At 33.6% G+C, this 72,089-nt stretch overlaps 3 protein-coding genes and 2 long non-coding RNA genes across 5 annotated transcripts; 3 read left to right on the top strand and 2 right to left on the bottom strand.

The window, feature by feature from the left end:
- Window positions 1–9,781: 9,781 nt before the first annotated feature.
- On the bottom strand, window positions 9,782–13,535 carry LOC126711985 (uncharacterized). The gene is made up of 4 exons (XM_050411294.1): window positions 11,227–13,535; window positions 10,874–11,131; window positions 10,676–10,790; window positions 9,782–10,576 (listed from the first exon to the last, which is right to left on the bottom strand). Exons 1-4 carry the CDS (start codon window positions 13,512–13,514, stop codon window positions 9,839–9,841), a joined length of 3,399 nt encoding a protein of 1,132 aa, XP_050267251.1. The 5' UTR covers window positions 13,515–13,535; the 3' UTR covers window positions 9,782–9,838.
- Window positions 13,536–15,997: 2,462 nt separating this feature from the next.
- Window positions 15,998–27,969, bottom strand: LOC126699587 (uncharacterized). Its single transcript, XR_007646829.1, has 5 exons — window positions 27,494–27,969; window positions 26,277–26,327; window positions 18,089–18,160; window positions 16,792–16,881; window positions 15,998–16,169 (listed from the first exon to the last, which is right to left on the bottom strand). It is a non-coding gene; the product is annotated as an uncharacterized LOC126699587 (long non-coding RNA).
- An 8,577-nt stretch (window positions 27,970–36,546) lies between these two features.
- LOC126711848 (serine carboxypeptidase 1-like) lies at window positions 36,547–43,522 on the top strand. Its single transcript, XM_050411287.1, has 8 exons — window positions 36,547–36,976; window positions 41,224–41,331; window positions 41,460–41,734; window positions 41,827–42,078; window positions 42,357–42,469; window positions 42,634–42,720; window positions 43,038–43,143; window positions 43,228–43,522. The coding sequence occupies exons 1-8, from the start codon at window positions 36,592–36,594 to the stop codon at window positions 43,369–43,371; spliced, it is 1,470 nt and encodes a 489-aa protein (XP_050267244.1). The 5' UTR covers window positions 36,547–36,591; the 3' UTR covers window positions 43,372–43,522.
- Window positions 43,523–53,122: 9,600 nt separating this feature from the next.
- Window positions 53,123–57,244, top strand: LOC126711974 (uncharacterized). Its single transcript, XR_007650926.1, has 3 exons — window positions 53,123–53,281; window positions 53,375–53,515; window positions 56,946–57,244. It is a non-coding gene; the product is annotated as an uncharacterized LOC126711974 (long non-coding RNA).
- A 1,522-nt stretch (window positions 57,245–58,766) lies between these two features.
- LOC126694043 (uncharacterized) lies at window positions 58,767–61,108 on the top strand. Its single transcript, XM_050390070.1, has 3 exons — window positions 58,767–58,771; window positions 59,639–60,255; window positions 60,759–61,108. The coding sequence occupies exons 1-3, from the start codon at window positions 58,767–58,769 to the stop codon at window positions 61,106–61,108; spliced, it is 972 nt and encodes a 323-aa protein (XP_050246027.1).
- Window positions 61,109–72,089: the final 10,981 nt, after the last annotated feature.

Genomic DNA, 72,089 nt, shown 5'->3' with positions numbered 1-72,089 from the left:
TAGGCCGCGTTTTAAGTGCGGCCTAAGCCCCCCGAATTCTTATTTATGAATTGGTCTATAGCCACGTTTTTAACGTTTTAAAAACGTGGCTATAGTATTTTTTTTTTTTTTTTTCCTTCTAATTTCCTTTTTCTGGGCAGATTTTTACAAACCTGTCAAACATACAAAATATCTCTAATAACAACCCAGAATTCCAACAAAATTTCAAGTAAGAATTTTCTCAAGCATTAATTTTCTCTAAAGAAATATCCAAACAACTATATCCAAACAACTATATACATGTTTACAATATTTTCAATATCCACAAAGTTACAATATTCCGAATATCCAAACAATTATACATGGAGAGTCCACAAAGAGTCCTCACTATGATGTAGCGCTATTACCTGAAAATATTATATATGCAATATTAGTAGCACATAATATTGCAATAAACACGCAAGTTTTATTAAATTAAACGCAAAGTTTGTATTACCTGAATAACCGCTTATGCTTGAGATGACATTCTTTTGTAAGAAGGCTACCATTTCATCCATTCTCCGCTTTGCATCGGCCATTTCCCGCTTTGTTTCATCCAGCTGCTGCTGATGCCGTCTTTCTGATTCGCGCATTGCTTCGGCCAGTTGCTGCTCATGCCGTGCATCTGACTCCCGCTTTGCTTCGGCTAGTGCTTCGGCTAGTTGCTGCTCATGCCGTGCATCTGACTCCCGCTTTGCTTCAGCCAGTGCTTTGGCCAGTTGCTGCTGATGCCTTTGCTCTGAGTCAGCAAGTTGGTCCCTCATCGAATTTTCCAATGCAATCATTCGTTGGACCGTTTCAGTGGACGACGGCGCAGGCACACATGGAAGGTTGGACCCACTTCTTCCTGATGGGGTTGGTCCAAAACCGACCCCACGGACACGTCCAGAACGTTCTTTGCCCATCACTTGAGCGAACGCATCATCTTTTGCCCAGAGAATTCCATCGCGATGGTCTCCTACTAGCTTGCCCCCGTTGTTTAAAATGTCTTTCATTTTATCCTGTTTTCATATAAGAACCAAATAACATATTATTTGCTATAAACATTTCACGCACAAATTAGAAAATAAATAGGTTATGATATAGGCTTACAATCTTGTCTCGCACTACATTACTAATAGGAGTCCCATCTTTCGTGCAGTATGCTTTTATGAAAACATCTGCACGCTCCACTGCTTGGCCGTTTTCTTTTGCCTACATCATATTCAACAGTCTCATTATAATAGTGAAAATTTATGTCGGTATGAAGCGACAACCAAACATACCAAATGGAATTTGGAACATAACATGCAATATAACCATAAAACAAATTCCGTAAACATGTAGTTTATTACGTTCAAAAAGACGAGTTGTTTTCTTCATGTGAATGCTTTAAAGCGGTTTTTGGTACCAACACTCTTTATAATATTAGATTTAATAAAATAGCCATTTTATAAGAGGTAACGTTTGAAAAAGTGTGGCCATAACTATATGCCACAACTATAGCCACGTTTCTTATAAAACGCGGCTATAACCACGTTACCTATAGCCACGTTTAAAATGCGGCTATAACCCCCTAACTATTTTTTGAATTTGCCTATAGCCACGTTTAAAACGCGGCTATAACCCCCTAACTATTTTTTGAATTTGTCTATAGCCACGTTTTAAACGCAGCTACAACCCCCTAAATATTTTTACAATTACTCCATAGCCACATTTTAAACGCAGCTACAACCCCCTGCCTATATGCATCCCAATTGCTATATACCAAACCAAACTCTTGCTAACAAAGTGGCAAACATAAATATTAATGAAATCACTAATCAAAAACATGAAATATCACAAGAAATGTCTATTAACAGTCATAAACATGCAAACATAATAATTTCAGTAAACTAGTTTCTTCAAACTCTTCAGATTCATCACACATAATAATTTTAATTCAACCAAACAATATGTACGGAAACTCTTTTGTGATTTTTTAATATTGATTAATTCTAAACCAAGAAGTTTGTATTATTACAGTAATGAAATTGTGGATTGCTTAGTTTGGACCCTACGACAACGTTGGGCATTGCCACCATTACTGTCATCTCACGCCGACAAAATCTATTTTAATTTCCATGAATTCGAATCGACCATGTTCTTTCAACAACAAAATAAATAAATAAATACAACTAGAATTTATTGATACCACCAATATGTCACAAGTTCAATTAAAATAGTAGAGCATTAAAACTTGGCTAGTTGTTGTATAATGCATTTCTTACCATATTGTCAGCAGTTTGTGCAAAACTAATAGGCCCTGTCCTCGCTATATCCGTCTGAAACGAACGACTTCTCTTGTTCGTATCCACTAAGTCCTTTACACATTCCCGCCAACAAATTAAAACAAACAAATCAGTTAAAACAATGTACTCGGTATAGAGCAAGAAAATAGAGCAAGAAAATAGCGCAACCTTTGTTTTAGAATCAAACCAATAGTCAACTAGTGCGCGGTAGTCTTGCTCGTCAGCCCACTCTGGTTTGCGAGTATAAACATCTTCTTTTAACGCATCTTTTGGGTAGCATTTTTTTTTTAACTTACTTCTTCGGTTCCTTCTCAACTCTCCTAATAAATGCATTGCCCAGTTCATTTGATTAGCTGGGCTAATAATCTCTGGGTCAATGATCCATTTTTTCTGAAATGCAAAAAAATTGAGTTAGCATAGTGCAATAATTCACCCTACTGAAAATGCCATTTAGCACATACACGACTATACATAACAATTAAAAGTATTTTAATTTGATACAACCTCTATCTCTACCCAAGCGTCTTCTTTGCATTTACGGTCGACATGCGTCCAAGTAGCAGGCATAAGTGGGCAATAGTTGCGGCAGATGCATAAGGTGCCCAACCACCTTTTGAATGTTTGCCCGCTTTCCCCAACCGGTTGCTTGCTCCCATTTAACCCACATACAAGTTTCTTGTTCGGTGGAAGAGCCCATATACGCTGCATTAGCGTTATTCCACGTTTTTTATTTATATTATTGGATATTGGGGATTCCCGAACTGAATCTTCTGCACGCCCATCATTGGATGGTGCGGTTTGTTGGACCAAATCGTCTGCATATAGTAAACCATTATTAGAGAGAATGAAATTTCAAAGTTCACAATTACAGAGAAGTCACTGTATATAGCTCAAGTGCTCAACTAACATGATATATGTGATCTTTGTAAATGTGGAGATTTTGATACTTAAAGAAACTGATAATAACAAATAAGTCGATGTCTCTATCTAAAAGCGGTTTTTATCCCTTTCAAAAATAAAAAACTGTTTTTATCCAAAAAATATTTGTAAGTTGCATATAATTCAACCATAATAGCATTACTGCTAGTGTCATGTACATGCACAGCCAAGTTGAATATCATTTCCAAAGCTCGTAAATCACATGAATATCATTATTACAGCTTGGGTAAAATAACCTCAAACAAGAACATAATACCCATCAAAAGAAATTAGAACTTTTACCTCAAATAAAGTAATGAAGATGCTTTGGGGTTCCTAAGTATTTTTCTGGTGATCTTGTCGAAAAAATGATGGTGAGGATTGATTGCTTTGGAGTGGAGGCCGGTGGGTGAGTGTGTGTGTGTGTGTGTGTGTGTGTTTAAGTAAAGATAAAAGAAAGAAAATGAAACACAGAAAAGAGACAGCCAGCCAAAAGAGAGAAGAGAGGTGGGTGAAAATGAGTGATGGGGAGTGGTGTTAGGTGGGGGGAACGTGCGAACTAAAAATCTGACTTGACCCCCTCTTTTCTTTTTGTTTTTTCTCTGATGACAAGGATGTTACACATCCACAGTGAACAAAATATGAGATAAAAGTAACTGTGCTAAATGGAGTTAGGAATAAAAATATCCTTTAGAGACCGATCTAGTTGTTTCTAAAAGTGTTGAACTTAGTTGATATGAACCCAAACTCCAAAGAAGTTTAGTAAAATTTACTTAAGGACACTCATTACCATTTCCCTTCTTAGTATTACTTGATTTTGCATGAAATGTGTGCCACTATATTTATTGAGTCCAATTTTATTGGAGTTTGTGTTCGTTACAAATTCATTTACTTTTCCGAGGAACAAGTCCAATTCCTTAGTATTACTTGCTTTTTATTAATTGCTTAAAGAAGTGCACATTTGAAATTGATTTGGTCCCTAATTATGTCAAGTGGTGGTACTTAATTGGATCATTTCCCTAAATCTCACTTCTTCTAGAACCCATCTAGGAGAAGATGTAACAAATTTTGTCCTTACCCCCAAGTTTGCACGGCCAATTTGGTTCCATGCACAACCAAATATTTTCCATACCCTCAACAAATTGCAAGCTGGCCAAATGCCAAAGAAAAAGCGATCTCCCATCCCACGCGACCTCACCATCTTTTACTAAAAAATAAGTAAGGCCTCCCATGCAAATCAAGTTTCCTTAATATTTTTCACACACGCCTCTACCCTCTCCACAGAGAAACACCCAAACTCCCAGACACACTACCAAAACTAGCAAAACCCAGAAAATACACAAAAAAACCTTCTCACAAACAAAACCTGCAAGAATCCCTCAATGATATAGAAATCCAGCCAAAAACCCAGCTCTAAACCCCTACAAACTTTATAGAGAAACACCCAAATTCCCAGCCAAGAACACCACATATTATACCCAAAAAGAATGCCCTTGCAAACCCAAATAGAACCATAAATATCCCTGTTTTAACCCATAAAATCAACCCCAAAATCGACAATCTCAACCCCCACTGAAAATAACCCAGCAAATCCTCCAAAACTCTCACTACAAATATCCTAGAATAAGCCAAGAAAAATCCCACTGGAACTACAGCCAAAACCCCACTGTCAAACCCTTAACAATTCTCAGGAAGACCCAAAAATTCAAACTGTAAACCCAACACTGAAAACTCCATCAGATACCAAGAAAAATCCCTTCATACAAACCAACCAAAAAACCCATTTGAAAACAGTATCAACAGAGCAAAAAAAAAAAAAAAATGAAAGATAAATGGAGCAGAAGCATAAGCTAAATACCCAGACATGAAAGCAGAATACAAAGAAGGAAATAAGAAATTCAAAAGCAGAGAACCATACAGAAAATTTTCTTGAATTTTAAGGTCAACAAATTTTCTACTTTCTTGTTGGGCTTTTTGCATTTAATGTTTAAAAATGCTAAGATATTGTCTAGATAATCATATTTAAGCTCATTTTATCTGTTGAATGTAAAAAGTTTGGGATCAGGAGTTCAAAATTTTATTTCAAAGGGTCAAAAAAATATTTTAAAAATATTATACATAATTCTTTTTTTTTTTATTTAGCTCTTATACTTTTTTTCTTTTGAGTTTTCTTTTTTGGCCAGCTCAGATGGTTTATTTAAAGTTTTCAACCCCCTAATCGTCACTTGGTGCCGCCCCTGTGACCACCCCGTGACTTTACCATTACATAAGGTAATGTCCCCCCAACATTAATTGTGTTCTTTTGTTTAGATCTAAATATATCCATCATAAAATTAAAAACTGATTTCTATACTGTGCAAACTGCACATTTTTACAAGGGAAAAGTGTGTTTTTTTTTTTTTTTCTTAGAAACAGAAGGGAAAAGTTAATTAAAATGCAGTAAGAGCAGTAGTTTAAAATATATTTTCAGAAATTTTTAATGATAAAATGAAAAATAAAATTAAGAGTTTTCTCAAGCTTAGTGAGGGAAGAGGGAGATTTGTATTTGTATTTGGAGTTAATGAAACAAGAATTGTGTTAGGAACTCTAAAATTTGCTACAGCACATCAACTCATTTACATATGCTTATAGGTTTTATTAGCTTGTTGAAAAATATTATAATGCACATAATTATGGAATAGTTTTTTAAGCGTATGACTTAGATTTCTGATGTGCACTCTGCACAAATATTGCAGTTTAATTTTTGATAATCAGCACAAGTCTTAATGCCTCCAATGTACAGTTGTTTGTAATAATTAATGAATTTCTATTCTATATATATATTTATATATATATTTATAGTTGACCCTATATCTTCTTCTTGTGGAGATGTACAACTGAGCTAAGCTATCTTAGTTGTCTGCTTCTTTGCTTTGAGTCTCCTCAATTAAAAATGAAAGGTTCAATTGTCTTCATTTTCATGGGAGAGTATTGGCAGGTGTTTAAGGCTATAAGGTAGGTTCTCTTCTCATGCCAATATAAGTTTGTGGTTGCTGCCAGAAACTATGGTTTAGGTTGTTTGGAATACTAATGTTATAATCCAAGAATTGAATAGTTGGGTCATGAAATCCCAACTACATTTGTTAATGTGGAACTTAAAAATAGTAGTTCCAGCATAGATGTCTTTAATCTGTATTTGAACACTTAATGAATTAAATTTGACAGTGATCCTTTGTTAGGCAATAGAACTCATGGTTGTTGATGCTCTGTTAAAAGCAATTGATTTTCTTCAAATTGCATCACCAATTCATCAACCAGCAGAATTTTGGACGGTTTGAACTTTACACATTATCATCAAACTTCTAGGTTTTACTTTACAGCACTGACATAGTTTCTCTGAAAGTGCAGTTAGATGACTCAATCTTAAAAATCATTGAAATTTCTAATGCACAAGAGCGCAAGGAAGCATGAGACATCATTTAACGCATTCGAAGAAGGGAGCTATATCATGTATCTTATTACAATTGCAAGATGGGGAAGAGGTAGTAATGTTTGAAATTCTTCATGTCTCAAAATCTTTAACTTCTCCTATTGAATTTTTTTTTATTGCAAAAAAAAAAAGGAACTTTAGTGAACCAAAAGAGATAAAAAATTGTTAATCTTATTTATACATTTTAAATTTTTGGATCATTGTGTGAATTTTAATTCATTCAATTAGTAAATTTACTTTAACTTGAATAATTAAAGTATGTATCAAGTCAAAACTACTAAAAAATTGAAACCATATAAACATAAGGTTAAAGATATAGGTGTTTAGTCATTAACAGCAAACATAAAAGTGTTACCCTAAGAATAATTTGCACTGTACGAATAACTACCTGCAGAAGGCGGCTGTGTCTCATCATCATCATAATCATCTCCTTCCTCCCATCTTGCGTGCTCAGCATCATAGGCGGCCCTTAACTCCTCCTGCATGATGTCTCGTGAGCGTGATGAACCTTGGCCAACTTGCACAATTGTCAATGGATGGTCCCTCGCCTTTCCTGCAGCAAACGACCGAAAAATTAGTTACAATAGTAATAAATATCAAACATTACATTTCAAGATATGTAAACTACCTGTGGGTTGTGACCCAGCATCACTAGTATGGGCGGCTTGCAGCTCCTCCCCTCTCTGTCGTGAACTCGAGGGTCCTTCACCGACTTCTACAACTGGCAATCGGCGTTTCTTACCCATTCCTGCGTCTAACAACTTTACAAAACAAAAAAAGTGTTAACTATAGACAACAATCAATTGCATAAAATGTAAGTTAAACATTTTTGGGTTCTGACACCCTTTACAATAATTCAACCATATACACGTTTCGTGCACCAAGATAGCCAGAAGAAAACTTTATATTAAATGTCGCAATTTTTGTTAGAATTGAGCTGGGTTAGGACCTATGGTAATTAAGATCATGAAGGTAAGATATTAAAGATGATTTTAAAACCCCCATAAATGAACCAATAAAAAGCTAGACTTTGGTATATTTACAATCTGCTACAACTCATGTAAATAAATACAATAAGAAAAAGAAAAAGAAAAATTTTAATTTGCTTTTGACGTCTACGTTTTTAATGACACCTTTTTTGTGTTGGTGGGTTTAGACAGTTAGCTTGTACTGCATGTTATAAGCAACTGAGGTACAAAAAATCAAGTGTTTTGACATATGATAAATGGGTTTTCAATTTTAATGATGTTTGGGAAGAAAGAAAGGTTTCTCTCTTCTTCTCTAGTCTCCACCCACTGTGGTTCCATCTTTTTTGTGTAGGGTCTGTCTGTCTTCTGTCTGTATGTATACAGCTTATGTCTTTGGTTAGAATGTCCCTTTCTATAGGGGTTTCAACGTTCAAAAATATCTAATAATAAGATATTCAGGACTCGTTCAGCTATAGGATGAGTACTATCCACCATCAGACTTGGAGAAAGGGTGGAATGTTTCATGCAACATAATTGGGGTAATGACTTAATGAAGGACACAATAAAATGGGCCCATAAATATCAAAGAACAAGTTAAGGATGGTGATGTAATCAGCTTACCTCATGCCATTATTACATTAAAATTATATAAGCTTTTCTTCTCAAAAAAAAAAAAAAAAATTTATATAAGCTTTTCTCATATGGTCCTAGCTAGCAGTGAGTACTGGTGTCCCTAGATACAGCTAATTACTTAATGAACGGGTGAGGTTTTGGTTGTTGATTTTTCTTTATTACGGTTTTCAATTGGTAAACTGAATAAAATAAAAAATAAAAAAAATCCTCCATTTATGGCAAAATTGTGAACAGTAGGCCACAAATGGAAAAGGCACTCTAATCAAAAGCATTCATATTAAACTAACCCATACCGAAAGTCTGACCACTATGATCCTATAAATGTCTAATACTGGCATGTTGTTTATTGAGAGTACTGTAATTGTTCAGAAATTGTTTTTACAATAATATGGAGGAGTGGGATCCTGTTTTGGTACATACCCAATTTGAATTAAGGCTATATGACCTAACCTGGCAAGACATGCCTATTTCACTTTCCTGTAATCAGATTCATAGATAATTCGTGACAGAAAAATTTAAGCTTGATCAGCCGAACTTTAAGAACTTACACATGTATACTTGGCTCGGTTCAAATTGATTTATATCTCTCAGTTTTAAGTTCAATTAAAATTGTCAAGAGTCTCATAACTCAATTAGTGTTTTCAAATAAGACATTTAACATTCAAATCTCTTTCCTAATCAATCTAATTATCCAAAGGAAAAAAATATAAAGTTTGGATTGGCATATTATAAAGTTGGTTAGGTAAAACAAAAAACATTTACAAAAACAAGCCATGATTATTTTCTAATATCAGACTTGGTAAAGAGAGAGAAATGATAGGGCATTCCAAAGATGCCGAAGAGATAGGGTGTTTCACGGAAAACGGAGACAAAAAAGGTATTTCTAGCCAATAGGCATAGTCTTGGCTGATTGGAGGGGAGGTTAGTGCAAAGCAAATTGCCTAATACACGGGTTCTTTAATATATAGTCTTGCTGGTTACCATCACTATCAATCTATATCTGCATTTGAAGAACGCAATTGGCAATATCAACATCATTTGATCCAAATTTCAAAAATGACATTATAATACACTGCGACATAATTATGATCAAACTACCCTATAGTTATGCTGATAATCCCCCTAAAAAAAGACCTTAGGGCTAATAACCCCCCTACAAAAAACCTTAGGGCTAATCTAATCACAAGTCAAATCTAATCACAAGCTTAAGCTCGATTATTAGACACGCTAAGCTCAAACAATGTATTGCATTGGTGTACAAAACGAAGGTGATTTGAGTGTGTATATTTGGAGGGGTAGGTATATTCACTTGTACAGGTGTTCCTTTTTGAACTAGGACTAGGCTCGAGTGGATTAGCTCCCCATACTTACTTCTTATCGTGATAGTTGATTCAAATCAATATGGTATGACCTAAGTAAAAATTAAAGGAATTAACAATATGAAGAGGAAATAACAAATTCAACAAATATTACACAGAGGCATTCCAACTAATTTATGAATGAATACGTTTTCATTAACAACTGTAACATCCAAACACATAATACACTACTAAATTATTACACTACTCATCCTCGGTGTACTCATCCTTGTTGTCGTCTTCATTGTCAGACTCATCGTCAATAAACTCATCTTCATTGTTTACTCCATGAAGATCTCTTTCAGCAATGATGGAGGCATCAATTGTCATTCCCTCTAGATCATCCCGAGCCCAACGAAGGTTGTCACTCACAACCTCATTACTACTTATATTGTAGGGAACATTTTCAGAAAAACTATATATGTCATCCTCCTCACGTTGGGGACCAACACCAGCATCAAACACGTCCCTAGCTTTAGTTTTGACAACAGCATACCAATCTTTGTGCCTTTTATCTTCCACATAAAAAACTTGTGTAGCTTGAGATGCCAAAACATATGGTTCATCTATCATTTTATCCCCACCATGTATGAAGTGTGTAAAGTTTACCATAGGAAACCCAAATTCATCAGTCCTATATCCTCTCCTATGTTGGTCATGAACCCATTTACACTTGAATAACACATGTTTGATCTTGTCAGAATAATTCAACTCAATTATATCACTTAAAATACCATAGTAAGTATTGCCCCCATCAGTAGCCACACTAACTCCACTATTCTGCGTTTTCCTATTTGCCTCATCATTTACACTCCTAAATTTTAAGCCATTTATTACATAATGCTTGAACCGCTTTACATAAATATACGGCCATTTGGACAATGCAACAAGGGTATCACTAACTCCCTCCCTTTCCTTATCAGCACCAGTGAGGGACATCACCTAACATCAGTTGGCCAAAATAAAATAATTCATATCAGTACAGTTAATCATGGTTGAGACAGTGTTACAAGTTTAATAAGTTGAAAATGTCATACGTACGTGACCCCCAAACCAAGTACAAAACTTCTCCATGTGGTGCTTATATATAATGGCATCGGAAACGTTACGATTGTGGCCTTTTCGAAGTTCATCCTCTATCAATCTTTTGTGCATCCTGTGCAGGCAATTGTATTAGGGTTAATAGACCTTACGAACATTGGATTGACGTGCAATTATATTTGTATATGTAATACTTACTCACGAAAGCGGTTGATGTTTTCAGAATTGAATAAAACGTAGCGATGGGCTTGGGTCCACTCTTTATTGTTTAATGTCATGATCGAAACCACCCCCGTTGACTCCTCAATCATCCTGGTGGGTCGATTGAATATAGTTTCCACTCCTTCCATATACCGTGAACAGAATGTTAAGCACTCCTCTACTATGTATCCTTCAGCAATAGACCCTTCCGGAGCAGCTCGATTTCGTACGTAAGACTTAAGACGTGAGAGGTACCTATAAAGGAATGATGAGAGAAATGATATTGGCAATGGTAATTCGAACACGTACATGAAACTGGAAGTTGATCAATAATATTACACACATCTTACCTCTCAATGGGATACATCCAACGGTAGTGCACTGGACCACCAATCTTAGCTTCAGCAGCTAAGTGCATGACCAAATGTATCATCACTGTAAAGAAGGATGGAGGAAATATCTTTTCCAATTCACACAATGTCACTGCAATCTCTGCCTCACTAGTCACAATATCTGCAACCGTAAGGGTTTTGGAACAAATTTCTCTAAAGAAGCAAGCTAACTTTATCAAAGGCCTACTAACATGAGATGGCAAAGACCCACGTAATGCTATGGGAAAAAGTTGCTGCATCAATATGTGATTATCATGACTCTTCAAACCAGAAATCTTGCGTTCTTTCATATTCACACGCCGTGAGATATTGGAAGCGTACCCATCGGGCACTGTTACATCCTTCAAAACTTGCAAGAAACCATCTATCTCCGATGAAGTCATATGAAAACATGCAGCTGGTATGGTATACTGGTCATCACTTTTTCGTTGTAGGTGGAGTTCACTCCTTATCCCTATGTCCGCCAAGTCAAGGCGTGCCTTGTAATTATCCTTCGTTTTATCCTTCAAGTTCAACAATGTGCTTAGTATATTGTCCATCACATTCTTCTCTATATGCATCACATCAAGATTGTGTCGCAACTTGTGATCCTCCCAATAAGGCAAGGAAAAAAATATACTCCTTTTCTTCCAACCACTCTGGTCTGCCTCCCTTCTCTTCCTTTTTTTGTAAGCAAGCTGACATTTCCTACCCAGACAACGTCCAAGTAAATGTTCAGTTTCCACAATAATGTCAGATGTAACTGGTGGTTCAGGAGCCAATCGAGTATCAATAGATCCATCAAATGACAGACCATCTTTGCGGAAATCGTGGTCAACATCCAACCATCGCCGATGTCCCATGTAACAGAATTTGCGACCATTTCTCAAATATCGAGACTCGGTCTTCACGGCACAAGAAGGACACGCCAACTCACCTTTGGTACTCCAACCCGACAAATCTGCGTATGCAGGAAAATCATTTATGGTCCACATCAATGCTGCACGCAATTGGAATACTTCTTTTGAAGATGCATCGTATGCTTGTACTCCAACATCCCATAACTCCCTTAGTTCTTCTACTAACGGTTCTAAGTACACATCTATAGCAATCCCTGGCGAGGTAGGACCAGGAATAACTAATGATAGAATCAAAGATGACCGTTTCATGCACAGCCAAGGTGGGAGATTGTACGGGACCAACATGACAGGCCACGTACTGTGACTAGTACTCATAATTCCGAAGGGGTTGAACCCATCCGCAGCTAATCCAAGTCTGACATTACGAGGGTCAGATGAGAAGTGTAAATGCTTACTGTCAAACATTTTCCATGCATCTGAGTCAGCAGGATGCCGCATTACCCCATCATCAGTACGACCATTAACATGCCATTTCATAGAACTAGCCAGATCGGGTGACAGAAATAGTCGCTGCAATCTTGGCTTTAAGGGGAACCACCGTAGGATCTTCGCAGCTTTCTTCTTCCCCTTACTGGATGAAGCATGCTTACTAGCAACAGATGCCTCATTTGTTTTCCACCTTGAAGCTTTACAACAAGGACACGCCTCGAGGTTAACATTTTGCTTCCAAAACAGCATACAATCATTGGGACAAGCATGGATCTTCTCATAACCCAAACCCAAATCTCGAACTATCTTCTTAGCCTCATAATGGTCCTTTGGCAACTTAGCGTCTGAAGGAAGCATATCCATCAGGACTTGTAGCAACAGAGTAAATGACTTATTTGTCCAACCACACAGAGTCTTCAACTGGAACAACACGACAATGGCTGAGAAAATGCTAAATTTTGTACAACCTTCATATAAAGGTTTGTCTACATCATCTACCATCTTGTAAAACTTCTTGGCGTCATCATTTGGACCTTCACCCGGACATTGCACAGTTGGACCTTCTTCCATTGGTTCGGGTGGGATTTCATGCGGGGGGCACAAATCGTGCAACATCCCATGGAAATCACCATATGGATTTTGGGTTTCTTGCACATGAGAGCTCCCACATTCGGTAGCTGGCGTAGCAGCCGCCGATTCACCATGAAATTTCCAAACTTTGTAATTTTTAAGCATCCCCGAAGCCCAACAGTGCTCACGTACCACATTTAGCGGTTGTATAAGCAAATTCACACATTTCACACAAGGACATAAGATGTTCCCATTGCGTGCAGATGGAGCAGCAAATTCCACGAATTGGTTTACACCTTCAAAATATTCCCTTGTACCCCTCCGCTTCTCCATCCAACTTTTGTCCATTGCGATACAATATTTACGGAATTTTACCTACACCAAGATTTGTTACTACAGAGATACTAATTATTATAATTACATTCATTTGTCATTTGTTAAGAACAGACATACCCAAGTATGCGGCTATTTTCTTAGAACAATAACACTTGTCCTAGACTAACTCAATGTGATAACCCCCTAAAAGTAGTTAAGCATAAGTGTTTACAAAATATGAAAAAAAATACCAAATTCATGTAATTGTAATAATTATTACATACTTAATAATTATTAAGTCTATAATACCATGATGCTCAATTACTTGGCTCATAAGGAGTATCTATGCATTTCATTTTTATTCATCTATTGTGAAATTCTGTTTAGGTTATTCGAATGTTGTGGCCTATAGTTTTCTAATACTTACAATTCAGACCAGAAAAAGGGGGGTCTCATCTATCGTGAAATTACCATTAGTTTATTAGAATGTTGTGGACTTTAGTTTACTAATGCTTTCTGTCATAGAAAAGCAAATGGGGGCTTAAGGGGTACTAACTTGGGGTTAATCACAAACATTAAGATCTTCTTGATTTCAACTTTAATATGTTCCTTCATACCCTCGCACAAATTATGATACCTCAAATTAATGGTTTGCATTTAGGTATAATATCTGGAATGTAAATGGATATTGAACAATTTAGACAAAACTCACGAATTCTTTATCTTGTTTTTCTTTGTTTGTTGCTCTGCATTTTACGTTGGTGTAGAATTTTGTGAGACTATTTACTATTGTAGCTTGATGCATTTAATGGATTAATACTACAAGATTTGAATATCATAATATTATAATTATTAATTATTTTTTTGTCGAAGTCGCCTATATTTGCTTCTACGAAAAACAAAGACGCCTATAATATCTCTTGGTCTGCCATAATTTTATTTTGTTATTCTTTTGGACAGTCATAACATGTTTTGAATAATAAATTGTTGGAGTAAAAAAAAAAAAAAAAACAACACTTTTTTTCTACTTGAGTGCATGGTTGGTAAAGAAATACAGGTTTTTGCTTTTTTAAATCTTTTTTATAAATGGTCTATTTATAATTTTGTTGAATGAGCAAAAAATTTCAAGATAATATTTTTTATTTCTATGAAGGACTCCATCAATTTAGGTTTTTTTTTTTTCTTGCAAGTAATTATTATTATTATTATTATTATTGATTTTGTATTGTCTTAGTATAAAATGTTTAAATTTTAAGTTCCCATGTGTCTTTTGTAACAAGAAAAGAAGGTATATTCTTGATGATGATGAGTTGTTCTATTTAATGATCTTTTGTTGTATATTTGCTTCTCATAGTGCTTATTACAAGTGGCTGTCTTGGATATTGCATGATAGTGCTAATGCTTTTATATTGATTTCATCCTTTTCAATTTTGGGCTTTTCTAGGACTTGTATGTAATTATATTCTTAAAATCTTAATTAATGTACTTGGGTGATGAGGGGGAAAAATCATTCATATGACTTGAATTATTTGGAGTAGCAAGTATGGTCAAACTATATTTCCAGTGGTGTGCCCAAATAGAATTTTAATTTAAAACTATCTCGAAATGGATTTGATAGGTGAATCAATCCCAAATTTTCACAGCGTTATCTGTTATAATTATTTGGGGTACTAACATCTCAATTATTTGGGGTACTAACATCTCAATTGATAGAATTATTTGGGGTACTAACATCTCAATTTTTATTTTCCTATTCCACTCATTAAATTAATATATACTATCTAATAAAATAATATAATTCAATCTCTCTCTCTCCCTTCTCCCCCATGCCAACAACAAAAAATATTATTATTTTTTTAGGATACTAGACCAATACAAGGCAGTATGCTGGGGCCTTTTTAGTACTTTAATGGTAAAATTTGCTTACATATGCCATTTGCATGGCCAATTGTGAATGCTCTAGAAAAGAATGGCAAATGCCAAATGCCAAATTTTTGGTATTTGGAAAACAAACACCAAAATCATTGTTCCATGGGTGTTTCAAATCTCAAATATTTTTCCAACACGCAACAGTGTGGTTCTATAAATAAAACCGCATAGTGGCGTGTTGGAAAAAAATTTAGTATTTTTTTGTTCACGTAGGTGGACCCTCTATTTTTCTATATATTGATTTATATTCCCTCACACTGTCTCTCTCTCTTCCCTCTGCTTCATGTCTCTACTCTCTACTCTCTTCCCTCTCCAATCTCCTCTCTTTGATCACCTTGCTCTCCCTTGCGTGAAAAAGTTGAAAAGGGTCCTATAGGTTGTCTGGGCGGGGCTGGCTAACAGGGGCCAAGGTTGTGGAAGGGAGGGGCCCAACTATTAATAACATAAAATATACCTACGAAAACAAAAAAAAAATTTGGCCCGGGGGAGGGTCCGATCCCCCTACTAGGTCCATCCCTAACATAAAATCATGTACTTTAACAACAAAAGACAACTAAATATCCAGAGAAAATTCAGACCTCCCAAACAAAATAAAAATCATTCCATCAGCATACTATTTAGTGACATGAAGTTGCAAAATATTTCTCTTTGTACGGGAAATAAGCATAAATTATGGTTCAGCTTCAACCTGGTAGCGAATGTCAGTTTTTGATGCCCAGTCTGGATGAAATTTGCACACGGCTTGTTTACTGTTTGCACCTGAAATTAACAAATAATTCATATTAAAGAACATGAAAAGTTTTATATAAGAAGCTGTAACTGTTGCATATATAATGAGACTTATATAACTGTAACTTGGTTTGCCTATGTTAGAAACTTATATGCATATGCCACTATGAATCATGTCAAAGCATTTTCTCCTTACTCTGCCAAAAAAACACTGCTGCAAAGAATTTTTAAATTTACTGGGTAAACCAAAAGGTCATATTAACAAACCAAAAATTAATGATTTTTAATGTATGGCTGGCCAGTTAGAGTTCTTATAAATTTCAGCAGCATCAACATCTGCTGAGATAGACTATTTGCATGACTCCATGATTTTGTGCTGCAAAGAAACCTCTAAATTTATTCAATCATTTATTCAGACGCTTCCTTGCATATTTCAGAATTTCAATGATTAAGTCCTGCCACGATTATTATTATGTATATATTTGTACTCAAAAGAATCAGAAAAGGTCAAAGAATGAACGTCTTTGATTTTAGATACATCACTACCAAAGATCAACTCCATCTACGTAGGTATTACCCAGATTACATGTCCAAAAGCTATCAGAATTCAACCAAGAATTACAAATAAAATAAAATATGGGCAGAAGCATACCTTTAGTATATCATAACAGCACCAGAAATGTGCTGAAAATTTATCTTCGCAGATGTCTACACTGAACCAGCCAGCCGGAACTGATAGCACCTATAGTTATGATGCAAATGAGTTTAGAAAATTGAAAATGAGAAAAGACAATAGGAGAAGAAAACCAAAAAATAAAATAAAAATAAAAGTAATATTTGTATTGGTAAGTCACATATGCAGCCAATGACTTTTGACTTAAGGCTCAATGCCAAGAGAGCACAATAATTACACTTTGAAAGCAGTGACTGTGTGAGCTTCATCTTCATCTATTAAAAACTAGGTGGAAATTAAATTATTGGAAAAATATATCCAAATCAAATTTTTTTATGTTGATAAAAACGGATAAATCAGAACTTACTTGTGAATAGCTTTTTGTTTTTGTCATACACAAAATTTTTTCTTTCCAATTGTGGTAGTTAGATAATTTATTTCAAATATTCATTTCATTATAGTTAGGTTGGGATATTTTCACAAATGCATGAAATGTTTATAAATAGGAGAAAACATTAATGATACCATTCAAATATGAGTATATATAGCATTTATGCAAGATACCATTCAAATATGACGGTTAAAAAAAATTGTGATCAAGTGAAACACAAAATATGCCTAGAGAAGTTTCATTCAACACAACTGAATCTGAGGACAGTAGTATCAAATTAGCAAGTGCTCAAACTCCATATTTGTACTCACTGATTCTCCAAATTCGACATAACAAGAGGGTAACATCCAAAGCCTATAACTAATGACATGGCCTATCTATATACAATTCTAGTATATTTGAGACATTTACAAGACTCACAGAGTGAAAAACTTACAAACTCTTTTCAAGAGCATGCATTGAATATGTGAATAGAGAGTTTACTAAATCACTCTGACAGAAGCACTCACACCTATTGTGGTTAAAACGTAATGTAATTGTAAAAGGGAGGCCAAAAAACAAAATGTAAATAATAGCCTCCAACTCTAGCATTCCTTTTTCTTCAATTCTTATGTAATTAATGTTATTTCTACAAAACTTCAAGCTGTGTGAATGAAGATCATATTAATTTTATCACTGTGAGCATGACACAAATTATGAGTAGCCAAAGGGAAAAAAATCAATTATTCTACAAAGTCCATCGGTAAAATTCTATCAAACAGAACACAAAAATTCTACCCTCAATAGACCTGTTAAAAACAAGTAATTGACAATAGAATACCCAATTCAATGCTCAAGCTCAGGAATTGACGACTTTCGTAGATCTTAGTGGCAAAGAATACTCACAATTCTTTCAAGAAAGGATGTTTCTAGAAGACTGCGTCAATTCTCCCTGTCAACTGGTTGTGATCCAAGTACCTGAGATTGAATCAAAGAATCCTTTAGAGTATATACCAAGACAATTTCCTGCCCATGGACATCAACAATAATAACATAATCCAACGACGCATGTATCCAAAAAATTTTTAAATGAAGAAAGAAAATGCATTCCATTAATTGCCAACACAAAGATGCATGCCAGGACAGCAATGCAAGTTCTGCGTAGGTAAAACAAGCCATGGAAAGTCTTCAAAATGCATCTCTATTTTCCACATTTACAAAGGCAAAAGATTAAAATCTTAAGTCATACTCTAAGAACTGCAAGAATTGGGCATGAAAGACAAAGCCATGGATTAATGAATCATCTAAACAATGCATGTAATGCTACTGAAGTGAAGGTTGCATATCCTAATGAAGGCAGCAACGAAGACACAAAGTTAGGAAGATTAGTGTGGATCATTTTGAACAAACTGAAGTGTGGCAGACATTCCCATTAAATTTAATTATTATCATTCTTGTCTGATAATACACTGCCTTGGTTGCCAATAGCAAGCAAGCAAAAACAACAACAAACTTAATATTACAAAACGTAAAACAGCATTTATATATATCATAAGAACATTATGTGAAAAGGTTAATTAGATCACTGCCTTACTCCACAGATATTGACATGGTTGGAGATAACTAACGCTATTAGATCACTTTCTCGATCTAGGTTGATGACATGGCCATTAGATTTATTACAAATCAATGACTTATAAAAGTTGTAACTCTTTCAAAGTTATAGCAGATATAACTTGAACTCACTCATATATATATATATATATAAGTTAATTAAAATGAAAATAAGATTAATATGTCTATGAAGTCAATTATGCATAAGAAGTACATGACCTTCTCAAATCAAACAAAGTCTGTTGATGAACAGTATCTCCATAAGTGTATTGAGGAATTATTCATAAATTATTTTGGTCCATAGTTTGTTGAGTATAAAGTATTTCTGTCTTTGGGTAAGTTTAGCTATATTTAGTAAAAGTGGGGTTTATCGAGCCTAATGGGAATGCTCTTATGCCAAAAGAACTTATATAGAAATATGTAACATAAGTTTGTGTTTTCCCTTATACATATTATCACAATCTATTTCAAGACTGTTTTTGTATTTTAGGTGTATTTTTTTTATTTTATTTTTTTGCCAATTTCAGATTGGTAAGAAAAAGAAAAATGAAATAAGAGAAATACAACAAATTTAGCTAGTTACAAAGGTTAGCAAATTGACTAATATCCCACTTCAATCAATTTAAGATCACCTATCGAAACTAATATATGTAAGGAGAGGATTACTTGTTAAAATAAACTATTTGAGGAAGTGGCCAAGATGAGATGATGATATCTCTAACATGAAAATGACGGCAACAGAAATGAAATAATGAAAATAGTATATACGCAATTTGCACTTTATTCTTTTGGCAAAACCAAACTGCCCAATGAGAAAGACATATGGGACTTTTCAAACCCATAATTAATATCGTATATGTAAGCAACATGCTTTTATTGACTTATACATATATATGAATAGTTCACATGCATATCGTATTTGAAACAACATAATAATTTCTTACTACTATGAGTTTAAACTTGAAACCACCGTGTACGGACGGGTACAATAATTAATTTTTATTTACAAAAGACCTAAAACTTATAAATTCTAATAAAAAGCTTAAAAATTATATGTAAGATTTATTATAAAATGGAAATTTTATATTATTAATAAATTATCAATGCTGATTTGGTCTATGAGGAGCTTATTTACTAACTTACACAATCTAATATCAAGTTTACATAAGTTTATTTGTGTATATATATATATAAATACATATAAACATATAATATTATATACAATTAAATTGAGCCTCATACTCATGTCATCGTTTACGAATGCACTATTATATATTTATACATGAGCTTCGCTCGTTTGTTGAATAAATGAACACAAAAAAGTTTTTTTCTTTTTTCCAATCTAAGGCTAAGTTGTTTATTAACGGTTTGGTTTATTTAAATCCGTGTAATAGAATCGATTTTTTTTTAGGCATGCATGGGTTAAAAAAATTAAGAGTGTATAAAAATTAAGTAATATTAAGGACACAAAATTTTTTACATTTTTTTTCACAACTTATTAATTAAGTTGACAAATTATAATAATTTGAGTAATATTACTTTTATATAAATTCGTCACTGTCTGAAAAAATCACGTTCATCATCAATTGTGAAAAAAATTTATTAACTTTTTGTGTTTCTAGGCTCATTGTTATATATTATTCGTTTTCTATTCCCAACTATCTATAATCTTGCAAATTCGAACTATTATACATTTTTAATTTTTATGTATAATTAATTTATATGGAGTTCACATTAATCATAAACCTATCAATACAAAATATAATTGTGAAGCCTAAATATAATCTTAAGAGAACCAAATCAAATCCAAAGTTGTATTAAACATTATCGAATATTCTCTACTCTTTTTTCCCCTAGCAAAACTCATTTCTCACTAGCAAGAAGAACATAAAAAAACATAGGGACCCAAAGTGTGCCGTATACGGACGGGTACAATAATTTTTATTTACGAAGGACCTAAAACTTATAAATTCTAATAATCTTTTATATATAGAGATGGCCATGGCGCGTGGGACATTCTAGTGTTTAGGGTTTAGACTCTTTACCACTCTATACATCTGGTTGGAAAACAAAGGAAGAGCTTTTAAGGAAGGCAAAAGAAGGTGAGGCGTTCACATCCTAGACAATATAGCAATTATGGCATTTTTGGTGGTTTGGTAATTGGTAGTACAAATTTGAAATTTGGAAACCCTTTAGTGCTTCTGGTGTGGTTAGAAAAATTTTCTGACAGAGATATGAATGTCACTTTTGATTTTTGATACAATTTTTAAGATCGTACACACACAAATGTGATAGTTGAGTCTTTGGTGGAGTAACTACAACATAATCAATTATCTGATCAGATTTGCACGTGGCATGGTTTGATTGGGTATGAAGACTATTCCTATTAAATTTGTCCAACATAAAGAGAGTGATCTTATTATCAATCGAGGCTTGTAATCAAACAGGTACAGCACTTTAAAGTCAGTAGTTACACTAAAATAGTTAGCTTTACCATCTTGCTAATAAGCTCTTCTAGACTCTAGTATAAAGTGCAGAGTTCCAATCTAGTATAAAGAGCAAAACTCTGTTAGAAGCTAGCATTTCTTGAAGAACTCTTCAAGAAATGCTATTGTCTAACAGAGTTTTAAAAAATTAGCCACCCACTGTGTTTAAAAAAAAATTAGTCTTAAAGCAATAAGGCTGACCCAGTGAAGTTGATGTGCACTGCAATACATAACCCACCAAGCAGGTGCAAGAATTAGCAATTATTCAATGGATATATGTTTTCTTTTTATGCACTTCAAAGGGAGGGAAAAAAACGATGACAATATCTTTTCTTTTATATACATCGGTATAAAGTTGAGAGCAGAAAGATTAAAACCTTGAGTGTTTTTGCTGAAAATATCAAAAAGTTTCAATTAGGTATATGATTTCAAGAAATTATTTGGATTATATAAAGATTTCGTCATAAAATTCCATCTACACACCACCTTATTATATTTTTTCATGTAAGATTTGTAAAATTCAAGGAATACATAATATCACACGGAATACATCCTTAATATAAATATCAATTTTCCCGAAGAATAATAAGAGAGACCAAGCATTGACCCCATTAATAAAAGAGAGACTAAACATTGAAGGGAAATGGCAAGCAACAAAAGTCCTGATAATAACATGTTCTCACAATTATTGTCATTTTTCATATCCATCTCAACCTTTCACATGGCCTTAGCAACCAAATCTTCTAGCCACATCTATATCGAAAGAGCTTGTAATTCAAGCACATTCCTAAGTGCTTAGAACTTAGAAGTTTTGAAACCACCAATTATTTCCTTTCTCACACTTGAGAATTTAGGGTATGATATCAACTTATCACTGAACCAATGAATCTCAGGCAGAGTAAACATTAACCTGAGTACGTAATTAAAACTGTGTTTTCTAAAGCAACTTCAAGAAGTAATGACTAATGACAGCTATAATGACCCCTAAACCGTTACGATTGTCCTCTTCATTTTAATATTAAAGTCGTAAAGTAACGTTTAGACTTAGAAGGATTGATATGGAATTTCAAGGATTACATATTATGATTGGGCTTGGAACTTAGAAACCACTTCTTGTTCCAAAATCCAAATAAAGGGGGTCAACTGTTCGTAGCTTTGATGAGTTATAAAATAAGAATGCCGCATTGCCCCCCCCCCCCCCTTAAAAAAAAGACGTAAAAGGAAATTCATACCTACTAATTGCTTGGTGTGAGTTAAGCTATTGGTAAAATCAGTAGGGTCAAGCTTGATAAGATTGTGAATTTATATTTAAATATTTATGCCGTGGAGCATTTCACTTAATTAGTATTTTTTATATGGCTAGACCACGTTGGTTGACACAATAGTCACAAACACAATAGTCACACTAAATAGTTAGCTTTACATATTATGACACATTAGCATTTCATGTTTTAACTTATGAACCTTTTCATGCAGTCAGCTGATAAGATCACCACTACTCACGCTAAAGAAACTGTCAAGTTTTTTGAGAGCTCCTCCGTTTCATGTGTCCTGGCACCCCGACTCGCCCCGGACGTCATTAATGAGTTAAATAATTCTCATTATCCATTGACGAAAATAGAAAGTTTTTCTTCTGGCATCCAATATATGGTAATAAGTTTGATATTTATATATATATATATATATATATTTTTTTTTTGGTTAACAGATACCTTAAGCCTTAAAAGCATTCGTTAAGGAAATACATATATTGATATGCATGTCATTTTTTTAAATTAAATTAATATTTTGTATACAAAATTATCAATTCTGTTACACTGTGACACTCATATGTTAATGTTTTAAATTAAATTAATGTTTTGAAAAAAAAAAAAACTCAACGTCTTCCCAAATTTTAACGAGCATACAAAGATTTTCTAAATTTATGTTAATTTAGGCACCTTGACAATCTTTAATATAATAAAAGTCAATGGGTCATACACCACGTAAGAAAAGTTGATCAAAGTCTTTGTTATTTAACCATAAGAATATTAAGAAACTCGTAACTCAAATTAATTCATGAAACGATCGCTTCCCACCAGCCTTACAAAAAGAGGCCCATGACAAAAAACTTTTTAACTTGGGCTTTATATCTATAATGGGCTGTAAGGCCCAGTTTATGTCTAAGAAGTTCTTATGTGTAAACCAAAGTGGAAAATAGTTATATTTGTGAGTAATTTTCACTCAATGGCAAAAGGCTTCTTAAGCCACCTATATCTGTGAGTAATTTTCACTCAATGGCATAAGACTTCTTGAGCCAGTGGTGTCTAACAAGTTTATGTTTGATTATTAACTCACTCTTCCTATGGGATGTGCTTGACGACTTCTAGCGAAATAAAAATTAAAACTTTGTAATGAAAAATATAAATTGAGTGCAACAATATTCCAAAATTTGTTTCCGTGTAATAGAACCAATATTTGTTTCATCCACAAGAATTGATTGCAAATTTGCAACAATATTCTTTTTTTTTTTTACAAAATAGAAATTCTACTCTAACCTAATCTAAGTATATATGTATGTGAAACTCACTCTTAGAGACTTTAACCTTGGCCCTTACCCTCCACACCAATTTAATAAAAATATTGACAAAAACTAAAAAACACTTTTCCATATGTATATTTAAAAAGTATACTATGGTTTCCATCAAACCTTGTTCTATTTAATTTTCAAACAGAGCAAATAGGGATCAGTGTCACAATGCACCATATAGTTTGATATGTTTAACGCCATTGAATAAGAAAGCACCAGATACGTTATATGGGTCAGATACAGTTCCAGGCTTCCAGCATGTTGACATGGTAGATCAAGAAAAATGAGGGCACATCTATAATTATTTTTATTTTATAATACCTTTATATGTAAATGAATTACTCATATAGTCCAAATTCCAAAAAAAGTATGTAGAACAAACAGAGATAAAGTCGTACTTTATATTTAAATCATAAATCAATGACTCACACAAGATTTCTAAGTAACAAAGTTACAAAAGGTCTAAATTGCACATGAATTGGGGTCCATAACTTAAAATCTGATCAAACATATACAAAGTTTAGCCTAATTCAGCAGATATTATTCTTTTAAAAAGAATTTTTTTGGAGGAGTGCAACTGCTGTGTGTCTGTGTCTGTGTCTGTGTCTGTGGGGTGTTTCTGTCTCTCTGATTCTAAGATGAGCACGGGTCCTCTCACGGCACTTTTAAGATTAGGAAATGTACAAAAGGATGGGCGAGTAACCATCTCCATTATGTTAATTTAGGCACCTTGACAATCTTTAATATAATAAAATTCACCTATTATCAATTTTATAGCAAAGTTTTGCAATTAATAAGAAAAACTCCCATATTTATGATATATATATATATATAATCTCCCCTATCTCATCCCCCTTCCCCTATATATGTGTGTGTTTCTAAAAAAAAAAAAAAAAAAAAAAACTATTATCATCTTATCTCAAAAAAAAAAAAAAAAAAAACTATTACCATCTGTAGTGATAAATTTAAATCTCTACTATGCTATCAAAATCACACATTTGTATAGCTGTGAAAGGAAGCAGACAGAAACGGATCATCAAAAAGCTTTGATAATTGTATGTCTTATGAGTGTCTGATCTTTGTTTATGTAACAAACAATTATAAAGCATGTACTGTGATATGGTAACCTTATTTCAAATTTATTACCATATAATATGTTCCACAAAAATAAAAACATACTGCATTAGTGTGCATGCAGGGGTTAGCTTGGGATACACATGGCCTTAGGTAAAGTTAAAGTCAGTTAATTTTGTAGCATTTAGGCCTGACACTAGGTCTGTAAAGTTCATCCTTAGTCTACCTAGTGGGTAAACAGCTTAGTCTACCTAGTGGGTAAACAGCTAGGGTGGTTCAGTACAACCTGATGTTTGCAGCCTAAGTAACAGAGACTAATAAGTGAGCTAACAAGGGACACTGAAATTGCAGAAATTCTTGTTTCTACCAAAAAAAAATATGTAAAAAAAGGAATATTCAATTGGAAGAGTTGTAGGTTTATAAAATCTGTCTTAGGAAGCATAATATTTCCATCAGCTGAATTATCCTACACCTTACATGGGTAGATCACTGCACTGTATAAATTTGCACATATTTCAATAATATAGAGAGTATGGGGCTGATCACCCTGTTTCTATCACATTTCTATATTTAGGTGGCTTAGAAAGTAGTCAAGTCTCAAGTCATTACCCTAGACAAAAAGATTTTATCTACATTTTAATCAAATTCTAGTATGGAAGCTTCGTTTTAGTCAAGCACATTTTTATGGTTTTTCTGCTTATGTCTTAGGTTTTATACTAAATAATACGTTCCTAATTGATAGTTTACTTTTCCTTTTCTTGATCAGAAAGTTCCACCTTCATGTGTTCAAAGTTGTTATGTCTTAGGTTCAGCAATTGGTTGATAAGGTGTTGAAAGATTATAAAAATCCATGATAATAAATTTTCTCTATTGGAATTGAAAATTATGTTTATGTAGAATTACTTGATATTCCTTGTCCAAAGAGGGAAACAAAATTCCAGACTACAAAAATTCTATAGAAATGGTCATTTTCTAATCTGACATTTTTCCCTAAATAAATCTTCTCTTGCACTGTATTAAGTTTCTAAAAGAATGTGACAAAAAAATATTCAGTCAAAACCTTGCACGTATCAATCAACCAAAAAAAAATTAAGAAAAATAATAAGACACACCCCATGCTCCATATAAGGCATCATCAACTTGGACTAGAGCATATTAAGAGTAACATAACAATAACATTCTAATATTTCATAAATTCCAAAATACCTCCAAACTTATACCAAAACGGACAAACATGGTGTAGAGAATGACTTCAACCACAAATTTTTTTATTTGTCATAACTAAAATGGACAAGAATAAACAAACCAATTATAGAAGAAGACAGCAGGAAGTGGGGTTAATGAAACTCACTTAACCCTCAAGTAGCAAGAGGATATCTGTGGCAACGGTGCATCTTGTACCCTGAAACCATTAAGCACAAAATCAAAACTCAATAATTGAGATAGGATAGAATAACTCTTTGATGATGAATTATTTTATTACACCAAAGAAACAAAAGCTCACTGATCATTAGAAGTGACTAAGGAGAACCAAATTGGACTAAATCTTCTGTCATGTTTACTATTTGCTTTAAGCATGGCTTGTTATACTATATATGTGTGTGTTTCTAAAAAAAAAAAAAAAAAAAAAACTATTACCATCTGTAGTGTTAAATTTAAATCTCTACTATGCTATATATTATTCCTTTAAGCACTATAATAATGAATTTAATGTTATACTATGAAAGCATCATATAACATATGAACCCTTTATACTGTCATGTATAATTTTGTTACTAGTGGAAGTATCATACCCACAAAAATAATGAGGGCATTGTCGAATTTCCCTTTATTAACATATGAACCCTTTAGTTAACATGTTTGCACGTGAACTTTTAGTACATTACAAGAACTCCTTTGATCAACCATTATTTTAGTTATTAAATGGTATCTATAGGATTCTAGAGCCCATAAAGAAATTTAGAATTTACCTCATAACTAGGGCAATGCGGCATCCATCTCCATTATAAATTTAATATAGTAATTAATAAGTTAAACCATCACTAGACTGTAAAAAGTAAGAATGTGTACTATAAACTTTTCATTTAAAAGGTTAAAGAAGTCCATTAAAATACTGATGATGTTTCCATTGATAATGGTGTAATCTATGTTTCATTCTTAGAAAACCAAGTCAATTCATTCTAATTTTGTAAAGATAAACAATCACAATTCTAAACAAAACACAATAAGAAAAAAATGCTACGTTCACTGGACCTAAGGACTTTTTTTCATATAATATAATTTGGTTGACAAAATTTCAAATGAATTCACAATTTCGGTGCACTTAATTCGTAAAGCTGGGGATAAACTTAGACTGGAAGGTAGAAGCTCGTTTGATCAAATACTTGACTGGTTGAGTATCAAAATAATACAAGAACATATGTAAAGATAGAATCAAAAAATGGAACCTGTCAAACAAAAAATGACCAAATTGAACATGTTTACTAAATCTTGTGTGTTTCTAAAAAAAAAAAAAAAAACTATTACCATCTACAAATCTCACACTAGAGAGAGAGAGAGAGTACATACGCTTTGTCGGCGATGGGCTCGGCGGCGTTGGGTATGGGTCGCCGATGGGTATGAGAGTTCGGCCTTGTCAGCGTTGGGGTCGTCGGCGCTGGGCTGGTCTCTCGGCGTCGGGGTCGGCGGAGTTTTGTTATGGGTTTCTCTCGGCGTCGGGGTCGGCGGAGTTTTGTTATGGGTGAAATTTAGATCGGATGGAGGGTGACGGACAAAGAGGTTGAGATCGGATGGAGGGTGAGGGTTGAGATCGGATGAAGGGTGAGGGTTGAGGTCGGAGATGGAGGGTGATGAGGGGTCAGATCGGACGGAGGTGATGAGGGGTCAGATCGGATGGAGAGTAGATCGGATGGAGCGTATGAGGGGTCAGATCGGACGGAGGTGATGAGGGGTCAGATCGGACGGAGGTGATGAGGGGTCAGATCGTAGATCGGATGGAGCGTAGATCGGAGCGCTTGAAATCTTTTTTTTTTTTTTTTGAGAAGGAGAGCTTGAAATCTGATGGGTACAGTACGTAGATGGGTTGGAGAGTTTCTCATTCGTATTTATACTTCCCCTAAAGCCGCATTTTTAACATGCGGCTATAGGGGAAATCTGAAGCCCCGTTTCACAAACGTGGCCCCATCCAGAACTGGAGCCGCGTTTTTAACACGCGGCTTCAGAACCAGTCCTTAGGCCGCGTTTCTAGATCAAGAAAACGCGGCCTCAGAACAGAATTAGAGCCGCGTTTTCAACACGCGGCTTCAGGACTAGTCCCTAGGCCGCGTTTTTATCTAAAAAAACGCGGCCTCAGAACCTGTCTATAGCCCCGCGTAAAAAACGCGACCTTAAGGTTCTGTGAAGCCGCGTTTTTAAAAACGCGGCTTTAGGCTCAACCTTGGGCCGCATTTTAAAAATGCGGCCACAGTAAAAGAAGACCAAAAAAAAAAAAAAAAAAAAGTTTCAGGAAAAATAAAATGCGGAGGTCCTTAGGCCGCGTTTTTATCTCAAAAAAACGCGGCCTCAGAACCTGGCTATGGCCCCGCGTATAAAACGCGGCCTTAAGGTTCTCCTTGGGCCGCATTTATGAAAACGGGGCTTTAGCCGCACCTTGGGCCGCGTTTTCTATGGCCGCGGGTTAAAAAACGCGGCCCAAGGCCCCCGCGTTTTGTAGTGAAAGATAGGAGAGAGTAGGGACTATTGTTGAGAAAAAAGTTATAGAGAACCAATTGAGGTGATTTGGTCATGGTCGAAGGAGAAATTAATGCATTAGTAAAAAAGAAGTAGAAGAAGGCCTATGATAATACTAATAAAATATGATTTTAGATATAATTGAATGGTGGAGAATGATACATATTTTCTACGTTCCTTAGTTTGGTAAGGATTTATAGTTGGCTGATTCGATAGATGTTTTGCCTAGATCTGGAAGCTTATTAGTTTAATTCTTTGTTTTCTGCAATGTACAACTACCTTTTCTAGCACGAAATAAAATATGAGCAACCCCACTTGTTCTTTTAGAATTCAATCTTCGTTGCATGCTTGTAGCCACTACAACACAAGTACGTACAACTAGCGAAAAAGAATATAATTGTCAGAGAAATGACCGAAACAATAACGATATCAGCAAGTTTTCATTTATATATATATCATGCTATGATACTATATTCCTTTAAAATAGCAATATATGTAAAGCACATGTTCACCAACAGCTTGGATGATTTGTTAAAACAAAGCATTATCTCATAACTTGGTCGCATGCGAAATTTCAAAAGCTGGTGATATTGGACCATGTATGTGTATAAATTTTCATTGGTGAAATTTCAAAAGCTTCTTCAACATGTTATGAGAATCTTGTTCTTAGTAAAATTTCGGAACAATTGTGTTGAACTAAAGCTTAAATATGTTAAGAATAGATGTGGAAGCATAAAATAGAAATATAAGAACACAAGTCCATTGAAGAAATCCTTAATAGTAACATCTTTATTAAATGAGAGTATAGTGCAAATCTTGTGTTACAAAGAATCCTAACATGAGTATATATAATAAACTAAACTCTAGATTAATAGACTTCTAGTACAAGTATGACACTTAGTTTGCATATAAAGAAGAATTAGGCTTGAATTTATGCTAATAGGCTAATATATCTCTAATTGTGGTGTATGCTAGACCAGATTGACTGGTCATAGCACCTTTGGTTAGCCAAATGGTTCAAATTTCCAACTTTCCATGCTCTAAAAGTGTTACGATTAAGACTATGGTTTTAAAAACTGGATTGGGAGCAAAACTGTTTTGGCCTCTAGTTTCCAATTTAACTCAATTTTGACCGATTTTTGATATTTTTATTGGATCGGATTGTGTCCAGTTTCTAGTTGAACCGGCCAAACCGACTGGTTCGGTTTTTAAAACCACGATTAAGACTACTTAGTTGTTGTGATAGATCATCATCCGTAAAACATGGTAACTTCAACCTTTTCTTAATGATTCTATGATTTCTATCATGGTATTTGTTTGCTTTCTCATCCTTAGTTATACGAACGGCCTAATGCTCCGAAGATAGTTTGTCAATTGGCCACCAAATGAGTCACCATCACACATATTACATAAGAAGCTTTATTAAGTAGGTAAATGAAAACAAGAAAGACGATGACATTATCAATCATCGATGCACAATCACAACTGTTTAGAATTCTTTTTTTTTTTGAGAAAACAACTGTTTAGAATTCAGTTCTAAACATAAATTTAAACAGAAGATCTTGAGAGAGCCAAAAAAAAAAAAAAAAATTTAGAAGAAAATTAAAATACATAAAAAAGATTCCAGAGAAATTCTCAATTGAGAAACTCTCCCAAAATCCCGTTTCTTTTTTGTAATTAATCCTCATAAAATGTAATCTTGCAAGTGACGTATTGCCAAGGAAATGAATGTGATGGTGTTTTTTACACACAATGTGTTTGAATTTTATACGAACAGCCAGGGTTTCCAAAAACCAAAATAAGTTTTTTTCCCTATAAAAGTAGGAAAAGGAAAATAAAATGCGGTGAGCGTGGATCGTGACGCTCTCCCAACTAAGCTATCCCCGCTTGGTGATGTTATGAGTAACAATTTAATTAATTTGAACACTATGAAATGCTGAAAGCCTGAAACCACCAAAGCTGTCCAAGGAAGTTAATTGATTAAATCATTCTATACGACAAGAAAAGTTTCGAACAAAATAAAATATACCTGAATAACTAATGTTCAGGGGTGGGCCTAGAGTCTGGCTTAGACCTTGGAACATAGTTGTTAGACTTTTTCTTAGGGAAAAAGGAAAAGGCCCAAATTATCGAATTCACGGGGAAAAATAAATCTAGGCTTGAAAATACCAAGTTTGGGCCTAGTCTGGGTAAGCCCATATTAGTGGACTAATTGCAGTTCTGGGAGAACTGAGGGATTTTGAGGTGTTATCCCTGTATAGTGCATACTTCATATATGGCATGAAGCAAATGCAATGCAAATCAAGTCACTCTAGGATTCAACTCAAATATGTGCATACCACAGAATTTGAATCTATAGGCTCTCTTCCATGGCTTGGCCAAATATTTACCGATTAAAATTTTTCATTATGTTTCCTATAAATCAAATTTGCTAACACCACGGCGTCAAAAAAGTAAAAATAAAGGCATAAATGCATTTTTCGTCCCTACATTTTGATTCTATTCCTATTTTGGTCCATACTTTTTTATTTTTCCGCTTTTAGTCCATAAATGAAAAAAGTGTTCCATTTTGGTTCTTATTGTTACTCATTTAACAGAAATATTTTACATGGCAAACAGAGTGTACTGTAGGCACAGTAAATACTAACGTGTCTATTAAAATAATATTTAAGAAAATTTATTTGGCTTTTTAAAAATGCCACGTTAGCAATTTAATTTTTAAAAAAGCCACATCAGATAAAACAATTAAAATAAAATTTTGATTTTCAATTTTTAAAAAAATAAAAAATAAATTAATTTTTTTTTTAATTCCTTTCATTATTTTTCGGAAGAACATGTTCATCTTCTTTGTGTTTGTTGGGTTAAAATAGCTTGATCCCGGTTAATTAATTCAATTACCTAAGTTGATTAATTATGTCAAATTACATGCAAATCGTGGAAGCACCAACAAATCACCAAATAAACTAAGTGTAGCGGAAAATAAATTGATACGGTGATTTGTTGACAAATGGGGAAAAACCTTGTAAGACAAAAACCCCACCAGGTGATTTTAAGGTCACCACTCCCAAGAATCCACTAATCAACAATCAAGCGGTTACAAGTATAAGGAATCTTACCAACTACCCTAACCTATCTCGAAATATCAACCTACAGTTGAACCTTTGCTCCAATACCCAATTGGACTTGATCTTGTAGTAGTCTTCTTTCCCTTTGATGCATAAACCACCAATTTGTGACTAACCCTTTGCATGGATCCCAGGTACGTGACTAACTCTGGCAACTTGAATAGATGTTGTTGGCTGCAAAGTTCTTCACTTCATCAACAATGAAGATCTGGAAACACTCGGTTACAAAACCCTATGACGTATAAATGCAGTAGCTTCACAAAGAGAAAATAAGTCTCTTGGTCTCTGTTTTTGTGTGTGACGGCTTTTAAAATAAGTCTTATATATGTCTAGGGTTGTGAGAAAAGAAACTCTAAATAAATATTCAAGCTTGAGTCGAATTTCAGATCTGAAAATTCTGAAATTGTAATTCTCGATAGATCGAGTTGCTATTGAGCTATTTATCGAGCTTCACATTAAATCTCGATAGTAGGCATCTGTCGACTTATCTGTCGAGATTTAATGAACAATTTTCTTTACTTGTCTCTTGGACTAATCTTCATGTTTTTAATACTTGACTTGAATAACATGTTTTTTGAAGTACTAAACCCATCTTAGATCTACCCAATTACAAGTAAAGTGCTGTTAATGGATTAGCTAATTACAAAAATATGACCCTAACAGTGTTCTTCCCTAGAACATGACTAATCATGTTCATGTTTTTCATATTCTTAGTAAATTAATCCTTATTTTCTTTTTTTTCCTTGTCTTTCCTTGTACTTTCTTTATAACCGAACACATCAAAACTCATTGATAGTTAAAAGAAAATAAGATTTTATTATTCATTTTCTTGGCAACCAAACAAATTTTTCAGTTTCACAAAAAAAAATCTAGATCTGACAACCAACCAACTTTTTGATGTCAATCCTAAGATCTAAACATTTTTCACAAACCCAACAAATCCCCTTATACACAAACCCAGCAAATTCTCTATTACAAACCCAAAAAATTTCCTTTCACAAACCCATAATATCCTTTTTCAAATTTATCAAAAATCCAAAACAAATACAACAAACTCAACCCAGATAGAGAGAGAGTGAGATGAGAAAGTGAGGAGGGAGAGGATTCTTATTCAATCCCAGATGGGTTTCAGATCTACCTGGAAACCCACACCACACACTACACACAGCCAAAAAATTGACCCACCACCTGTAAACACTATTAATCCCACATTAATTTATCGCTAGCCAAGGACCCACATCACACTGACGATTTGTAAGAATGAAAGAAAGAAACCATGGGGTTTTACCGACACAGAAAGAGAAAATAGCAGAAAAGAAAGAAGGAAAAGAAGAAGAAGAAGAAAAATACGAAGAGGCGGAGAAATAGTGATCTGGGAAGAGAAAGAAGAAGAAAGGAGAAGAAAGAAGAAAAAGAAAGAAGAAAGAAAGAAAGAAAGAAAGAAGAAAAAGAAACAAGTACAAACAAAGACACACACAAATCTAAATTCCACCATTTTTTGTTTTTTGTTTTTTTTTGTTTTTCATAATGTTTTTTCCTTTTTTATAATTTTTAAAATTGATAAATTTATTTTTTTAAGTTAGAGGTTGACATGGATGCTGATGTGACATTTTTTAATATTATTTTAATGGACACGTTAGCATTTACTATGCCAAGAGTATACTCTGTTTACCATGTAGGATATTTCTGTTAAGTGAGTAACGGTAATGACCAAAATGGAACACTTTTTTCGTTTAAGGACTAAAAGCAGTTAAATAAAAAAGTAGGGACCAAAATGGGAATAGGGTAAAAATGTAGGAACAAAAAATGCAATTCTGCCAAAAATAAAAAATGCTAACGTTCTAGGACATGCAACGCGCGTAGCTGCAGGTAACAAGAAAATATCTGTAGGCAATAGTTGAGGGAGATTAAAATTTTCTCGTGTAGGCAATAGTTAAGGGATGTTAAATTTTTCTCTTGCTAATAGTAGGCTTTATCAATGATTCAATTTTTTTTCTTTTGAAAATTTGAAGATTGCTAAAGGTATTTCACCAGTTAAGGCATTGAGCTGGATGAGCTTTGGCTTAGAGTCTTGGGACACATCTGCAGGTATTTGGCTATGCAGTGCACATTGACCCCCCAAGACAACCTGATGTATTGGAATTTGGCCATACTTGAAAGCGTATTGTTTATTATACATATCTTATTACGTACATTTTTGAAATGCACTGAAACTGTGACTTCAAATCATGATTTCTAACTTAGAAATCGTGACTTCACAATTTTAGTGCATTTTAAGGGTGTGTGTACTAGTATTTTCCTTAATTGAAATATGTCAGTCAAATTTTGGGTAGGGCAAGCATGACCTGATTCACATGGACATTCAATAATTTGTATGGCACTTAATTAATAGGTTGAAGTTAATTATTGTAATAAGTAATTCTATAATCTATATATATATATATATATATATATATAAAACCGAAGCCTCTGCTAGCACCACAATTTTCCACGTCAGCATAATATTTAAAAAATAAAAAATAAAAATAAAAACATTATAACACCTTAAAACCCTAGCAACCTTACCCTCAAAACCCTAGTAATCTTACCCCTCTCTCAAGTTAAGAAATATAAAACCATAGTTTTTGCAAACTCTCTCTCTCCAAACGTAAATATCAAATTCAACCCCTTTAATTTCTCTTTATATTTTTGAGGCTTCTATAGAGTTATAGTGAGTTATGCTGATTTTGTTTTGTGTGTGTGTGTATAGATGGTCATAATACTCCAGTATTCCAAGAGAAGTTTGTGTTTTCGTTAATTGAAGGCCTTAGAGAGATAAGTGTTGCAGTTTGGAACAGCAATACAAAAGACGATTTCATTGACAGCGGAAAGTAATTACTTTGTCTCATATCTTTGTTTTTTGAATTGATTTTGTGTGCTTTTTAGACCCTTTTGGATCAATTTTGTTAATTGGGTTTTTTTTTTTTTGATAGGGTTCAATTGGGGAAGGTTCTTTCAAAGGGTTACGACGATCGCACTTGGTGTCTGTATACTAATAGTGGGGGGTAAGTGCTATAAATTACTAACCCTTTTAAGTGTATAATCTGTTTCTAAAATTATCTATAATATTTTGTCCTCTGAAAATTTTATCTCTTTAATCTATATATATATATATATATATAAAACCGAAGCCTTTGACCTCTCTGCCACAATACATTGGCTCCACTATTCCTTGTTTATATTTTCACCAGGGGTAATCAATCTTTTTGTTATATTTCTCTATTGTGAAGTCATATATTCTTTTGTTTTGTTTCAATAATTTCTAGGCTCTAAATCATCTAATTTATTAGTATTATTATTTTTGGACTTTTGGAAATTTTGACAATTGATTTTTGATTTCTTACTTCTTCTTTTTTGCAAGATCTAAAATTGTATAACAGATTTCAACAACTATATCCACAAATTATTCTTTTGAAGGTAATTCATCTTTCTCTATATTTCTTTGTTGTGTAATCACATAGACATATATGTGTTTTGTTTTGTTTCAAAAAATTTTAGGCTCAAAATATTCAGATTCTTTAATTTTTTTTTGGCTTTTTCAACATTTTAACATTTGAATTTTTGGGTTCATTTTTTGCTATAACTGAATTTGTCAACTATATATCCATGGATTAGTCTTTTGACGATAGCCATATCTTTCTCTTATATTTCTTTGTTGTGTGATCAAATATTTTCATTATGCTTTAATAATTTCAGCTTTGAATCTTATACATGATACATTTTACATTTATGCAAAATTTTCCCGTGCATTGCACGGGTTAGCGACTAGTGATAACCATGATTTTTACGTAACAATCAGGCTGATATGATTGACAGGCAGGACCAAGTCGTCCATTATCCGCAATTGGACAATTGGAGCAATGATGGAACACGTAGCCCTTTAGATCTAAATGATTTTTTATCATTGTATAGGATATAATGGTGTCTCTTCCAAAGGAGAATATAATTTCCACTGAATTTCCAATTGTAGCAAGCCTTTTCCAAATACCACTTAGAACTATTTAAAGTGAGTATAGATGATGCAAATTCCCAGCTGATTCCAACCTATTGTTGCTAACAGCAGGTTGGAGAGGTATACCTAATACAAATGAAAATTTTACGTATACTTTTATTACTTTCCCCCCTCAAGAAAAAAACAAAATGACTTCACCATTTGGGAATTGGGATAGACAAGATATTGCGTATTCTTATGTAACTTTCCTCCTTGATATAACTTTATCAGCTAACATTAACATGTAGATAAAACATTACCATTAATCCTAATATTATCACGTATAACAACCATACAGGCAAGAAATTAAGAGGGATGCTTCTCAAATTTACCTTTGAAAGTCAAAAGCAAAGCTTTGCATCCTGTGATTTCGAGGAGCATGCTTTGCTTCAAGTTAATTATATATGCTGCCTATAATGGTCCCTAGGTAGCTAGAGAATGTTGTCATGTCAATGTTCTTTTCTAAACACTAATGTTAGCGATACAATAATTTTTACAATCTTTATTACAATGGTTGAAGTAAACAATTGTAATTGGAGTAACATTATTTTTATATGAACTTATTATTTATATAATTTTTATTAACACCTATCACAACATGCCAACTCACTCATTGTGAAAATTTTTATATCCTCCACACTCCACTTCAGAATCTCGATCCAATTGGTGCTTCCATGATGCAAGAAGCCTCCACACTCAACTTATTGATATATAAATAGACACCAAAAGCCCTTCACGGAACTAAAGTAATTTGCAATAAGCAACAACAAGAGCTAGTAGCCATGAAGCATTTATTTCTCACAAGCTTTCTTATTCTCCTCTCTTTTCACCATTTGGTTTTCCCCATCTTTTGCAACTCTAGCCAAACTGACAACCTTTTCAAGTTGCTTAAATCTCGAAAATCCCAAAATCCTCCAAATACTGAACTATGGGTTGGATTAGACAACGATGATGGCAATTTTTCTCCAGTGTATATTGGACCCCAAGATGGGTTAAAGAAAGCTGACAAGATCAATGCCTTGCCAGGACAACCAAAAGGAGTGGATTTCGATCAGTATGCTGGCTATATTACTATAGACCCGAAACCCGGGAGAGCACTGTTCTATTACTTTGTGGAGTCACCTCAAAATTCTGCAACCAAGCCTCTAGTCTTGTGGTTAAATGGAGGTAAACACAGTACCAAATATTTCAATTTCATCTGTATGAACTAGTATAGGCACAAAGAATGTAGAAAATACCCACTTATATACTTCCTAGGTAGTAATAACAACGACTCCAAATGATAATATTACATAATATATAATACGGATTTTTATATTAATTACATGAACATCCATGCACACACAATAGAAAAAGAATCTTAGGTAATCCAATTATACATGTCCACACAATCAAACACAATTTATTTATTACGTAGGAATTCTTTGCTTAGTGTCCCGCATTTTAACTATATATTAAGTTCTACTTGCTCAACTTTCTTTCATTCTGAATATAGAACATAAAAAGGTGGCATCCTATATATAGAAATAACATATCTTAAAATAAAGAAATTATAAATTAATCGATCGAGTCAAAACGGAAACATAACCTAATATTTCTTATATTGTAATCGCATTACTACCACATTACCCTTGTATTGTCTTGTACTAAATACGAGCCAAACTCAAGTTTGTCATCATACTAAATTGGATACTTTTTTTTTTGAAGGCTACTAAATTAGATACTTTGATTACATGTTTAAGTTTGCTTTATTTTCTTGTCATACAATTTCAAGTTTATTCACAAGTTATTCATCAACTTGGTCTTTCCTCATATAATAAACACCACCAATAAAAAAATTTACTATTAAAAATTATATATATGAGATTGACCGTTAATATTATTCATTAATTCCAAATAATTGTTTTTTTTTAGAATCCAAATAATTATTTGATATCTTATAAACTTATTTAAAAACTTACACAATCCAATATCAAGTCTTTATAAATTATACATATAAAAATATATAATAAGAATAAAAAAACATATATACACATAAACATAAGATAAATTATATATGCCCAAATTGAATTTATACTCACAAGTTTATACACAAAACCTATTATATTTTTTTAGCTTAACTTATTCAATCTTTGAGCATAAACCAGAATATGAATTTCTCATTTGTCAAATAACTGAACATAAATATTACAACCTACAAATATTGACTTATTTTAGATTCTGGAATTAAGCTAAACACTTCAATCAGCAGCAAAATACAGTTGGAGATCACAATAAAATGAAGGAAACTTTGAGATAAAAAACCCTCCGGAAAACTTAATAAAATAAATAAAAAAAATAAAGAAGAAGAAGAAGAAGAAAGAAAGAAAGGCTTGCTTATTCTGTAGTCTCATCTGTGTAGAAGGCAGGGCCTGAGGATTATTGATACTACTATTCTCACGTAGCATAGCATCAGCCAGAAATGTAAAGTAGAATAGACTTAGATCCGAATAACATGTGGCCACCATTAAATGTAAAGTAGGATAGACTTAGATTTGCAATGATGGCTCTAGGAATTTTTCTCAGGGTGTTTCTTAAGAAACATAAATTATACAATCTAATAAAAAGAAAAATTCATATATTGACAATAACAACAATTAAAAAATATACAAATACATAAAGTTTACAATTGCCTTCTACAAGTTTACATATTTTGAAATCGGTGTATGATAGTCTCATTATCAATGCTACAAGTTACATCTCTTTCAATGTACACAACCAAACAATCATTCATTCACTGAATGTAAAACAAATTATGGAAAAATTTCATTTTATTGGTAAAAAAAAAAAAAAAAAACTGAGGGTGTTTCTAAATTTTTTTTAGTGTAGACAAATAAAATTTTTTAAATTATAATATATATAAAAAAATTTCAGATCAGGTGGTCCCTTAAGGTGGCACCGCCCCTCTAGATCCCAATAACATGTGGCCACCATAGTCGGACTGGGCCACTTCAATTCCCAACATCATCTGTTTTGTCACCCACCTTATTGTCCAGACTCCACACGAAACCCAAATCATCAACCTAATGAGTGGTGTTTATTAGGTTTAGGGGACACGCGAAAATGAGTGTTATTATTCTTGAGCTAAATTATGGGTTAGCGGTTAGCCGTCATCATGTTGCCAATAAGTCAATACTTGAGCCCACCCAGCAAGTTCTACATTGAAAATAACCTTATTTATTTATTTATTTTATAGAAAGCGTTTCTTCATAACATTTTCACATCATTTTTATAACAAATCCTAAATAGGAAGTTGTTATGAGTTTTTAATTTGAATCCTCATGTTTTTCATTTTTTTTTTCGAATCACCACGGAAATTATTTTTTTGCCTACTAGTAACAGCTCACAACAACTTACCACTTAAGATTTATTGTGAAAATATTGTGTATGATAGGAAATTATCTTTTAAGATGAATTTTGCATTAGCAATGCCAAGTTCCGTGTTTTGTCTTCTAAACTCTGGAACTCATGTTTATGAATTTGTACCTAATGGATAAGTTCATTTCGTAGCTGAACCGAAAGAATGACAATATGTCCTCCAACCTTTTAGGTTCTGATAAGAACTAAATACTGTTAAAATTGGTTGGACACGTGAATGGTCTTCTGAATCTCTCCAATCCTGTTTGGAGATATCTTTATCCTTATCCTTAAAAAAAAAAATCCATGAGCTAACTCTCCTGTTTCAAAATTTAAGAAGACACTTTACAGTCAAGTGGTGAAGAGACCTAGAAGTTGAAATATATGATGACAAATTGATTTGAAGGGAAAGAAAACTCTCATATTCTTGTATTATTTTTAGTACAATGGTTAATAAACCATTAAAAAAAAAATTGACATAATTTTTATAGGAAATATAAAAAGTTATAAAAAATTAATTTTTTTCCTATAAAAAATTTCTTAAACCAATGCATTTGTTAACTTTTATAAAAAAAAAAAATAATAATAATAATAATACCACCATCTTCTTCTGTATTATAAACAATCACCTTCCAAATTTCTGGTTTCTACAAAATCATTTAGGAGCAGTTTGGATTTTGATGTTTCTATCACTCATCACCCAATTTTCATTATTCATCATTCAAAAATGGTGAGACCCACAGAGATGCAGCTTGTTTGGATTTGTTTTCAAGTTTTGTTTCCATCACTCAATTCTCACATTTTTGAATAATGAGATACAAAAACTGAAAACAAGTTTTATGTATTTTTGTGTTATGGAAACTGAGTTATGGTAGTATTTTTGTAATTCTGTTGAACTTAGTGGGTCCTACCCACATGTTAAGTCCCATCCGCGGTAGAGCAATAATGCCCAACCAACGGCTACAGCACTATTCATTCTCAGCCTCCGTTGTTGTTATTTCCGAAAGATGATATTGCTCTCTAAAAGCCATTCTCTGCCTCTGTTCTCAGCACTATTCATTCTCAGCCTCCAGATTCTGCTGCAACAAGTCGTGAGTGTATTTTTTTATTCTTCCTTTCTTCACATCTATTGCTTCTTCAGCTGAGACACCATCTTCCTTTAAATTCATGAAGTCCTCGGTCACCATAACGTCCTTCCAAAGATTCACAAAACCCCAAATGCAGACTCAGGAAAAAAAAAACTCTCACCTACACTGTGGCCACTCTCAAAGAAGAAGACACTGACAGGGAAAAAGAGTCAATTTTTTTATTTATTAAAAAAAAAATGAATAAAGAAGAAGACATATTTGTGGAATAATGGTAGCATGGTCAGAGGGTGGGTTCCACGTTTTTGAGTTCTTAAAGTTGAAAACAGAACTGAGTTTTAGGTGCCAAACCAGGTTTTGGAAATATTTGTGGAATACTGAGTTATAGGAAATGAGTTTCGATGATATTTGAGTGATGAGTAAGCATTTTTTTCACCCGAACGGCCCCTTAGATTTGCTTTTTCTCTCACATCTTATCTTTGCTTTCTTACACCATTACTTACTAATTTACTCGCATAGGGCCACAAAATTTGAATGTATTGCTGATTTACTTTGAGTTATAAACTTTCTGTATCATAACAAATTAAAATATCTCTTGTCAGTTGTCACAACATATTGGACTTTTCCTACCAGTAGTTGTGAGACCAACACAAAGCGTTATACTTATCGCCTAACTATTTCTCTAACAAAAAAATAGGAAAAGTTAACGGATGTCACTTGTGAAAAAATTATAGTACCACCAAAAAATATATAACTTTTGCCATAACTCTCTATTCGGCTGATTGTAATTGATGAAAAAAAAAAATAGGTTAATGTGAAAGTTACAAGAAACCGGTCATAATATTTTAAGCAGGAAAGTTATGGTAAAAGTTGTGACTTTGTTTGTGAGGTGCACAGAATAACTCACTAATAAAACCATACTGCGATTTACAGGCCCAGGATGCTCTTCTCTTGGATATGGAGCCATGGAGGAACTGGGACCTTTCAGAGTCAACAGTGATGGAAAAACATTATTCCGAAATGATTACGCATGGAACTCCGGTAAGCAGATTCATGTAATTTCACCTTCAAATGATAGGGTAAGCCGTACAGCTTTAAGTACTAGAAATCTTATCTGAATTTATTTCTCTTTAGTAAAAACTAATACCCTTTGAAAAAAATATTGGCAGTGGCAAATGTTATCTTTTTGGAGTCCCCAGCGGGAGTTGGGTTTTCATATTCAAACACGTCCTCAGATTACATCAAAAGCGGTGACACAAAAACAGCGGAGGACTCTTACACTTTTCTTGTGAACTGGCTTGAGAGATTCCCCCAATATAAAAACAGAGATTTCTTTATAGCTGGAGAAAGCTATGCAGGTCATTATGTACCTCAACTTGCTCACACAATTCTCTCAAAGAACAAGAACAAAAACCAAACAGTAATCAACCTCAAAGGCATTGCAGTGAGTACATTGTGAATTCTATGCGCTTGTTATCTCAATGCTTATACTAAAAAGACTGATAAAGGCTTCTCTGTAAATGTCAATGGATGCAGATTGGGAATGCTTGGATAGATGATAATACTGGTCAAGTGGGCATGTATGATTATTTTTGGACACATGCTTTAAACTCCGACGAAACTAATGCAGGAATTCATAAGTACTGCAACTTGGTTACGGATAATTTCCCAAGCCAGTGTGATGATTACCAAACACGAGGAGATTTAGAAACCGGAAATATTGATATTTATAACATATATGCTCCAATTTGCAAAAATGCAAAACCCAAGTCAGGCCAAAGCGGTTCTGTAAGTCTTTATGCATCAATCAAAATAGTTTTTTATTTTTTATTTAGTTTTATATGAATAATTTCAAATCTAATTAGAATAATAAAGAAGTAGCCATGAAGATTATTATAAAACAGGGCGCGTACAATTGGGTTGACTTTATGCTTTTGTAAACTAAGCATGAATTTGGCTTCAATAATCTGTGATTTTATATTCAGTTGACCAACACATTTAAAGAACTTAAACTGAACTTGTAATTAGAACTAAGCTAGAACTGATTTTAATCTTACACTATATAGGTCCACAATTTTGATCCCTGCTCCGACTATTATGTCGGTACTTATCTAAATCTTGCCGAGGTGCAAACAGCTCTTCATGCAAAAGCTACAAAATGGGAAGCTTGCAGGTATGAGTGAGTTACCTGTGATACCTGTGGACTTGGACCACATTGGCAGTGATGATCTTGTCACAAAGCATGAAAAGATAAAAGTCCCACAAATGCAAAGTTAAGATCTTTCTTGGACTAAAAGTGCCACCCAATACAAATTACTAATTTTGCTTCTACACTGCCTGCAGTGGTTATGCATGGACAGACAGCCCAACGACAATTCTGCCCACTATAAATCATCTCATTTCAAGTGGAATTAGTGTATGGATATACAGGTAATCCCTCATCTTACATGAGCTTTTTTTGTTTTTGGCAAGTGATCATTCAAGATTTCCTATTCATGAGAAAATCCTGTTAAAATTTCTCTCTTCATAACTGAACCGAAGCTGTAAGTCTATTACAGTAAATAGATATAAGAGTGCTGATTATTACACACCGGCGTGTACTAAATGTGTGCATCACAATTGAAATGGTGTCTTCAAAACAAGGCTGTGTGCGGATGTGTGCAACTCTGTGCGACAAACATTAATTTAGATATAATAGAAGCTACCAATTGCTAGCACCTTAAACTTTCTGTCAATGAAACCTGCAGTGGCGACATAGATGGCCGAGTTCCAGTAACCACCTCTAGGTACGCCATAAACGCACTAAAACTACCAGTCACTACTAATTGGCGCCCATGGTATTCTGACAATGAGGTAAATATATTAGATAATTGATCTCATAGTTTAGCCAAAATTAAATAAGGTTAAGAATTTCCAACATGATGATGCTGGCTGCAGGTTGGAGGATATGTGGTTGGGTACAAAGGATTGACATTCGCCACAGTAAGGGGAGCTGGGCATGAAGTTCCAAGCTACCAACCGGAACGAGCACTGACCATGATCTCATCTTTCCTTACAGGGAAACTTCCCCCAATGGAATAAATTGCCCTTTCACACTGTAATTTCTATAAATTTATATTGTCCAGGTACTTGTAAACTAAGCTCAAATAGTTTCTGTACGGTCATGGATTGACTTCTACTAGAGAAAAGGAATTCAAAAAAGGAAAAAAACTATTTATTTAGTATTGAATTCCATGCTGTGTTACGTCTTTCTTTTTCTTTTCTTCTTTTGTTGAAGTAATCAACAGCAATACCACATCAACAAGTACAGATAACAGAACTTCTCTTACACAAGTTAAATCCAATAAATTCCCTAGATTCAGGTACAATTTAAGCAAAATCAAGACAACTAGATCCAACAATTTGACTCAGAATCTCCCATTTGTAAAATAATGAGAACCTCCCCCATAGAACTCTTAACTTTAGAGTTCTGGGGGTCTTAACCCCAAGGAGATACTACTAGCACACGTGCACACAAAAATACAACTACCAAACATTAAGCAATCGAGTTCTGACAGTCAAACTCTACACTGAAGATTTATGCACTACCTCCTTGATAGTCCAGAAAGTAAACTAAGCACTTTCCTCCTCTGCTTTAACCTCTCTTCCATCAAACCTCAGCTCACATATTTTAGTATGTTGAGCAACTCAAGACAAGCCTTAAATTGCAACACCAAAACACATTTACCCTCACTCTACGAGGGACCAAACTACCAAGATATATCACCAAATTATTAGTAACCCCAATAACACATATCTACGTCTTCATTACCACAAGACCGCTGTATTCGTATTCGTATCCTATTCAAAACCAGGTTTTACATTACTTTCTTATTATAGTTATCATCTATGAAGCACGGATGTGTTTCTAGATTTGGGTGCGGGTATGGATGAGAGTGTGAGACTCAACAATTTTTGAAAAAATAGGATGCGGGTGCGGCAAGATGCGGAGATTAAAAAATTATTTAAAATATTTTTATTTATATATTTTATATATTGCTAAGTATGCTTTTTTATATAATAATAGAAAACTCATATAATAATAATAATAATAATAATAATAATAATAATTAATAAATAGAAAGTAATAAGTACACAGAAGTTTTTGACAATTGAATTATTGACAGAGGTATTAAAATAGATGAGGGTTCCAATAAAAAAAAGAAAAGAAAAGATGTGGCTTAGTGGCTCACGTATTTGGTCAGCCTAAAAACAAAATAAAAGATATATGTGGTAGGTATTAAAATAGGTGTAGCTTCTCATTAAAAAAGAAAAAAAGAAAAGAAAAGGGAAGATGTGGCTCACGTGTTTGGTCAGAGAGGCACAAAAAACAAAATAAAGCCTGCATTTAACAAAACTTATCCTATCATTTTAATATCAAAAAAAAAAAAAAAAAAACTTATCAAAAAAAGAAACAGAACAGAAGGCGGCAAATAAAAAGGAAGAAGAAAACGAAGAAGCAAAGAAGAAGAAGAAGAAGGAGAAAGGGAATAAGGCCACCGGTATCTTGTGATGGCAATGGGCGGCTATCTTGTATCAATATCCACCATTTTTTTTTTTCGGCCGAAACACATCGATATTTGTCAAATATGATTCGATTTGGCCCGGTTTGGCACGAATTGACGCACGTTGGATCTGAATCGACGTGAGTTGGCGTGAATCTAGAAACGGAAAAAAAAAAAAAAAAAAATTTCCGTCGCGGCATCGACATGCGGGTCGCGGTGTCGCCCGCCACACCTCCCGTCGGGCAACGTCGAGCTTCGGTACAACAATCCTATAGCTGCGTTAGTGCTGTCTAGATTATCATTAGTTTTTTTAGTTATGTTTGCTAGTTACATATCGGCATTAGGTCCATTTCAGTCCAATTTAGTCTACTTCGGTCCAATTCAGTCCAATTCAGTCTACCTCTATCTATTTGGTCCAATTTATTTAGTTGAATTTGGTCCATTTGGTCCACTTTGGTCTATTCTATCACTTTCGGTCCATATGGTCTACTTCTATCAATTTGGTCTATTTAGGTCCAATTTGGTCTATTCAGTCTATTTTGGTCCATTTGGTCAATTTCGGTCCATGTCGATCCAATTTGGTCTACTCGGTCCAATATGGTCTTTTCAGTCCACTTCAGTTCAATTTGGTTCATTTTAGTTCATTTCAGTCCAATTCGGTGTACTTAAGAATAGGAAAAGATAAGTTTGAGTTGAGCGTATTATCAATTATTTGAGGAATATCAATTGTAATCATATGATAAATTTGAGTTATCATGATAATCTCCTTAAGAGAATGAGAATTTGAATAATGAATGGGAAAATTCAAAATTTTAGTTGTACCAAAAGAAATTAGGAAAATATAATGCATAAAAACAAAAGTTAGAAAAATATGGATCATTTCAATAAATATATATATATATATATATATATATATATAATGTGTATATATATATATATCAATCAATCAAAAACACAAAAAATGATAAAATTATATATATTGTAAAAATTGTGTAATTAAAATTACTTTTAGAAATTTTTTAATTTTTAGGTAGAAAAAATTATCTACAATAAAATTTAGAGAATAAATTATACATTATACCATGTTTCAAAATAATTATATATTCTTACGCATCACGTTTGTTTGCAGCTAGTCTATATATATAATAATAGGTGAAGTTGAGAGAAACTTAAATTAAAATTCCAAATTATAGTTCTAACTCTGCGCCATGTGTCCTAAATGATTTATTCTTACAGAGTTTTATTTCTTAATTTTAGAATCAAATGTGAAACTACATCATAAATATTCATCTTTTTTTTTTTTTTGAGAAGGTCATAAATATTCATCTAAGTGAGTTATTAAGTACAAAAACCAAAGAGTCTAGAATAAATGAATTGTAAAAAAAAAAAAAAAAGTGCTTTATAATAATTTAAAAAAATGGACAATTTACATTTTATACCCAATAATATTCTTACAAAATTTTTTAAAGAGTTAACAAAATATAAAAATGACTATCAATAGTATTTAAATTATATATATAGAAATTATATTAATTATGCATCTTATTGTATATTTTTAAGTGTATCCATGCATATGTATTGGGTTACAAGCTAGTGAAGCATAATAGCGGCATAATGTAAAAAAGCTTATTTTCTTATAAATTGAGCTTCCTATTATATGAACCAAAACAAAAGTCACAACTTCATCCCTAATAAAAATTTATACGAGTAATCAGTGTTCATAATCCTGAACAGAGTTGCATAGCTGATGTCAGGTTTGATGTGAAAATGGACAGCTTAATTTCTTTGTCAGAATATCCGGATAGCCTCTTGACTAACCTCAGAAGAAATGTTTGCCTATTTAATATGGTCTCGTCAGGGTGTCCAAGTCTCCAAGAGTCTTATACTAGCGAAAGATTAATCTTTGTTTTGCAGCTAGTTTGCACAGAAGCTGCAATATTTGTGTCTATGAGGCACTGACAAAATCCTGAACATGTTGCCTAGGCATCCGGGGGAAAAGCTATAGAGAAACAACTCATTATTTTTTAAGAGGAAAGGAAAAAAAGAAGAGAAAAATAAAAAATTACACTTATAATAAAAAACACAAGAAAAGAAAAAGTTTAGTTAGATAAAGTGACCGAAGTTATCGTGTGCTTCCAAAGCTTCAAGGATGCTACCAAACTGCCACCTGCCAAAAATTTAGGAGGTGACAAGTCCGATCTAGCTCAAAGAAGGAATGGATTCAGGATTTTAAGTTAGCGAGAATTGGAGTATAAAGAAAAAAAAAACTCTAAATAAGCATCTATATAGTATTAAAAAATTAAAAATACTCAAAATTGTTGTTTCTAAATATATTATGATGCAATTATATACCAACAAAGACAAAAAAAAAAAAATAATAATAATAATGTTTTTTTTTTTTTTTTTTTTTTTTTTTTTTTTTTGTGTGTGTGTGTGTGTGTGTGTGGAAGTTAGAGTATTCAAAGTGGTGGTGCTAAAATTTTTAGTTTTTAGCACCTCAAAAAACTATTTTATCTATTTTACCACATTACTTTACAATACACCCAATATCAAATATTGTTCTATTTTTTAATCACTTCATTTAAAATAATATAAACAACTCATTAAAATAATAAAGGAAGAGAGAGAATTTGAGTTTTTTAATTGAAGGAAGAGATGTAATCTTAATAAAATATTTTATTTTATTTTTAATAATTTGCTACAGTCAACTAGTATTTATACCAATTTACTGTAGTTGCAAAAAAATTAGCTTTAACTTCTCTAATAACAAATGATTTTTTGGTTCTTTGGTGGTAAAATATATATTTTTTGGGCTAAAATACAATCATCATTGTGAATGTTTTTATTATTTTTGTTAAGTTTTTAGGTTGGATAGTTGTTATTTGGGTGAGACTAGCTAGGTTTATTGAGAAGAAGGGGGTCTAAAGTTTTGAAGGGGGGGCCCAACTAGAAAAATGAAATATATAATAACTTAAAAAAAAAATTTTGAACCCAAGGGGGCCTGGGCCCCCACCTGGGTTCGTCCCTGGCTCAAAGGTCACCTTCTCCCCTTGTAAAGACGTGAAGGATGAGACCATTAGTTCAAGACCCATTACACCAAAAAAAAAAAAAAAAAAAACCCTAATAGCTTATGTAAATCCACCACCCTAGTCCCTAGTTAATTTGAAGACCTCATTTAGCTATAACAATGGCAAACTCATAGCTGCATCATATATTCTCACTGCATATGGGTTTGCACAAATCTATTTATCAAATACTATAAATGCATGTGCCAACTATATCAAGTTAGATCCCATGATTTACCCTAAGAAGCATGGGTAAAATACGATATGAGATATGGTGATATAGAAATTCTTGAAAAATTATGATACAATATGACGTGATTACATGTATTAATTAATCATTTATTTATTTTTTAAATTGTTAAGTATATATCAATTTAAAAGCAATAACGGAAAATAAATTGAATACATGGCCATTATATGATGTTTAGAATACAAACTAATGTCCAAAAGAGTAAATAAAAAATAATTAGATAAGTGTTCAACATTAAAACTAATATATAAAGAATATAAATAAAAATCCTTACAAGTTTGGGCTATCTTGATTGGGGGGTTGGGTTGTATCTGAGTTGTATCATGGCCATATCCTAGACGTATCGTTACTTTTTTCTCAAAAAAAGGGTTGGGACACACATGGAATACATATGTTGTTGAGGAAAAATGGAGTATCCATTCTTCCAAGGATTTAACATGTAATAACTTCCTAGGTTGTATTTCAAAATTGGAAGAAACTACTATCAGTGCCTGTACGACATATTTTTCAGTTTTTTGAAAATGAGTTTTATTCATTATTTAAGTGGTCGGTTCAAATTAGAACAAGTAAAAACTTATCGTTTATGATTTGTTGTAAAAATATTGTGAACATAACACTTCTTGCTTTTTCCAAGGCCATTTAGAACTATTTAAAGTGAGTAGAGATTAGGGGTGGAACTAGCAACAAGGAAGGCAGCCATGGCCCCTCTAAAATGATCAAAAATCCTTTTATACTATGTGTTTTTACTGAATATTTCAAATATTTACCTTATTAAAATTGGTGTTGGTTAGCCAAATGTTTTAGTCCAATGGTATTCTTAAAAAAGAAAGGAATATATATACACCTTATAATTTAAGTGGTGTAACAAATTAAACATTCTAGTTTTATAGTAACAAATTAATGAAATTACTCTATAGTTTCAAAAGTAGCAAAATAAACCTCTATTTCTAACGATAACAAATTAGTCTTCATCCCATAGTGTTTGAGTTATAATATAGGTTAGGGTTTAATTTGCTAGTTTTTCAAACCTTAAGGTTGAATTTATTGCATTTTGAAATTATTGGGTTTTATTTTTTACTTTTTAATTTGTTAATCTTGAAACTATATAATTTGATTTGTTACATGCTTAAAATGAAATTTATCAAAAAGGATTTAGTCAATTGGTTCAATATTTATAGAGACAATGTAATTTTTTTTTTTTTTTTTAATTTTCCTTCTCAATTTAATTTTTTTACTATAAAACTTATTCTTCTACTTCTATTAAAGTTTTACATCATTCATGCTTTGGTACTTCATTTGGTTTCATTAAAATTTTGTTAACCACTTTGATAGACAATTAATATTTTATAATGAAAATGAATAATTTCATAATTTCACTACCGAGATGGTAAAAAAGGAATTTTATTCTATGAAAAATTTTCATTGAGCAAAATCTTGATAGGAGATAATAAGTTTTTTTTTTAAAAAAAAAAAAAATTAAATATTTGTGTACATGCATGTCTATGATCAAATTATACAACTTTTATATAGTAGTCATTGGAATTTAAAAGAGAATAAGTTCTCCTAAAAAATTATTTAGCAAACCTATACGAAAATGTCAATAATTTTATGCACAATATATTTATGAATTATAACTTCCTCTAATATTAAAACATTAAGGTTTTTATAAGTACGTATGTGTTTGTGAATGTGTGCGTGGATTTGTCTTGTCTAATATTAGTATCATAATTCGGCTCCCCAAACAAAAAATTCCTGATTTTGCCCCTAATAGAGATAATATGAATTCCCAAGATTCCAACCTTTTGTTGCTAACTGGTTGGAGAGGTATGGAAAGAAAAGGGAGTGAGCTGCTCGTCTATATGGTCCGCAGAGCTTCAGAAAGTGCATCCACACTGCACCGACCATCCACCTAATACAAATGAAAATTTCTAAATGAAAAATTTATGTATACTTTTATAACTTTCCTCCCTTGAAGCAGGGACGGAGCTAGGACTTGGAGTTAGGGGAGGGTGACTCTACTGCTAGCTGTGTGCGGTGGCTCTGGCCTTTCAGTCTACTGTTTTACTACTAAGGATTTTTGTTTAAAATTTTTTAAATGGCCAAGTTGTTTGTTTTGGGTAAAATAGATTGATTGGGCTTAATTTTTTTAGTTTTATTATTGGTGATTTTTGTTGTTGGGCAAATTTTTTTGGGCTTGTATATTTTGTTTTACATTTAATCTATTAATTTCTTATGTCCTTTAAAAGGTGAAAAATGCTAAAACTACAATTTTTTTACAAATTGCTAATGTGGTGAGTGGTTATTGATAAGTAAAAAGTGATGTAAGTGTACGAACCAATAAAAATTTGCTACCTCAATAGTTTGTATAAATATTGTAAAAACATTTGTGGCTATAACATTACTCTCAAAAGAATTGATGGCATTATTAAGGGGGCAGAGTGTAATTTTATTGAACAAATTGCTAAAATTAGTATTTATTAATATAGTAATATTAAAAAAAAAAAAAAATTAGGGGGCCCATTGCCCTTCTATTCCAATAACAGCTCCGTCAATGCTTAAGGGGGAAAAATGACTTCAACACTTGGGGTTGACAATATATTGCGTATCCTTATATAAGTTTCCTCCTTGATATAACTTATATCCGCTAACATTACCATAAATCCAAATACTCTCTCACGTATAAAAACCATACAACCAAGAAATAGGGATGCTTCTCAAAATCATATCATATACTATATAATAAACGTTGGACTAGACATCTTTATTCCAATTATGTCTCTACGTATCTAAATCTTGCCGAGGTGCAAACATCTCTTCGTGCAAAAGCTACAGCATGGGAGGCTTGCAGGTATGAGTGACTTACCTGTGGACTAGACCACATTGGCAGTGATGATCTTGTCACAATGCATGAAAAGATAAAAGTTCCACATATGCAAAGTAAAGATCTGTCTTGGACTAAAAGTGCCACCCAATACAAATTACTAATTTTGCTTCTACACTGCCTGCAGAGGTATTACATAAACAGACAGCCCAACGACAATTCTGCCCGCAGTAAATCAGCTCATTTCAAGTAGAATTAGTGTGTGGATATACAGGTAGTCCCTCATCTTTACAGCTTTTTTCGTTTTCGGCAAGTGATCCTTCAAGATTTCCTATTCAAGAGAAAATCCTGTTAAAATTTCTCTCTTTCATAAATGAACCAAAGCTGTAAGCCTATTACAGTAATTAGATATAAAAGTGTTGTTTATTACACACTATTGTGTATGAAGTGTGTGCATCATGTCAGTTGTATGTGCAGATATGTGTGCAACTAGATATGTGAGCCAAACATTGATGTAGATATAATACATGCTACCAATTGTTAGTGTTAGGACATATGTGAATCATGTTAGGAACATATATCAATATAGAATTGGCTAATCTTTTGACAAAACACATTTTACTTGTAATTGGGTAGATCTAGAATGTGTTTAATACTTCAAGGAACAAGGTTTGAAGTTCAAGTGTTAAAGCCATTCAAATCTGTCCAAGAATCAAGTGATGAAGTGCCGAGTTTTAAAGCTCGACAGCTATTATCTATCGAGGTTTAAAAGATTGTTTAAGCTTGATGCTCAACAGCTGCTCGATAGATAGGGTATCTATCGATGTTTATGAAAATTAGTTTTTCAGATCTGATTTCACTCCAATCCGTGAATAGATGTTTGAGCTTTCTTTGCAGCCAACATCTTTCTCAAGTTGGTGAGTAAGCTGCGTACTGGGATTCGAGCATCGAATTGGTTAGTCACGTACTAGGAGCCATGCATTGAAAAGAGAGATTGTCACTACAGAGCAAGTCTAATTGGGGTAAGGGTTCAACTGTAAGTTGGTATAAGATATTGGGATTCCTTTACTTGTAACCGCTTGTTGTGATAATAGTGGATTCTCGGGAGTGATGACCTTAACATCACTCGGTTGGGTTTTTGCCATGTAGGTTTTCCCCATTTATAAACAAATCACCATATCAATTTATTTTCCACTGCATTTTAACTTAGTTGGTAATTTGTTTGTGCTACCATGCTTATTACATGCTAATTGAATTAATAAATTAACTTGGCTAATTAATTGGTTGATTCAGCACAAGGGGTCAAATATATACGTTGTAAAGTGGTTTATGTATTTAATTTTTATTTCAAATACGAGCTAGACTCAAGTTCATCGAATTATCATACTAAGCTAGATTACATGTTCAAATTTGATATATTTTCTTATCATTCAAGTTCAAGCTTATCATGATTTATTCATCAACTTACTCTTTCCTCTTATAATAAAACCCACCACTAAAAAATCTTATTCCTTCACAAACCTATATGAATAATTAATAATAAATTATAATTATAATTATTTTTTTATTTAATTAGATAGAATCATTTTCATTAATGAACTTATTAAGAGTTAGATCCACCCACTTTATATTATTAAAAACTATACCTATGAGATTAGCTATTAATGTTATTAACTTATTAAAATAATAATTTGATATTTCATAAATTTTAAGTGGCAAATTGTTATCAGTGGCGGCGCCATGTTTAGCCTAGGGTGGTCCTAGGACCACCCTGACCTGAAAAAAAAAATTTATATATAATAATTTAATTTTTTTTATTTATCTACCCTTAAAAAAAAAATTAGGAACACCCTCAAAATTGTTTTATGCCAAACAAATTTTGAACTAAAATCTTAAAAAAAAAAAAAAAATTTAACAAAGCAAGCCCAAAAAAAAAAAAAGCTCAACATCAATCCTAAACAAAACCAACCCCAGCCAGATTTTTAAATCAAAATAATCTATATATATATATATATATAAAACCGAAGCTTTTGAAGCTCCCACAAATTTCCACGTCAGCATAATATTAAAAAAAAAACATAAATGAAAAAAAAAAAAAAAATAAGCAAAGAAAAGCCTTTCCTAAAACCCGATAAAAACCTAAGCAAAAAAAACATAAGCACAAAAAAAGCTCTGCCGTTCCTCTCTGTTCTCTTTTTCTCTACCTTCTCCTTCCCCAAAACCCAACACTGAAAATCAATCCTGCCTAGAAGCCATCCCCACACTGTCAGGTCTGAGATAGAAAGAAGGCATCACCAACCATATGGCTCCGGTATGCCTCTTTATCTCTCTCTCTCTCTCTCTTTGTGGGTAGCTCTGTTAATGGTTTTAAAAAGTGAGATTGTTTGGCTTTTTGTATATACAGAGGGATCAGAAAGATGAAGGATTCGCTGCCTTCGCAAGTTCTGAATAAGAAGCTGCCACGGTTTTTGCAGAAGTGTGCGCAGACCTTCGATTCCGATCGCCGTTACAAAAACGACTTACGGTACCTCCGCGTTTGGTTACGGTTGGTATTTTACTAATCCATCGCTTTTTTTTTCGTTTCCTTCTTGATGATTTCGATTCTGGGTCGTTGGGTTTCTTAGAAGTTGTTTGGTTCCTGTGGAAATGAAGGGGAAAGATGTGAAAATCAAATTTGGATGCGCTTTAGATTTTTTTGGTTATCCAAATGTTGAGAATTTATTCATTTATTTTAGTGTGTAGATGGGTTTTTGTGGATGGTCTGAGAGCGTTTTTTTTTTTTTTTTTACATTTTCTTATTGTTGATTTTGATGCTGGGTTATTCGGTTTTTGTTCAATTTCATAGCCTTTATATGATGAGGATATAATGTCTGTGAACTTGGCTGAGGATATAATGTCTGTGAACTTTATAAGTGATTTTTGTTATGATAAGTAGAAAAGTTGGAAGCACTACTCTGATTTGGATACATTTTCATTGGCCTCGATTTTTCAATCAATGTGAAAGAAATCTAATAAGAGATAACAACCAACTAAATCAAAGAGAAAAAAGAAGTATAACATGAAATTCCTTAGAGAGAAAGAAATGTTGGAATGATTTCCAGAAAGGAATCTTACCCCATCAGGCTTAAAAACTTTCCACGGTTGTAGTGAAATCTCCACAACTAGATCAACATTTTCTGATCTTTCACGAAATGAAGGATACTTCTCACTGATAATTTGGTAGCTCTATCACAAGAAATTGTCAATAAATGAGGTCCAAGTTATGTAGGGGGAACTAATGTCATATATGCATTGCAGTGCTATAGGGAATGCAAGATTAACCTTCTCTCAGCAGTGAAAGATATAAAAGAAACAGATACTACAAAAAAATTATGGAAATTTCAAAATACAGCCGATCTGATAAAGCAGAACATTGTGAAAATTAGTGATCTACAGATCAGACATAGCAGTCAACTTTCTCTAGGTAACTTTACTTAAAAGACTATTAAAACCCAAATTTATGTAGAAATATAGCTTATGAACAAATAACAAATGAATGGGATGTAAAGTAAACAAAACAATTCTAAGGAAATCTAGGATAGTGACTAATGAAGTAGTTGGACCACTTAAAAAAACAAATTAGTATTCCAAAGTAGTAACATGATCCTCATCCTGAGGCAAAAGAGAAGACCACTTCTGGTCGTTTATTTTAGAAATAAAATGAGGGTCCAACAAGTAAAAAAACACAAAGTATAAGAAACTCAGACATTCTGAATTTGCAGGTTTGGTGCTATACAAATCCAAGAAAAGGCATGATTTTTTTTTGGTATAGGTAATAGAAGTTTTATAGAAAAGGCATCTAAATATATTCTCTAAAAAATGGGCCATGAACATAAGAATTGTTATCCAAAGATCTCTGTTTAAACCTGCCTTCATGTACCTCCTTGCTTGCCTCATGAACCAAACCAGGGGTCTTTCAACATCTTCCCCACGAACAGCATTAAGCAACAATGGTTCAGCAGCAGTGCTAATTTTTGGTTCTGCCACAGTCCCTGCATAGGATTTTCTTCAATTAGAAATACTCATGGACTAGAAGCATATCCCAATGAATTGTAACTCAAATCAAATGACACTTCCTCTTCTCGTGGGAGTGGATAAAGGAAAGAGGTCATGAGTTCAAAACCTACCAATAAAATTACAAAGTTACTGTTTTTACGTATTAAACCAATAAATATAAATCAAAGACAGTTTTATAATCTTTAATAAGAAAGTTGAAAACCTTAGCCTCTATCATAGCATGAGCAAACCTACCTTTCAAATTGGTGAAGAAACATTAGACACACACCTTTCAGTTGCTCACACATTCCAGAATTCCATATCCTAAAGGAGCCAATTCTTCAGATTTCATATTCAAATTTCACGTGATTGTGAAAGAAGCATCTTTAGAGGGACTTCATGACCACTTTATACTTGCTTTAAACCAATGTAATATTTTTTTCCTTTTCTTTCAATCTGTGGTTTTTTTCTTTATTTTAAATACCACTTAGTATTTACAAAGTCTCAAAGTGTCAATTATTAATTTATTATTTATGAGTTTGCTACGAGAAGGTTTTGGTGTTCTATTTTGGGGAGTCGGCATTAATAGTATTGTGGTAGTCCTACACTCTTCAGCGTTATTGTTCATACCATGTGTTCAGTGAAATTTCTTTTAGAAACATATGTGAATTTAGCATGTTGTTGTGACTAATGGCTATTAGAAATTTTTGATAAAATCACGTTTCTATGCACCAATTCTTTTGGCTTTTCTTCATTGATAAAGTGGGCTACATCTTCCATTATATCTACGTCTTGCTATTTTCCAAGGAACATATATTTGCTAAATGAGCTTCCATTTGTTTCAAAGGAAAATTATTTATTTTCAACAAAAACAATTGTTTAACAACTTGCTCTGTTGGGTTAAATTGTTGTAATTGGCTGCATATACTTTCATTCATAAGAGATGCTTAATTCAAGGGCTTTTCACCCCTGAGGGGCTAAGCAGTTTACTTAGCACCCTGTTACTATGATTGACAAAAGAACCATAGTGACTAACCATCTTTAATCTTGCTGTTTGCAGCATCACAAATGCACAATGTTAATATTTCATGAAGGTCATTAAAATGGAAATTAGCTGGTGTCATCTCATCATATACATATAATAAATGCAAAAAAGTTGCATTTGTTGGGTTTTCTTTGGTTTTCAATGCAACTGAGCAATTGTAGCAGGTAGTTGTGGATAAAGAGGTTGAACATGACCTAGGTGCTCTAGGAGGGTGCCTATTTTTTTCCTTTTGTATTCATAAAAGGATTTAAATTCTAAACATCTAAAGTTTTTGATGGTGTGATTTGTTTCCAATCTAAATTCCAGACCAAAAGGATTCTAATTTTGTTGGCAAAGTTCTGCCTCCTTTGCCTTCCTTTTTGCAAAAAAATTTTGTTGAGAATAATAACTCCTATGAAGCTGAAACTCCAGTTGTTTCCAATTGATGATGGAACTCACAAAATGGTGAGAGATTAAAAAAAAAAACTTCTACTTTTTGATAAGTGAGATTTAAAGTTAAAAAAAAAAAAAAAAAAAAAAACTTAAAGAGTAGCATAATCCTCACATGAGGCTCTTTTTTTTTGTGTGAATATTGTTACTTTTTAATTGATTTGGTTGTTTGTAGTTCTTTTGGGCTCTTTTATATATATTACTGTGAATGATGCTTTGATGAACATTTTCTTTCATTCTTTTTATTTTCTTTTAGGTTTGGGAAGCGTTGTAGACTTTGCATTTTCTTTTCTTTTTTTCAGCTAAATTGAAGTAATTTCCTATTTGTAGTCAGAAATTTCTAACTGAGGTATTGGTCTTTCTTTCCTAAAGCAAATGAGTTAGGCTGCTTATATTTTGTACAAATGTAACTTTTGCTTGAAACCAGCAATTAACAATTTTCATTCTTAAAAATTTTAACTTGCAGGGGATGGGATAAAGGAGGAGGATGCTTGCGTCAAGACCATCAGGTGGAATACTCTCATGGAATTGAGCAATCGGGATAACTCTTGCAGCTATTATTGGCTTGCAAGAAGGAATGGGAGGACCTGCATTTTTTTTTTTTTTTTTTTTTATAGTAGTGGTTTATCCTAAGAGTTTAGTTTGATTTGCATTTTGTTTGCACCCCATTAAGTTGAAATGTTCCCTCAAACATTACTATCTTAGCTTTAAGGTAAAGATAGACCTAACATTATTAGTTACTATTGCTATATAATTTTTTTTCAATGCCCTGTTGTAGTAATTGTGGAAATTGTTAACAGATGAATAAAAGCATTTAGAGTGTGCAACAATTTGATATAGAAAATCTAATGTTTAGTAAGCATTTGGTTCCAAGAACACTAAAGCCAAGACTGTGAAGTAGTTGCATGTTTTTTGGGACTGTTTGCTTTTCAAGCTTTATGTCAATTGGGCAAGAAAAACTCCAATCCTCTAATACAACCTTAACTAAAAGATAAATGCTATAAATTTGTAAAGTTATTATAAAATGTGATAAAAGTTATGCTTTTATTTAACAAAATTAATGCATTTCTGAACCTCTAAGAACAACTTTTCACAGTTAGATTTTACACAAACTCCTTTGTGATCCTAACACATTATGCCATTAAGAAAAAAAAGTTTAAGATGTTATAAAACTATAGATTTACTATTTAAAATGATGTTATACCCTTTTTTTTTTATAGTTTCAATAAAATGTTAATCTATTACGTCCGTTACACGATGATTGTTTTTTATCATTAGACCTAAACTTTAAAAGAATAAAAGAAAGATTATATTTAATAGAACAAAAAGACGGATTAAATTTATTTTCTAATAGTTTTCCCGTGCATCGCACGGGTTAGCGACTAGTTATTAACTAAATACCCAACAGGCCTAACCCAAACGTATTCTCAACCAAAAAAAAAAAAAACAACCAAAACCCAATACAAATATGTGTCCGCCGATTCATCAATCATCTAATGGTAAAGCTAAAGCAAAACCTAAAATTAGAAACCTTACCTAACCTAAAGAAAAAAACCTCATCAATGACAACGCCTTACGCCTCCACTTGAAACCTCATCATCAACCACATCGGTGCAGCACGGCGACAGTGCCTCCGCTTTAAACTCAAGCAACAGAGCTTGGGTTGGGCATCAGAGATCGGAGACCGGTTCGATCGGATCAGAGCTTGCGACACCGATGCTTGGCCTTGAATCCTTCCTAACCTCCAACGCCTCAACGTGCTGTCGCGGTCTGCGGCGCCCCCATTTAGGCCTCCCACAAGGTATTTTACACTTTACTTCTCTCTCTTTTTCTCTCTTAATCTTTGGGTTTTGCTGTGGAGTGTGGACTATGGTCTGAGAGAGAAAGAGCTCTTAATTCTCTTGAACTGAGTTACTGAAAGTTTGGAATGAGACTCTTTTTCTCTTTAAGTCTTTATATGATTCTCTCTCTTTCTTTTTAAACTAATTCTCTCTCTTTAAGTCTTTATAATTATTCAATTTATTTGCCCCTGTTTTTTTTGACTTTATCCATTCATGTATCACTATGTTGGTCAATTGGTGTTGGTGAGTTTGTCTTTTAGTGTATTGTAATTTGTGAATTTATCTGATTGGCTCCTCTTGTGTGAATGTTGTCTGTTGAGTGGGGGGTAGATGGGACCATGGAGCCGTGTGGTGTGGGGTGGGATATTTGAATTGGGGAAGTAAAGGCATGCAGAGGTAGAGGTGTGTGTGCACATGGGGTGTGTGCTAGTGTGTACTAATGCACAATGGGGTGTGTGCTAGACTGCTAATAGTTAGTAAAAAAAAAATTAATGAAGCAACTAAACACCAATAATTAATAATTTAATTAACAAATACATTATAAAAGAAAAACAAATTAAATTATGTTAGGCTAAACAACAATTAATAATTTTATAATTAATGAAACAACAATACAACAAATTATAGTTTATAAAAGACAAACAAATTAATGAAACAACTAAACAACAATAATTAATAATTTTATTAATATTTCAAATAAACTTATAGTTTATTTTTTATTATTTTGCTAGAATTATGGACAAATATTTGATAAGAAAACCACGTACCCAAGATTCATCTCCTGTGCAAAATTCATCTTCATCTTCTAAGCGAATTCGTGTTGACTTTGACTTAGAAAATCTTCCTTCAGATCCTGGGCTACAAGAAAAGATATCATCTTATCATACTAATAATCATGATGAAACAAGAAGATATTATTTACAAAAAGGCCCTTGTCAACCTATTTTCAAAAACCATGATTACCCTCTAACAGATTTTTCTGGAAAGCCTTGTAGATTTACATCTGAATGGTATGTAAATAGAAAGTGATTGGAATATAGTATAAGGATGCAATATTTTGTTTATATTGCTACCTATTTGGGCAAGATGTTGGTAAGCAAGGAGGAGGTGATACTTTTGTAACGAAGGGATTCAAACTTTGGAATCAGAAAGAGAAGTTAAATTCCTATGTTGGAGGAGTTAATAGTGCTCATAACTAAGCTGTCAAGAAGAGTGAAGTTCTAATGAAGGAAAAAAAACACATTCAAAGTGTTTTGGTTAAGCAATCAAATCAAGATAAAATTGAATATTGGGTTCAATCAATAGTTGGTTGCATAAGATTCCTTTTATGTTGGGGATTAGCTTTTCATGGTCACAATGAATCTCAAGGTTCAAGTGATAAAGGAAATTTTCTTGAATTTATGCAATTTTTGGGGGATCATAATGAATCTATCAATGAAGTGTTGCAAAAAGTTCCGAAAAATTGCAAGCTTACCCATTATGAAATTCAAAAAGACATTGTGAATGCAGTTGCACGTGAAACATCCAAAGCCATCATCAAGGATCTTGACAATGGATTCTTTTCAATATTAGTTGATGAGTCACGTGATATCTCAGTGAAAGAGCAAATGGCCCTCGCTTTTTGTTATGTGAACAAAAAAGGAATTATTATAGAGCGGTTTTTTGGTATTGTACATGTAGCAAGTACCACTACTTTGTCACTCAAATATGCTATTGAATGTTTACTTTGTGAATATAATTTGAGTTTATCGAAATTATGTGAGCAAGGTTATGACAGGGCTAGTAATATGCAAGATGATATCAATGGTCTTAAAACTTTAATTTTGAAAGAGAAAAAGTCAGCATTTTATGTCCATTGTTTTGCTCATCAACTTCAATTGACTCTTGTTACCGTTGCTAAAAATCACATTAACATTGCTGAATTTTTTTTATGTGGTTAGTAATTTAGTAATTATTGTTGGAGGCTCTAGTAAGAGACGAGATGCTCTTCGAGATGCACAATTTGCCAAAATTAAAGAAGAATTAGAGAATAGTGTACGTAGAAGTGGGCAAGGTTTGAATCAAGAGACAAATCTTAAACGTCCTGGTGATACACGTTGGGGATCATATTATGGGACTATTTTTAACTTGATTTTGATGTTCTCTATTGTTGTTGATGTACTTGAGATTATTGAAGAAGATGGCCTCTCCAACCAAAAAGTTGAAGCTCGATCTATTATGAGATCAATTCTATCTTTTGAATTTGTCTTTGCTCCACACTTGGTGAAAAATATTTTAGGGATCACAAATGAGTTGTCAATAGCATTGCAAAAAAAAAAAAAAAAAAAATCAAGATATAGTAAATGCTATGTATCTTGTTAAAATGTCTAAGCAATGATTCATGAGAGATGATGAATGAATATCTTTATTGATTGAAGTATCTTCATTTTGTGCCACAGATGATATTTCTATCTTGAACATGGATGAAATATTTGTAGTTAGTGGGAGGCCACGATGCAGCACCCAACAAAATACAAATTTACATCATTATTGTGTTGAGCTATTCTACACAGTCATAGATTTGCAACTTCAAGAGCTTAACAACTGTTTTTCAGAGGCGAATACCGATTTGCTACTTTGTATGGCTTGCTTGAATCCAAGTAATTCATTTGTGACTTTTGATAAGGAAAATTTGATTCGTTTAGCAAAGTTCTATCCATCTGATTTTTTTGGGACAGATATCTTGGCACTTGACTCTCAACTTCAGAATTACATTTTTGATATATGTGCAGTAATGACTTGTTTTTAGATCTTCAAGGAGTTTGTGAACTTGTTGAAAAGTTAGTGAACACAGGGAAGCATGAGACTTATCCATTAGTTTATTTGCTTGTGAAGTTAGTTTGGACCCTTCCTGTCGCTACTGCAAAGTAGAAAAAAGTTTTTCAGCAATGAAATATATAAAGAATGAATTGCACAATTGAATGGGAGATCAGTGGATGAATGATTGCTTGGTTGTGTATATTGAACGAGATGTAGCTTGTAGTATTGATAATAAGACTATCATGCAACGATTTCAAAATATGAGAAACTCGTAGAAGGCAATTGTAAATTTTATGTATTTGCGTATTTTTTTTATATTGTTGTTGTTGTTGTCAATATATGAATTTATCTTTTTATTAGATGATGTAATTTATGCTTTTTAAGGAATACCCTGAGAAAAATTCCTGAAGCCGCCACTGGTTGTTATTAGCTATTATTAGTGGCAAAAAAGTAATTTCAGTAATGGGTTCTAATTAGAATCAGTAACAACTTAACACCTTGGATTTGTTATCAAAATGTTGTGAATGTAACACTTCTATTTTTATTTTAAAGGGAGCAACATATATAAAAATTTCACAACATTTTTCACAACAATTGAGTTGGCAAACTTTTATCTCATCCAGGTTCCCAACTAACATCACATTTTTACTTACCTCTATCAATCTACCATATCAATAGGTGTGAAAAATTTTGTCAAAAATTTTGTATCTATAGTCTTTCTCCACAAAAAAAATAAAAAATAAAAAATAAAAAATCTATGCGGTTTATGTTAATAAGTAATTTTGCATCTAAGACAAGAGAATAAAGTTTAAGTAATATTTAATTTTTTTTAAAGTCATATATATATATATATATATATATCAGGGACAGACTCAAGATTTTAAGCTAGTAGGGGCCGGAGTAAAAAAAAAAAAAAAAAAAAACTCCAAATAGACATCCATATAGTATTAAAAAATTATAAATACAAAAATTCGTTATTTTTAAATACATTAAGATGCAATCATTTACCAACAAAAACGAAAATAAAAACAAAATAATTTTTTTTTAATACTAGGGTATCTATGATTTTTTTTTGGGTTGAAGTTAGAATATTCATAGTGGTGGTACTAAAAATTTTAGCTTTTAACATGTCAAAAATCTATTTTATCTATTTTACCACCTCACTTTACAATACACCTGATATCAAATGTTCTATTTTTTTTTTTATCACTTCACTTAAAATAATATAAACAACTCATTAAAATAATAAAGGAAGAGAGAGAATTTGAGTTTTTTAATTGAATGAAGAGATATAATCTTAATAAAATATTGTATTTTATTTTTAACAACTTGCTATAGTCAACTAATATTTATACCAGTTTACTATAGTTGCAAAAAAATTTAGCTATAACTTCTCCAATAACACATGATTTTTTGGTTCTTTGGTGATAAAATAGTTTTTTTTTTTTGCTAAAATATAATCACCATTGTGAATGTTTTTATTATTTTTGTTAAGTTTTTGAATTGGATAGTTGCTATTTGGGTGAGGTTAGCTAAGCTTATTGAAGAGAAGGGAGGCCTAAGTTTTGGAAGAGGGCCCAACTACAAAAAAAAAAAAAAATATATATATATATATATATATATAATAACTAAAAAAATATATTTTGGACCAGGGGGGCCCGAGCCCCCTTGGGTCCATTCCTAGTGTATATATATAAGGCTTCAATTCTGTTTTTGCCTTATGCTCCCAAATGCATCAAACCGCCCTAAAAATAAGGTTAACATTCAATTAGCATCAAAATATGGTTTTTCAAAGAAAGAGGTCACTTCAAGATTAACACTCCTCTAGAAAACAAGGTGGTATTACACGTATCCGGTTTAATACCGAAAAAGTTACCTATTCTGTAGTCTTATCCAGGTAGAAGACAGGGCCCGAAGAATCTTGATACTACTTCCCATATAGCATTAGCAAATAGCAACAGTCAGAAATGTATAGTAGAATAGACTTAGATCCTAATATCATTTGGCCAACATAGTGGGATTGAGCATTCCCAACATTTTCTATTTTGTCACCATATGTCCACATGACACAAATCATCAACCTTGTGAGTGGTATTTATTAGGGCACACGCGAAATTGAGTGATGTTATTCTTGAGCTAAATTATGGGTTAGGCATCATGTTGCCAATAAATCAATAGTTGAGCCCACCCAGCAAGTTCTAGAACAAAAATATATAACCTTTCTTTTTTATTTTAGATGAATTTTGAATTCCTAGTTTTGTTTTTGAAAGTTCAAATAGCGTATAAAACACCAATGAACGTTTAGACCCCCAAAAACAAAATTACCAACACAAGCTTATAATCAAACAATATACGTGTGGAATATGAAATATAAGCTATATCCAAATTGGTAATACACTCTAAACCATAATTAATTACAAACATAGCAGCAATTAAAAGGTAAAGAGAAAGGAAAGAGAGATGCAAACACAAAGATAACACGGCGATGTGTTATCGAGGAGGAAATTGAAGTACTCGACGAAAAACCTCTCGGCCGCTCTCCAAGCAGTCAATAATCCACTAGAGAATAAAGTTGGGATATATGAATAGCAAAAGACCCTCCAAGCCTAATCTACCCAGTGCCCCTAAGCCCTCCAAGCTTCTTGCTCCAACAGGGTTTCGCCAAACCTTGTCTTCTCTAGCTTACCGGATCCCACAATGAGCCCATTGCATCAACCAAATGAATTGGTCCTCTCTGAATTGCTTCCTAAACACCAAAACACCTCCTCACTGATATTGGTATGGTGAGATAAGGATTTGACAAATGTACCTCTCAAGGATATGTTAATGGAGAGGGTGAGAGTAGAGAAATTTGAAGAATCAAGTGATGAAGATTGTGGATGAGTCAATCTTGTTTTTCTCTAGGGTTTCTTTCTCAAAATTTTCTTTAAAAGCTCTTTACATTTTGTGAGTATAAGGGTATTTATAGTAGTGTGTATGAGGAATGCGAAAAGTCAGTTTTCATCAAACAGGGCATTTTGGCGACTTAACCTCACGACTAGAACGAGTTACGAGTTTAAGTCACGAGCTAACTGCCTGGCCAGACTAGAAGTTTGGTCATAGCACCTTTGGTTAGCCATATGGTTCAAATTTCCAACTTTCCATGCTCTAAAAGTGTTACGATTAACATGGTTTTGAAACCCAGATCGGACCGTACGGTCCGACCGGAAAAACCGTGAACCTCTCACAATCACAGTTCTTTTATGCTTAAGAACCGTTCTATGCCAAAAAAGCAGGTAACCGTTCGAACCGTGGTTCAACCGCATGGTTCTGAGAACCGTGATCAGACTGCTTCTCACGGTTCCCTTTGAATCTGAACCTTAACAAAGAAAAAGAAAAAGAAAAAAAGAAACACAACTCCTTCTTCAGAGAAACACAGAAACACAACTCCCTCTCAAAAGAAAAAAAAAAGTACATCATGTCTGCCACTGCCATCTCCATAGAAACACAACATGTCTTTATGTCTCTTCTTCTTCTCTCTTCAGAGCACATCACGCAGCTCCCTCTCTTCAGAAACTCTTCTCTTGGGTGAAGCAACCTTTAAATTCTAGCTTTGTTCTCCGCTGATAATGTGTGTGTGACAGGGTGAGAGTATGAGAGAAAGAGAATGAGAAACAGAGAGATAGAGATAAAGAAAGAAAAATAAAAGCAGAGGACACTCTGTGTGGAGAAGGAAGAGTCTAGAAAAATAAAAACAAGATGAGAGGGGTGGGGATGGGGAAACGTGTGTGTAGGAGAAAAGACAAGAGAAAAAAAAAAAGAAAAGAAAAAAAAAAGGAAAAGAAACGTATGGATGCAAGGAAAGAAGGGAATAAAAAAAAAAAAATAGAAAATCACAATTAAATGTTACTAAAATATTGCACAATATTTCACAATAAATTTTAAGTATAGATTGTTTTTAGTTAATATTGGTGAGTAAAAAAATAATTTCAATAGTGGGTTCAAATTAGAACTAATAACAATTTTTTATATAAATTTTGTTGTGAAATTATTGCTAAAAATGTTGTAGACTTCTTCACGCTTCTGGAGACTTCTTTGCTGTGCGTGTCAACTACTCACATAAATGCTTGATTGCTGTCAAGCACTTCTTGGGTTTTGTTTTTTTTTTTTTTTGGACAGTAAAACGATATCTTGGGTTTTGTTATTTGTTTAAACTTTAACAATTTTTAAATGCATTGAACCAGAATTTTACAAATATATTTTCTCACGTGAAAATAGATATTTTCATAAATTCTAGTTTAAAGTAAACAAATGTTTTAAGTCTGTAGTTGGTGAGTAAGACAATCTGGTTTGGTGATCTGGGACAGAAGCCTCAGTTTGGCATGATTAGGCTGTGAGGCAGGTGCATGGTAGGGGTCCTTACTGCAGAAATGGACAGTTGGGAAGATCACTGTAAGGCATGCTGAAGGGATAAGGATAAAACGTCTGAAGACGTTTCTAGGGTCTTTTTTTTTTTTTTTTACAATACAATATATTAGGAAAGTCTAGTCCCATCCATCTCTTCCTTGGAACCATTCTTCATCTACATCAGCATTTACCTCTGGATCATGGTTATGGTAATAAGGGTCATCATACCCCTCAAGAGGATTTGGCATTTCCCAATGGTCCTTATGTGGTAACTGCTTTCTACAGGTTTCTGGGTCCATGGGTACTGTTTGAGATAAGATCCCTTTATTTAGGGATTCTGTCAATGTGAGAGCATAGTAACAGGATACCCAAGAGGGGTCTCGATGTGTGTGCAAGGTGCCATCTGGATTGATAAGCCACTATATTTCTGCAGGGTAGAAAAGTCCTTCTGTATGAACATCATTTTTGGAGTTAAGCTTAACAATCAAAGTTGCTGAAGTAATCTTGCTTCCAAATCTTGGATGTTCTGTGGAAGGATATTTTATCCATTCTCCATCATAGGCATCATTTTTCAAAATGTTAAACCAGAATTTATGAAAATATCTATTTTCACGTGGGAAAATATATTTGTAAAATTCTGGTTCAAAATGGATACACAAATGATACTCATTAAGTAAGTACCACATGTAGAGATAATGTGCAACCGTCCAGTTTGTTATCCAGAAGGCAAAAGGGGTTTTCCATGGTTGGTCAATATCAGGGAAAATAGCAAGGAAATGAGGTTGGTGATTTCTGAGATAATTATGGAGGATTCTGATAATTCTTTTGGCTCTGGCTTGAAGAGTCAAGGTCTTTATTTGGTCTTTTATTTCTAGAGGGAGATTCTCTATCATGTTAAGGATATCACTAGGAATTGGAGGAGAAGGATTTGATGATGAGGAAGGATTTGTAACAAGGTATACACATAAAGGGGAAGGGAGAATTGTGGTATTGAGGACTGGAGGCTTTCTGGAAAGATAGTCAGTGATAAGGTTATCTCTTCTTTTGATGTGCTTGACTTGAAAGGACCATTGTGAAAACCAATTTGACCATCTAAGCAACTGAGGATGCGGGAGCATTTTCCTTTTGAACTGAAGCATTTTAGGGAAGGAGGACATATCCATTTCTACCAGGAAGTGATGGCCAAGAAGATGAAACTGGAATTTTTCAATTCCATGTTTAACTGCAAGAATCTCCTTAAAAGTAGAGTGGTAATGTAATTCTGAGGGTTTAAATGCGCCACTCTTATATCCACAAATATTTCTTTTACCATCAAGTTCTTCAAAAAGAGCTGCTGCCCAGTATTCATCACTTGCATCTGTTTGCAATATCCGTTTGCCAGTTCCTGGGATTTGCAAAGGAGGAAGCTTTTCTGCCAATTTTTTCAACTGTTGGACTGCTTCTGTATGGATAGAATTCCATTCAGGAGGACATTTTTTCAGCAGTTGGGCTAGAGAGTTTCTATACTTGGAGATTTTTGGAATAAAATCTGACATGTAATTAACAATTCCAAGAAACTGCTGTATCTGTTTAGCACTTGTGAGCTTATCTAGGAATTCACCAAGAGAGGCAGCAATGTGGGGCTGTAATACGTACTTCCCATCTGAAATATTTACTCCCAGAAAATCTATGGAGGATTGTCCAATGATCATCTTTTTTTTCTGAGAGCATAATTCATTGTGATTTCACTAAATTATAGAATTCAGTGAGCAATTTCTCATAGGATTCTTCATCCTTGGAAAACAGGAGGATATCATCTACATAAATCAATGCATTGTTCAGGAGTGGCTGGAACAACGTTACCATTGCTTTTTGGAATTGGGATGGGGTATTTTTGAGGCCAAACGGCATGACAGTCCATTGATAGTGATGATCAGGGATGCAGAAGGCTGTTTTGTATCTTTCTTCTGGATGGATTCCCAATTTCCAAAATCCTGCTTTCAGATCAAACTTTGAGAAAATCTTTGCATTTGAAAGATGTTGAAAGAGTGCACTTTTTCTTGGCAGAGGGAATTTGTCATCTGCAAGGAAGTGATTAAGATCTTGATAATTAATCACCAATCTGAGTTTTCCTCTGACTTGTTCGGAATGCTTGTTAACATAAAAGGCTTCGCATGCCCATGGAGAGGTGGTTGGTTCAATGAGGCCTTTTGAGAAGAGAGTGGCAAGCTCTTGTTTAGCTAAGGTTAAATGTTCTGGATTCATTCCCTGATGATTGGCTTTTGTGGGATTAACATCTTCATTTTTCTTGAAGGGAAGGGAGATGAAAAAGCTCGGGTTTTTCCACAGAGGGTTTGGGTTCTTAAGGTGGAATTCAGAATGGGTATTTGCACAACAGTCATGGATAATCTGGAATTTTGAAAACTGAAAGGTGTAACTGTGAACAGATGGGGAACTTGGGTCCATGTGAGAAGGTGTTGTTTGTGCATAAGTCCTTTTGAGGACCATCTGAGGTTAGGAATTTGATGTAGGAGATCAAATCCTATGAGAAGGTCTCTACCTGTGAGAGGGGATCCAAGGACTTGGTGTCTAATGATGAGAGTCGGAAAAATTCTGATGAACAGAGGTTTGCTTTTCAAAGTGATAAGGAATGTTTCACCATTTGCCGCTCTGAACATTTGATTATGGGGTAGCCAACATTCTGCAGGCAAAATTTTGGGGTGGAGAATTGTGGCTGCTGCTCCCGTATCAAACAGGGCTATTACTAGGATAGGTCTGGAGTAGGTGTCTAGGAGGATGTGTACCTGGGCTATAGGGGTGGGATTGGTTAAAGGAGCTATAATAGGCTGAGATGTATAGATGGTTTGGATTTCTGGTTCTGAGTCTTCATCATTGTCTGGATCTGTATCTTCCTCTGAAGTGGAATAGGCCATGACAACCAAAGCTTGAGGGGAATACTCATCATCCAACGAGAAGAGTGATTCTACGTCTGAAAATGGAGTATCCTCTGCATGGATCTGGGCTTGTTCAAGAAGCTTGGCTGCTTTCTCCTTCTTTAGGCGGTTTTTTGCAAAATGTCCCGGTCTTCTGCATACAAAGTAGACTTTTGAAGTTTTTCCTTTAAACTGCTTTCGTCGAAGAAACTTCCAATTTTTCTTTTTTGAAAATCCTTTCTTGGAACTTGCATAATGTTTTTTCTTCCAGGAGTATTTCTTGAAATGATCTCTTCTCTTTGTTGAACAGCAACAATTCTTGTCATAACACTTTATCTGCAAATCCTTTCTTTTGCAATTATCTCTGAGCTTGCTATGAACTTTGTCTATTTCTGAAAGAAATTTTCTCTGGTTGCAGAGTTTTTCAAGGGCTATGAGAGCATGCTGGTAAATTTCTCCCAAGGAGGCTTGTTGCAGAGTTATTTTCTGAAGATTCATCATGCGAAGTGTCTCGTCCCCTAATGGTTCTGGGAGGGAATTGGGGAAGGTATGCTTGGCATTGACATCATCCATACCATTGAAAGAATAATATCTTCTAGACATCTTGTCAAAATGTTTCTCCAAATCTTTTCTTTGAAATGAGCAACATTTCATCAGCAAAAATTCTTCTCGTGCTACCTCCTTATAATGAGTTGGTGCCCTTAGAAATTCATTATGGACAATTGTAAAGAAATCCTCCAATGTATTACATTGGGCTGCTTGTCTCTGTCTGTATTCTCCCAAATTGATCCACCATTCTCGTAATCTTCTTGTAATCCTTGCAACAAACTTGGCAATAATCTGTGAAACAGTGGCATTTGGAGTTTGAAGTTCAGCTATGCACCAGGAGTGCATATTAAAAAACTCATCATGCCATTTAGAGGGAGGAACATTATCAAGAGTAAACAAATGTTTTGAGTCTGTAGTTGGTGAGTAAGACAATCTGGTTTGGTGATCTGGGACAAAAGGTGGTGGAGAAAAGATTGGTGGCGGAGATGGAGGCCTTTGGGGACGGAGAACATCATCTTCCTCTTCTTCTTTTGGATCAGTCATGAATATTTCCTCCAAACCAAGATCAGACAAGTCTAAGTCTGAGTCTTCTATTATAGGAAGCACAAAAGGTTCTTTGGGATCTTCAAGGGTGAGAGTTCTGAGAAATGAAGAAATTCGATTTGGGGGATCAGGATTTATGGCTAACATATTCATGTCTGGGGGTTTTGAAGAGGCTCCTATGGTTGGATCTGGAGGTTGGTATAATGGTTCTTTGTCCCTTTTTAGTGGGGAGGAGTCATTTTGTGCTTTACTTTGGGACTCTGGTAAAGTAGAATATGTGATGGCCGGAAAGATTCCACTTGGTTTGAAGGGATTGTAGTCAGGATGTGTTATAACCAGTGGCTTGAGATTTTGATAAGGAGAAGTTGGTGAAAATGGGGAGGTCGGTGGTACCGACAAGTCATTGTATAGTGATTGTCGTGGCTGGAGAGGCATTTGGACATGTATGGGAGGAGTGAGAGTGGGTTCTTTCTGTGATCTTTCCATAGATTGAAGCTGTAGCAGCAACTGCTTCCTTTCTTTTTCTTTTTGTCCAATGAGAGGAAAAGAAACAGACAAGTCTTTGACTGTGGAGGTAATTGTGGCCAACTCCTGTTCAATAATTTTAATCTTTTTCTTCAAATCTTGGACCAAAGCATTTGAGGCTGAAAAGGTGTGAGTAACTACCTCTGCCATCTTTTGCTGATTATCAAGTATCTTTGAGAGGACTTTATTTTGAGCCACAACATTTTTTGCTTGCCAGTTTAAGGCCGCTTCTGCAGAAGAGACTTGTTTTTTGGTTCCATTTGGATTGGTTCCGACAGGGTTTTTGATTTTCCAGATATGTTTGGTATTGGTTTGGGGATGATCAAAACTTTCTAGTGGAGGAAAGTTTTGAGAATAGGAAGGTGAGGCTTGGTCAAACATGTAACAAGATGGTGGGTTATGTATTTGAGCAGTAGGGAGTGACTGGTATTTTGGTATTTGTGGAAGGACCTTTTGGTAATATGGGATCAATGAAGGTTTCTGCATAAGTCCTTTTGAGGACCATCTGAGGTTAGGAATTTGATGTTCCCAGTAGTCTCTAGAATCTCACTTCTTGATTCCAGATTCTTGGAATATCAAAATGCAGTTATAGGGTAGAAATGGATATGTCCGCCTTCCCTAAAATGCTTCAGTTCAGTTAAGCTTAACAATCAAAGTTGCTAAAATCCTCCTAGACACCTACTCTAGACCTATCCCAGTAATAGCCCTGTTTGATATGGGAGCAGCAGCCACAATTCTCCACCCCAAAATTTTGCCTGCAGAATGTTGGCTACCCCATAACCAAATGTTCAGAGCGGCAAATGGTGAAACATTCCTTATCACTTTGAAAAGCAAACTCTCTTTTTCCAGAGTCATGGATTACGAGATATGAGATGCTCCATCAGGCGGCTAAACCAATTCAATCAAAGACTCCTCTTTTTATCAGAAAAGAGAATGGGGAAGTAGAGACAAAATTCCTGACAGCTCCTTCAGAAAAGAAAGATGTAACAGTCTTTCCAACACAGACTGCTATGCTCCAACCATTGGACAAAAAGAAAAAGAAAGGAAGCAGTTGCTGCTACAGCTTCAATCTATGGAAAGATCTCGTAATCTTCATGTAATCCTTGCAACAAACTTGGCAATAATCTGTGAAACAGTGGCATTTGGAGTTTGAAGGTATTTGGAATATCAAAATGCAGTCTCTAGAATCTCACTTCTTGATTCCAGATTCTTGGAATATCAAAATGTAGTTATAGGGAGGAAGGTATGCTTGGCATTGACATCATCCATACCATTGAAAGAATAATATCTTCTAGACAAGCTCACAAGTGCTAAACAGATACAACAGTTTCTTGGAAATAAAAGACCAAATAAAGACCTTGACTCTTCAAGCCAGAGCCAAAAGAATTATCAGAATCCTCCATAATTATCTCAGAAATCACCAACCTCATTTCATTGACATCTTCATTCTTCAATCTAGCTTTTGATTTTTATTTATTTTTTAATTCATAATAAATGGTGAAAAGTGACTATTCAAATGGGCTTGGGAAAAAAAAAATGATCCAGTCAAATGGGCTTGACCATGAGCAAATAAATTAATTTGTTTCTTAACTATTTTATTGGGTTTCATAAGATAAAAATTATTCGGTACTAAAGTGTGCTTTGTCATGACTTAAAAATAATTTAGAAACTCAATAGCTATTTATGTTTTTTTAGAATTTAATAATTTTTATTTGTATTATGAAAGTTATGTTATAAAAAATACTATCTATATTTGTTTTGGACTATTTTAGTTATTTTTTCTATTTTTTTTTTATTAATTTAATGTTTTTATATATATTTAAAATAATTATTAAATTAATTATGACGTCATCACGGTTCGACCTCAAAAACCTTGAACCTCTTCCTTTTACGGTTCAATGAACGGTCCGGGTCTGAAAAAATTGTCGATTAAGACTATGGTTTTAAAAATTGGATTGGGAGCAAAACTGTTTTGGCTTCTAGTTTCCAATTTAACTCAATTTTGACCAAATTTTGATATTTTTACTGGATCGGACTCTGTCCAGTTTCCAGTTG

The sequence above is a fragment of the Quercus robur genome, chromosome 2, assembly GCF_932294415.1.
Source record: "Quercus robur chromosome 2, dhQueRobu3.1, whole genome shotgun sequence".
In the NCBI taxonomy this organism is placed as follows: Eukaryota; Viridiplantae; Streptophyta; class Magnoliopsida; order Fagales; family Fagaceae; genus Quercus; species Quercus robur.
The sequence above is the reverse complement of the archived record's forward strand: the minus strand, read 5'-3'. Positions and strand labels throughout refer to the sequence as shown.

What these genes read in the sequence shown, in the direction of transcription:
- LOC126694043 (XM_050390070.1), top strand. An exon ending in TGCTGAATTTTTTTTATGTG is followed by an intron (nt 60,256 to 60,758) that starts GTTAGTAATTTA and finishes TTTGTGCCACAG; the next exon opens with ATGATATTTCTATCTTGAAC.
- LOC126711985 (XM_050411294.1), bottom strand. Translation starts at nt 13,514, where the DNA reads ATGGACAAAAGTTGGATGGAGAAGCGGAGGGGTACAAGGGAATATTTT. An exon ending in TGGATGTATCCCATTGAGAG is followed by an intron (nt 11,132 to 11,226) that starts GTAAGATGTGTG and finishes ATTCCTTTATAG; the next exon opens with GTACCTCTCACGTCTTAAGT. An exon ending in GTACTTGGTTTGGGGGTCAC is followed by an intron (nt 10,577 to 10,675) that starts GTACGTATGACA and finishes AACTGATGTTAG; the next exon opens with GTGATGTCCCTCACTGGTGC.
- LOC126711848 (XM_050411287.1), top strand. Translation starts at nt 36,592, where the DNA reads ATGAAGCATTTATTTCTCACAAGCTTTCTTATTCTCCTCTCTTTTCAC. An exon ending in TCAACCTCAAAGGCATTGCA is followed by an intron (nt 41,735 to 41,826) that starts GTGAGTACATTG and finishes CAATGGATGCAG; the next exon opens with ATTGGGAATGCTTGGATAGA. An exon ending in AGTCAGGCCAAAGCGGTTCT is followed by an intron (nt 42,079 to 42,356) that starts GTAAGTCTTTAT and finishes TACACTATATAG; the next exon opens with GTCCACAATTTTGATCCCTG.